The sequence below is a fragment of the Enhydra lutris genome, unplaced genomic scaffold (genome assembly GCF_002288905.1).
Source record: "Enhydra lutris kenyoni isolate GAN:26980312 unplaced genomic scaffold, ASM228890v2 scaffoldscaffold6, whole genome shotgun sequence".
NCBI lineage: Eukaryota > Metazoa > Chordata > Mammalia > Carnivora > Mustelidae > Enhydra > Enhydra lutris.
Genome location: NW_019154090.1, coordinates 14,881,952 through 14,951,174, shown reverse-complemented (window position 1 = coordinate 14,951,174; position 69,223 = coordinate 14,881,952). Strand labels below are relative to the sequence as shown.

The window sequence follows — 69,223 nt, the reverse complement described above, 5'->3', positions numbered from 1 at the left end:
CCGCCCCACCCTGGACTCCTCCCTTCCCACCTTGTTGGAGGGGGAGGGAGTGGAGGGCAGAGAGTGTTCCAGGGGCCCTGGGACTAGGATCCTCCCAGGTACATGACCACCTGGTGTCCTGCCACTAAGAATGCAACCTCCCTACCAGGCACACACTGTATGATTTACTTGCAGCCTCACCGCAACGCACAGGAAGCAGAGGCCGGGGAGACTGGCCGACGTGCCCACCGCCCTGTAGCGAGTAGAGGTGGACTTCACACCCCTGCAAGTCAGGTCAGTCTGGGCCCAAACCACCATTCCAGGGCTCTCCAGCCAGTTCCAGGTAGCAAGAAGAGGGCGTCAGAAAAATCAGCCTCCTGGGTTGCCGTCCTACCTGGACTGCACCATCTTTGCTCTGGTTGCTCAGAACTTTCTGGGAAACAGCTCTACCTGCTCTGCACAGGTCCCGAGCCCAATTCTGAAGGCTGGCTGGATTTGCACCCTGTCAGAGCCCACCCACCCACAAGGCACTAGAAGGCCCGAGGCCTAGGACCGGCATTTCCTGCACCCCTCAAAGCCCGGGGCGCTTGGACACTATCTCGAATAGGGTCTCAGAGGACAAGGTAAAACTCTGGAGCCCATTCCAACACCCCCACCAGAGTCATCCTACTAGCCAAGAGTTGCCAGGAAATGGGTGACTCAGGCCGGTCACTGCTCTCCTCCAGTGACTCACAGGCCCTGTCCAGCCCCTTCCCCCAATTTTAAGAGGTCATTTGGAAATCACACCCACCAGTCCAGAAGGCGGAGAACAACCAGGAGCCAATTCCTCCCAAGGGGAAACTGCGGCTGGAAGCCCAGCCTGGCTCTCCCAGCTCCGCATTCAGGACAGCCCAGCACTCCAAGTCCTTGGAAAAGCCCGCTGTTTCCAGGAGCTGGGGATGGCAAGAGCTGAATGTCTCCACCCCCCAGCTTCTCTTGTTTAGGATCTTCACCCAGGGGGCCAAGAAGGCTTCCCTACCCCTCAGCGGTGTGTTTTTAGGGCAGGAAGGACCCTTGGAGGGCCAAGGTGGGCTTGTTACAGAGTTGAGGACACGGAGACCTAACGATAGGGCTCATATGCTCAAGGTCACCTTGCAGTTCAGAGGCAGAACTCAAGGTATCTGCCTTCAAACCCAGCCAATTTCCTCATATGGAATGTTCTCTGAAGATGCTCCAATCAGACTCTTTGTATTATCAGAGAGACCCGGTTCTGACCTAGGCAAGCCACTATCCTCCTCTGAGCATCAGTTTCGTATAAAAATAGAGTAATAAAACCTGTGTCACGGTATCCCTGGAAGACCTTCCTATTCGTGATAAATAAACTCCACGCACCTTTCAGAATGACGTTACATACATGTATTCATTCATACATACATGTATTCATTCATACATACATGTATTCATTCATACAAACATTTGCTGAGTCCTAAGGGACCAGTATTTCACTGAAGATGAAAAGAGCAGAAATCCCCTCCATCATGGGTGGAAGTGGTTATGTGTGGTGGGGATGGGGAAATACTTGAGCTGAAAAGGGCATTCAAGGTCATTTGTTTCAAACCCCATTTTACAGATGGCGGAACCTCAACCTCACAGAACCCTCTAGACCATGGCCCAAATATCCCCTTTAGCGGCTCTCTGGGCTTCTAAGAATTCCAAAGAGTTCTCACTGGCCACTCAAGGGTCCCAGAGCCCCTGGGCTTCTGCCCCACTCCCACCTTGGTCCCACCTTGGTGCAGTTAAGGGAGAGAATTCTCACGGAGACCAGAAACCTCTCTAAGCTAAAATACACTTCCCCAGAACCCACTGGGCCTGGTGCCACATCGGCAGGCTGTGCCCCTGGGCAGCAATACCTGAGGGGAGGGTGGGGGGGTCCAGCTCCCAAAACAAGGCTGTCTTTAATTGGCTGGGGAAGGAGCTGCAGGAAGGCAGTTCAGGGGAATGCTCCCAGCTGGACAAGAAGAACTGGTTTGGGATAGAAAGCCCCACCGGGGAAGAGGCTGGCTGCTCAGACTGGGTTCCCTTCCCAAAACTTGTGGCACCAAGCCCTCAGGGTTAGGGGTAGGGTACCACCCAAGGGGAGGGCAGGCCTTTGGTTAAACCTGAAACTTGGGGAGGGGCAGCAACAGCACTACTGGAGGGAGACCTCAGTTCCCCCATCAGTAAAGTAGGCATAATACAATCCCCACATGCTGGGCTTTTCATGAGGATAAAATGCACCAGACCTGGCATTTGGAAAGCACTTCACAAATCCTAATTGCAACCAGCAAACCCCTTCTCCCTTGGCCTGTTTTCTCCACCTGCAAAAAATAGGCAGACCTCTCCATCATTATCTACTCAGCTATGACTAGGTCTGATTTTTCCCGCCACAACCTCAGCAGGAAAGGGACAGGGGAAGCAAAGAGGGAAGTCTTGTGACCCAATGAGAGGTGGAAGGTCTGTGACACTCTCCAGGAAGGGGAGTGCTGAGGTCAGGATGAGAGAGGGTCAGGCACCTCTCTGGACACCTTTCTGCGGAAGGAAAGCAGCTGTTCTGGGCCTACTCTTCCCCAGCTGATGGGTCACCAGGCTCAGGGCTGACACAGCTGTGCTCCCCCAAACCGTATCCTTCCAACTGCCCCCAGGACCCAGCTGTCTGCTCCTCACCATGAAGCACCTGCCGACTCAGCAGCCCCTGAACTGGGACTGCTGTGTGACTGGACCCAACCTGACATGCCTTCAATGGTCTCCCCAACAGCTTGACTCCAACACATCTCTCGGGGGCCTAGGGAGCAGCAGATGTAGGCTGGGGTCCGGCTCGGACACTAACCTTCCGGTCAGGTTGCCCTTAATTTGTGGAAGTCATCCTCCCACTCTGGGCCCCTGTTCCCTTCCACCTCAGAATTCCTTGAGGCTGGCCGGCCCTGAGGATGGGACACAGGGACAGCCAGTCAGAAAGCATCGGAATGCAGCTTATCGTAAGAGCAGGAACTTGGAAGCCTGGCTGCCTAAATTTGAGTGACTCAGCCTCTTACTAGCTGTGCGACCTCGGGTAAGTTAGCTAACCTCCTCAGCCTCAGGACCCACTTAAGAACAGTAAACTGCGGGGTTGTCAGAATTAAGCTACTTAACAGACCATTAGAATAGCCATTAGAAAGCTATTAGAACACCATAAGGCACACCATAAGTGCTAAATATTTGCTTTCATCACTGCCTGCTGTTCTTCTCCGGGTCCCACTCATTCTTCAACAGAAGCCTGCCAGGCAGAAAGGACTTTCCCCGAAGCCCGTAAGAGAAAGGAATCCCATAAAGAATTCAACAATGATTGAACTCCACAGACTTTCTCTCCCCTCAAATGGGGGGCTTACGGGCATGAAGAGGGCACAGAGCTGGGGTCCCTGGGGGCCAGATAGCCTCTCCCATCAATTCCCACTCCCCCAACTTCCCAGATGAGATTGTCACCCTCCTCCCCCACTGGCTGCTGGGATGAATGGAGTTTCTGCTGGCCTAGGGCTTTGTAAACTAGGACAGGGACAACCAGGCATTGAGAGGAGAGCTTCTCCGGGCTCACTGAGGCCTTCTCTCCCCCAGCCCCCTTTACCCCACTCAAGATGCATGCTCCAATTTCCCGTGTGCAGTTCGACAAAAATAAACAGTATTCTCGCAGAAAGCTAAGGTTCAACTCTTGGTGAAGTGCTGAGCCCAAATCGTCCCTCCCCTCCGCCCTTGAAGGATCAGAGCGGACCCTAAAGAAGCACTGGTCATCTCCAGTTGCGTTCCCTCAAGCCCAATGTGCAGATAGGGAAACTGACACTCAGAAGGGGCAGGGGCTTGCCCTGTCACAAGCCAGTGACAGGGCTGGGGCCAGACCCGTCAGGGCTCAGTTCTTCACCCCCTGATGTGTGAAACAAGACCCCCCCCAGCACAACCGGCCCCCCTCCCCCTTCCGAGTACACGCAGCCCCTTCGTCCCCAGGCCCCGAAGGATTCTAGAGCCGCCGCTCCAGCCGCTTACGGAGGGCGAGCAGAGGGATCCAGGACTCGGAGCCTACCCCAGGATCACCAGGGAAGGGCGCGAGTGTGGGGACAGAAGAGGTGACACCGGCTTAGTCACGTCCGAGTCTGGAGCGCGCGGCGGGGCCGAGGCCAGCGGAGGCGGGAAGAGCAACAGGCTGAAGCGCACGTTCGCGCGGGGCAGCCACCCCGGCCCGGCGCCTCCCCGTGACCCCAGAGCCAAGTTTCCAGCAAGTTTCCCCGGCCTCGGCGTCCAGTTGGGGGAGGTGCGGCTCCCCGAGCCCCCCTATCCCAGGCCCCCAGGAACAAAGGAGGCACCGGGCCGCCCCCCCGGGGATCTCCAAGCACCTACCGATTCCGCAGCGGCGGCGAGGGCGCCCACGAGGAGCAGCAGCAACGCGAGCAGGCGGGCAGTGGCCATGGTACCGCGGTCCGCAGAGGGCGCGCAGGCGAATGACCGGGGAGAGCGTGTGGCCCCCTCTTATAGGCGGTGGGCGGCCCCCGCCCCGGCCCCGCCCCGCCGCCGCACCCCGCCCGGAATTCCCCTGCGAAAGCTGGGCCTCGGGGCGCTGCGCCCGCCCACGCGGCTGGAAACCCCGAGGGATCCGTCCGGCGCGCGCGTGGAGCTCGAGATCTACCCCGAGTCCCTGTCCCCTTTATTTCTTTGATGCCCTGCCAGGCAGGCCCCGAGAGATCACTGTGTCTAAACCCATTTTATACGTGGGGAACTTGAGGACACGGACTTGCCCAGGGTCTTCAGTTTTTAGACCCGCGTTCCTCAAACGCGGTGCGCTCCCCTCTGCGGGTACGCAACACATTCCGCATGGGACGTGAACGTGCGTAGCTTTAAGGGGTCAGCAAACTTACTCTTTAAAGAGCTACATGTTTTCGTCTTTGTGGGCCATTCAATCTCTTCACAATACTTTGACTCGAATTCCAGCACTGTAGCTCGAAAGCAGCTATAAATACTTAAAAAAGAATGTGGCTGTGTTCTAATAACACAGTATTTATGGAACACTGAAATTTGTATTTCATATAATTTTCACATGTCACGAAATATCATCCTTGTTTTGATCCACCCCCCATCATCATTTTAAAACGTAAAAGCCATTCTTAGCAGCAGGCTAAAACAAAACAAAAAACAAAACAAAACAAAACAAAACAAAACAAACAAACAAAAAAAAAACAACCCCAAGGGCAGACTTTTTGGTCTTAGGATGGCCGACCTCTGTGTTATGGGTTTCTTTTTCCAAATTTTGAAGTTCATAAAAAGTGTGATCTCTCTAACTGGTCTGCAAGTCTGTCTCAGATCTGCTTCCACCCTTTGTAAAAGAAAGTTGTGTGCCTGCCTTACCCCTGCCTTACCCCTTATCCTCTCAAGCAGTAGGGAAGGGCTGGAGGTGGAATCCTCTGGGGCTCCCAGATACAGATATTGTTGGAATTATTAAGGGGGAGCTTCCCATGATAATCAAAGTACCAAAGGTGCCTAGACTTACCTCTCACCCTGACTGATTTGTATTATATGTATCTTTCTAAGGCAGAGGCATGGTTTCATAACCAGAGTATTTTGGTCTCTGTTGGCTAACTGTGAATTCACACACTTTGCAGAGCAAAGAGTTGGGAGTGATCTCTCCTCTTCCCTCCCTTAATTATTATCAAAGGTTGAAAATCTCATGCTGCAGAGATCCTTGGCAGTAAAGCAAGCTTCAAATGCCAATCATACTTTTCCCCACGGATTTAAAGGTAAGCAAATTTTTCCAGCTACTCCCTTAGGATTGAGAAATAAACTGAGAAAATGAGTGAATTTCATCTCAGAATAAGAAATCCTTTTGCAAGTCAGATGGTTTTTGCAATCTTTGCTTTCCACACAATTGAAGGAGGGCCTAATCTAGTTGTCAGTACATAGATCATTAAAATAATTTTTGATGATAGATCACTATGCGATTTTGGTTATCTGTCAACACATCGCTGTAACAAAACTCCTTTTCTTCCCACCAACTTCTTAGAGCCAGTGGTGTGCTGGTAAATGTTTAACAATAAGTTGGGGGAGGCAGGAAGTGCTAATTTGTACCATTTGCCAATTCTGTGGTATAAATACTCCCACTTAGCTGATTTCAAGCTCCCAGTGTGATGTCATTGAACATGGAGTTGGTTAGAGATGAGCAATATTTCTACCATGTACAGTGCAAAATAATAGGCACAATAATATCAAGAGCACAGATAACGAGAAGACATAGTGAAATAATTAGGAAGTAATGAGTCTTGAGTACAAAGTATTTCCTTTGCTTTAAATAACTGTAAATTGACATAATTTCATTTTTAGTAATAATCATGTACCCTAAGGTACCTAGCCTCTATGGGTGCCTAGATCACCCACAAATTTCCTCAAAATTGAAGCAGTACAATCTGACTCTGGTACACCACTGCTTGACAGCTATAAACAATCAAAAGTTGGAATAATATTATTGCTAAAGCTTGTCTCATTCTTGCACAAGCAGTAGCCCTCCAGGGACACGTGGACTAATGGGGAAGGAAACATTATCCAGTTTTACTTTTTTTGCTTAATAATTATTTATCAACATTTTTAGAACTGGTTTTACCACTGTAGACATATATCAGATTGCACATTTTAAATATGTGCAGTTTATTTTATTTCAGTTATATCTCAAAAAAACCATTTTTGATGGTTTCAAGGGACTTCAAAATATTGGAACATATTTACACTGTTTTGATCAATTGCATTTTTATGATAATTATAATGACTGAAAAATTTAAAGCTAGTCTTATGGTTGTGGAAGGTAAAATAATGATTCCATTGACATATATGTATTTTTAGGCAGAGAAATATGACAGCTCTATCAATAAGCTATTTAGGCATTAAAAAATTCATTATTGGTGGGATGCCTGGCTGGTTCAGTTGGTAGAGCATGTGACTTTTAACCTCAGGGTCATGAGTTCAAGCCGCCCATATTGGGCATGGAGCCTACTTAAAATAAAATAAAAAATACATTATGGTAAAATTTTAATGTGGTGAAACATGGGGTGAAAATTTGAGTTTGAATAGAAAAGAGAATGATGTGAAACCATCATTAGAGAAGAGCCTATTCATGATTGATTGATTGATTGATTTTAGTAATCTCTACACCCAACATGGGGCTCAAACTCATGACCCAGAGATCAAGAGTCTCATGTTCTACCCGCTAAGCCAGCCAGGTGCCCCATTCATGTGTTTTTTTAAAGGGATGGTTGTAGGTATCAATTGTTAGGATATTTAATTCAACTGACATAAACATTTTATGTTTAAAAGAATGACATAAACATTTGTTTTTGAGTGTATAAATTTATAATATGTCAGAAATTGCAGCCTTTGTACCTATTTAAACTCTTGATGGTAAAAGGTTAGCTGTCAACTAAAAAATGTGCAGGAAAGTCCATAGTTGTTCAATAATCATTTGGGAAGCACACTAACAAAAAAGATTGACTACTGACAGCTTACACAGTGGAAGCTTTTCCATAAAACCATCCCAACCTCCTGAAATGAAGGAATTGATTTTCCCTTCTCTGATTTCTGAGAATCTCTCTGAAGCATGAAACACATTTGAATATGGTTATTTGTAGATTGGTGGGGTTTTAACCGGTGCTTCTTGGACTGGGGACAAAGGGAAACATGGATGGTCACTACTCCCATAGGGTATGTGTCTCTATGCAAATTTCTGGGGCACGAAACTTCAGATTCTCTCTTCCTGACCCCCAAGAGGCTAAAAACAATTTGAACAGACCGAGGCCTTTTAATACGTCTTAATAGGTTCTTCTTTGACTTCCATAAAACAAAATGCAGTAATCAAAGGTTTAATGAACTTAATTAAAGTTCCCAATTCCCTACGTGGGACTGAAGTAAAACACAACAAACAAAACAAAAAGCCAGCCAAACAAACAAACCTCCCCTCTACCCCGTATTAAGGGCCAGAGGTTCTTGATTAAAATCCTGTGTCCTGCACTTGCCAGTTAGAGGAAAGTTTGAAAGTCCCTTTGCTCCTCAGTGACTTGGGGGATAAAAGACCTACCTTTTGGGGTACTTAGGAGGACGAAATAAGGTGAAGTGCTGGGTACCAAGTCCATGCCCACTACATTATGGCGCTTCCTTATTTTCTACCCCTTAGGTGGAGGAAGTCTGGGGGATGGCATGGGCCACACACAGATCCTCCTGCCAGCTTCCTTCCTTTCTTTCTTTTCTTTTCTCTTTCTTTTCTTTTCTTTTTTTTTTTTTAAAGAAGGTAATCAACAGGGGCGCCTGGGTGGCTCAGTGGGTTAAGCCTCTGTCTTCAGCTAAGGTTATGATCTCAGGGTCCTGGGATCGAGTCCTGCATCAGGCTCTCTGCTCAGCGGGGAGCCTGCTTCCCCCGATCTCTCTGCCTGCCTCTCTGCCTACTTGTGATTTCTCTCTCTGTGTGTCAAATAAATAAATAAAATCTTTAAAAAAAAAAAAAAGGTAATTAACAGTTTACAAAGTGCTCCCAAGGCTTTATTTCGTTTAATCTATACAACTCCATTTAAAAAAAATTTTTTTAAGGATACTGCATGTAAATTTATTTGTCTTCACGATGCTTAAGGCTTAATTTGTTGTAAGCCTTAGAGATAAAAAATAGATGAATAATTGTAGAATACTTTTGATAGGTTACACATATGGCACACTCAAAAATTAGTATATGACTTTTGCTCAATCCTATGCAACTCAATACGGATTGTGAAAATAAACATATTTTTAAAAAATATTTTATTTGGGGCACCTGGGTGGCTCAGTGGGTTAAGCTGCTGCCTTCGGCTCAGGTCATGATCCCAGGGTCCTGGGATTGAGCCCCGCATCGCATCGGGCTCTCTGCTCAGCAGGGAGCCTGCTTCCCTTCCTCTCTCTCTGCCTGCCTCTCTGCCTACTTGTCATCTCTGTCTGTCAAATAAATTAATAAAATATATATATATATATTTTTTTAAAGATTTTATTTATTTATTTGACAGACAGAGATCACAAATAGGCAGAGAGGCAGGCAGAGAATGAGAGGGGGAAGCAAGCTCCCTGCTGAGCAGAGAGCTGGATGCCGGTAGATCTCAGGACCCTCAGACATGACCTGAGCTGAAGGCAGAGGCTTAACCAACTGAGCCACCCGGGTGCCCCCAAATAAACCTATTTTTGATGTGATGAGCACTGGGTGTTACACCCAACTAATGAATCATTGAACACTTCATCAAAAACTAATGATGTACTATAAGTTGGCTAATTGAATTTATTTATTTTTTAAATTTAATTTATTTTTTCAGGGTTCCAAGATTCATTGTTTACGCACCACCCCAGTGCTCCATGCAGTCCATGCCCTCCTTAATACCCACCACCAGGCTCACCCATCCCCCCAACGCCCTCCCCTCCAAAACCCTCAGTTTGTTTCTCAGAGTCCACAGTCTCTCATGGTTCGTCTCCCCCTCTGATTTCCCCCAATTCACTTATCCATTCCTTCTCCTAATGTCCTCCGTGTTATTTCTTATGCTCCACAAGTAAGTGAAACCATATGATAATTGACTCTCTCTCCCTGAGTTATTTCACTCAGCATAATCTCCTCCAGTCCCGTCCATGTTGGTACAAAAGTTGGGTGTTCATCTGTTCTGATGGAGGCACCAGCTTCCTTTCAAGCAAAGAGACGTGATTTGGGGAGTCAACAGGCAGCAGGTGCCTGAGATCTGGCCTATAACTGGGGTAAACCTGACCCTCTCCCTTTCCTCAGGCCTCCTAGGCCAGAGGTCACCGAGGTTGGGCACACACCTGGAGCAGCCAGAGGTGTCCAGCCCAAGAAACCACGACTAGTCCTCTCCTTCATGGCTCAGCTCAAGTGCTCCTCTCCTAGGAGGCTTCTCAAAACCTTCTAGCCTTTTCCTTCTAGCTCCCCTCTCTCCCTCCCCCGAGACCCCTGTTACTCCATCCCTCTCCTTGGAAAACCATGCCTTTCTCTCTTATGTTGGAGATTAAAGGTACAGGCTTCAGGGTCAGAGAGATCTGGGTTCTAATCCTCGCTGTGTGACCCAAGACAAGACACATTAACCTCTCTGTGCCTCAGTTTCTCTTTAGTAACTTGGGAGCCATGTGTGTTGACAGTATGGTGTTTAGCACAACACCCACCACAAAAGGATGCCCCTTTTTTTATGATCACAGAGGTCTCCCTCTAAGAGTCTTGAGTTGGGGAGTTTTCTTGCAAAAAGCTCCTCACACAAAGTAAATAACAGGTAATCATGTCACTATTTTCAGAACAGCTGAGAGAGTGGGCGTGGGGCTCTCTCTCCCAGAATGGTGCCAACCCTCTTTGGTCTTCCTCACTCCATGCAAATTTCTCTTCAGCTCCAGATAATGACAGCCTGGAGTTTCCAGAGGCCGTGGAATGTCCAGCCACTGCCTTGCATAACCGCAGAACCCGGGAACACTGGACAAGGAAGGGCCCTCCCAGACCGTTCACCCGAACAGCACCCCCATTGTAAGACAGGCAAACCAAGACCCCACAGTGAGTCAGCACCCACAGGAAGGACGGTAAAGAATTCTAAAAATAGCCTCACCCCTTCCATTCACTTTCTCCTTGGTTTGTTTTATTTATTTATTTTTGTCATGACACTTTCCTCCCCTGACATCATGTCTTTATCCTTTTCCTCGTGTATCGTCTGTTTCCCCACCAGATGTAAGCTCCATGAGAGCGGGAACATGGTCTTGTGCATGGAGGGATCCCTAGCATCTTGCCCAAGATCTGGCCCAAGTCAGTGTCCAGTAAATGTTTGTTGTATAGATAAATGAATTGGTTGTTTGTCCTTAGAGATTCAGACACAAGCATTCACTCATTTGCTCATCTATCCAACCTCTAATGAACACCTTCTGTGTGAGAGGTTTGTCTGAAAAATCCTGGTGAATGAGACACTGCCCTTGCTCTCCAGCAGGTTCCTGATTAGGGAAGAGTAACCACCAGTGGCTAAGGACCTATTATATCCCAAGCTCTGGGCTGGCAGCGTTATGTGCATTTTCTCTGTATGTGCAGCTACAGCAACAGCTGACTGATACAGGATTTAAATCAGGTTTCTCTGATTCAGTCTCACTAGGTTGTCCCACTGAGTTGATAGCTCTGATTCCTGTTTTCCCCACAAAAAAAATTTTTTTAAATTAAATTCAGTTAATTAACATATAATATATTATTTGTTTCAGGGGTACAGGTCTGTGATACATCAGTCTTATCTAATACCCAGTCCTCATTACAACACATACCCTCCCCAGTGTCCATCACCCAGTTACCCCATTCCCCTCACTCACTCTCCCCTCCAGCAACCTCATTTTGTTTCCTGAGATTAAGAGTCTCTTATGGTTTGTCTCCCTCTGGTTTCGTCTTTCCCTCCCTTCCCCTATGGTCCTCTTTCTTGTTTCTCAAATTCCTCATATCAGTGAGATCATATGATAATTGTCTTTCTCTGATTGATTTATTTCGCTTAACATAATACCCTCTAGTTCCATCCACATCATTGCAAATGGCAAGATTTCGGGTTTTTTTTTTTCTGATGGCTGCATAATATTCCATTGTATGTATACACCACATCTTCCTTATACATTCATCTGTTGGTGGACATCTAGGTTCTTTCCATAGTTTGGCTATTGTGGACATTGCTGCTATAAACATTGAGGGGCACATGCCCCTTCGGACCACTACATTTGTATCTTTAGGGTAAATACCCAGTAGTGCCATTGCTGGGTCACAGGGTAGCTTTATTTTCAACTTTTTGAGGAACCTCCATACTGCTTTCCCGAGTAGCTGCATCAGCTTTCATTCCCACCATGAGTGTAGGAGGGTTCCTCTTTCTCAGCATCTTCGCCAACATCTGTCATTTCCTGACTTGTTAATTTCAGCCATTCTGACTAGTGTGAGGTGGTATCTCATTGTCCCCACAAAAACGTTTTGAGGTGTTCGTCCCCGGGAGCAGAGAGGAAGATGCTGGGAAAGAGATTGAGAGATGTGTCCCTGAGAACCTCCTGCATACTAAACTTGAGCTTCTCCTGCAGTCCCCGACTCTGGCAGCTAGAGAAAAGCACAAATAATAAAAATCCCAACCATTCACAGAGTCCTAGACAGTTCTTCAAAGGGATTTTGTGTAAGTTATTGCATTTACATGCCTCAAACTGTCCAAGAGGGTAGTCAGGGCTGGCATTATTACAACCAATTTAGAGCTGAGGAAATAAAGCTCAGAGAGGTGAAGTGAGACGTCCCAGTTACAAAGCTTCATCTAAACGCGGATCCCTTGGTTTCTAGCTCTGAGCTCCTTCCAGACACCCTATTTCTTCTGTGTCCTTGACAGAGACCATCATCTGAGCGCTTCCCTGTGGGAGGCATAGCATCATGGGACACGCATGCCGCAGCCCAGAGGCTGGAGCGTGGGAAGCAGAGCAGGATGCTTTGAACCCCATTTTATCAACATCCAGCTGAGTTTTCCCATTCCTCTCAACTTTCCCTGACCCCCTCCCTCGAGGTCTTTTCTTCCGGCCTTCATCCAACATCCAGTCAAGGTGGAGATAATGCAACTATTTTCTAGATGCCACAGAGATCAGAATCTGCTCTTTGCAAACAGCAAAAGCTGTTGGTGCAGCAGAAATGGGGCAATGAGGTAAAGGTTTTCAGCTAAAGCCTCCTCAGCCATTTGACTTATGACATTGGGCAGTCCACCCACACCACTGTTTCCTCTTACAATAAATGAGAATCCTCCCATGACGGCGGGGCTGTGACCAACACCTCTCCTTCCCCCGCACATCTTTGCCCCTACTAACTCCACTCATCTTCACGGTCTACTACTTTTACCACTTCCTCAGAAAAACCTTCCCCTGAGGCCAAATTGTCTTCCTGCCCAACTTCTTTGACATCGTTTCCTTCCCAGCATTCACTACAACTTCTATTTCTACCATTACCATTCTGTTTTCTGGTTTTGTTTTCTAGCAGGGGGCCTGCTACATAGTAAGTACTCGGTATATATTTGTTGGATGAGTGAATGAATTAATCTGCTTTCCTCCTCTCATCCCTCCTGCCTCCTCCCCCCCCCCCACCCCACACAGTTCCCAGGGGTGGGGTAAGGCAATGATGAACTATAAGCTGAGAATTCTTGGGCAAGGGTGGATGGCTGTGACCTCCGCTGCCCTATCCCTGCCACACTGGTCTTGCTATTCGGAGAACATGCCAATCTCATTCCTGCCTGAGGGCTTTGCATTTGCAAGCCCTCTCTCTGGTATGTTCTTTCCAGACACAAGTTGGCTTCATCCTTCATTTCCATCACATCTCTGCTCACATGCTGCCTCTTCAGGGAGGTCTTTGCTGATTGCTATTTCTGAAGTAATCCTTCTCAGTCTCCCTCATCCATTGTTCTCACACCTTTACCCCCATCTTCATAGCTCTTCTCACGACTGGATGGTAAGTTTCACATTGTTGGTTGACTTATTTATTGTCTTTCTCCTACGCGAGAATATACACTCTATGGGGTCAGAGTTTTTCTTTACTTTATTCAGTTCTGGCACACAGTAAATGCTCAATGAATATTTAGCAAATGATTGATTGATTGATTGATGAAAAGGGAGGTGAAAAAAACAGCTTTTCTTTTTAAAATAAAGCCCTGAATTCTTCACGTCAGATCAAGGAATAATTTCTAGGAAGGAGCAGAGAATATAGTACATGGTAGGGTCAGGAAGCCTGGGGAGTGGAGCAACTGTTTTCAGAAAATCTCACTTCTCTTTCTCCAGGAGTGTCTTAGACCTGGTAACTGATCCCTGAAAAAGAGTTCTTTTTTTTTTTTTTTAAGATTTTTAAAAATTTATTTATTTGACAGACAGAGATCACAAGTAGGCAGAGAGGCAGGCAGGGAAAAAGAGAGAGAAGAGGAAGCAGGTTGCCTGCTGAGCAGAGAGCCCGATGTGGGGCTTGATCCCATGACCCTGAGATCATGACCTGAGTTGAAGGCAGAGTCTTTAACTCACTGAACCACCCAGCCGCCCCTGAAAAAGAGTTCTTTATTTTAGAGAAACAATACTGGGGTGCCTGGGTGGCTCAGCCAGTTAAGCATCTCTCTTTGGCTCAGGTCATGATCCTGGAGTCCCGGGATGGAGTCCCAGCATTGGGTGCCTGCTTCTCCCTCTCCCCCTGCTTGGGCTCTCTGTTTCTCTCTCTCTCTCTGTCAAATGAATACAGAAAATCTTTTAGGGGCACCTGGGTCGCTCAATGGGTTAAAGTCTCTGCCTTCAGCTCAGGTCATGATCCCAGGGTCCTGGGCTCGATCGAGCCCTGCATCGGGCTCTCTACTTGGCGCGGAGCCTGCTTCCTCCTCTCTCTCTGCCTGCCTCTCTGCCTACTGGTGATCTCTGTCTGTCAAAGAAATGAATAAAATCTTTAAAAAAAGAAAAAGAAAAAAGAAAATCTTTTAAAAAGAGAAAGCGAGAGAAGCAACGTCCCCGGAGACCCAGCCACCTGCCTGTATCCCTGGCAGTATCCACCCTTCACAGAGAAATGATTTGCAGAAAAGCACTGACCCTTGAGCTTCCTCCTCTGAGCTTCAGGTTCCTCATCTGTGAAATGGGGAAAATGTACATACCTACCTCCCCAGAGTGTTGGGATGACAAGAAGATCACGTAGGTGAAAGCCCTGTGTGAACTGTACTGTCCAGTGCACTTCCTACTATGCCTCGGGAAGAGGGAGCATGTGGAGTCAGGTTGGCCTGGGGTGGTGTTCCCGCTCTACCACTCGCTGGCCATGTGGCCTTGGGTAAGTGGTGTCCTTTCTCTGAGCCTTGGCTTCCTTATCTGTTAAGTGGGACCATGACTTGTACCTACAATTTCCAAGCTTGTTTTGGAAGTTCAGTAAGAATCAAGTGAGATTATGTAAGTGTCTGGCTCCCAGTGGGTAACTCAGCAAATGTTCCTCAGAGGCACACACAGCCCTTAACCTACCCCGGGGTGGCTCAGTCATCTAAGTGTTCGATTCTTGATACCGGCGCAGGTCATGATCTCAGGGTCATGAGATCAAGCCCTGCATCAGGCTGTGCATTGGGCATGAAGCCTGGTTAAGATTCTGTCTCTCTCTCCCCCTCCCCTCTTTGCCCCTCCTCCACTCTCCGCTCCCACTCTCTCTCTAAAAAAAAAATACTCTGGGTAACAAAGTGTTCTTAGTCTGAGAGAGAAAGCAGACAACGATGATTTCTTTCTCTCCAGTTTCTCTTCGGAGAGAGGTAATCCCTGGCAAGAACCCATGCAGAGGACAGGGAGCCAAATGCAACCTCCCACATGGAGTTTCCGAAAAGTGTGAGCGCAGAGTTGCATAACCTGTCCCTGAGAGTATCTCTCCTAAAGTGTTTTCGTTAAACATTCCCTGAAAGGGATCACATGGTGGCCTAGGGAAGGAGTGGGCAGCCCAGGGAAGGAGGAAAGGAGAAGAGAGAGGGAGTTGGAGAACCCTGCAGGTGGGGTGGGATTAGGAAAGGAAGGTACCACATTTACTGAACTCCTACGGTATGCCAGGCACTGGGCTCACGCTATCTGACACCCACTTAGATCTTCCCCATAAATCTGAGAGATCAGATGTTACCACTCCTGCATTCCAAGGGAAGAAATAATAATTAATATTGCTAATGTTTACCTAATGCTGACTGCCTATCAGATAGTAGTAGCGTGAGCACATATTTGATCCTCAGGACAAACCAAATCATGGGTACTATTCTTATCATCATTTTAATAGAGAAGGAGACTGAGAGTCAGAAATGAAGTAGCTTCCCCAAGGTCACCTAGCAAGATAGTAGTGGGGCTAGGATTCGAATATAAGTGGGACTCAAAGCCCACAGACCTGTATGAGGACATCCCCCAAGGGATTTATGCGGAACGTGATCCCAACAAGAATTGGCCTTATAAACCCACAGTGGGAGTTCGGTGTGGAAATGACATAAGTGACCAAGTAACCAGAGGCACTCTTCTTCTCTGCACCCGGAGGACAGTTTGTCCCAGCTTGTGGCTGTTTGTCATTCAGTCTCTGACCTGAAGTTTAAAATTTCATTCATAAGTTTGGAACCACAAACCCAGCAGTGTGGGAAGGGCCCTTGGAGATCAGCTATTCTAGTCCAACGCCCTCAGATTACAGATGGGAAAAAACCCTGAGGCCTCAAGAGAGCCGTGGACATGGCAAGGTCACAGAGCAATTTTCTGTTAGAAGAGGATTTCGTTTGAGGTCAATTACAGATCATCTTGTTCTGTAATTACCAAATGTTGGCTCTACCTCTGAATCACTTGGGGAGCGCTTTATACATCCAGATTTCTGCGTTCTGCTTCTGGTGATTCAGATTTTGGTTTGCAACAAGGCCTGGGAATCGGACAATATAATATGTTCCTCGGCTGATTCAGATAGCACAAGGCCAGGGACTGCATTTGGAAGTTGGAGTCCAGTTCTCCTCCATCATTTTATACTTTGGCATACTAAGACGGGTCTTGCCCAAGGTCTTATGACAGGTCACTGGGGCCCTAGTTCAGGCTTTGTGATCATTCTTCTTCTCTAGGCTTCCTGTGGTCAGATTCTCAAAATGGGCCAAGGAGTTTGGCTAAGGGAGTTACTGTGGTTTTCCCCAGCTCTTGGTTTCCTTGTTGTAACCCAGATTAAGACAGGGAATGGTGCTCCATTTCCCAAGCTTGGAAAGATGGAATTCAAGAGCTGAAATCCTACAGGTAAAAGGAAACTGCAACAGGCTGTCCTGCAGGCCCACGGGGCTTTCCCAAGGCAAGCTCTAGGCTCCAGGAATGACGTCAGACCCCAGCTATTCAGTGCCCTAACACCTCAGGCTACCTGCATTTTCCATTGCCAGAGAATGGCTAGGGAGGGCTTTCCGTCTGTGGGAGGTGATGGGTGGAGAGGGCCCAGCTGTGATGCGAGGCGGAGCCTGACTCAGGAGGAGCCAAACATTCCCAAACCTGAAAGACCAAGCTGCTTGCGGGAACTGAGTCAAACCTCTCAAGCACTTTTTCTCCTTACTCCACCACTTATTTTGCACCCCCCCCCCCCCCCTTTGGGGATGGTTATTTGGGTTTTGGAGTGTGGTGTCTTGGGTTCAAATCCCTGCTCAATTTCTTAGGAGCTGCCTTACCTACGTAGAGTCACACTTCCTTTCTAGGTCTCTGTTTCTTCACCTTTAAAAAAGATGGGTAATACCCACTTTCTCGGATTGTGAGGATTAAACAAGATCACGTATGTATTTGATAAACAGAAGATGTTTTCTCAGAAAATGGGTCATCAGTGGACTAAAGGGATTTGAATATATTTTTGTTGATCCAAATTGAGGCGCCTTAAAGAATGGTTGAGCTGGAAAGCACCTCAAATCTTTGGGTCTTAAGGACTTCCAAACTGGAATTCAAGTGAACTGTTTATGGTATTTCTAAACGATAAGGGAAACCACATACTTACTCTTGATATAGTCTCACTTTTCTTTACTTTTGTCTGGAATAGTATCAACTCAAGGTGATAAATATGATTATCACATGATGTTCAGAGTTCTGATTGGCAGTTACATGTATCTTTGATAAGTTTTTTAATGGGGAACTAATTAGTAGAGGGTAGACTGAATGTTGGCAAACGTTAATGCTGTCTAACTCCTCATTTCGTAATCAGGGAAGCTGGGGTTTAAGAAGGAAGTGGCTTGCTAGTCACGCAGCTCATAGAGCTGGCTCTAAAACCCACATTCTTTCCCCGGAATCAGTTACTTCCCTTCTTTCCATTCTGGAGAAGGGGGATCTAGGCTCAATGAAGTTGAGGGGTTTGGGTCGGCTGGGACAGGAATAAAGTGATTCATCAATTTGCTGTTACTCTTTCTGTTTTGACTCATTCAGCAAATATTTACTGACTGCGTACACTCTGTGAACTCAGAGGAGAAGGTGGAGAGAAAACAGTTACGGTGGCAGGCAGGGTCAGAATGTGCTTCCAGGTATGACTTCAGAACCTGTCCTTTTTTCTATTTTGAATATATATGTATATATAAATATAAATGGATACCTATGTTATAAAGCACCCACTACATTGCCTCCTAATAATCAGGTTGTGTCAGAGGGCAGGGATTGTCCCAGTCATACGTGTCCAAACCTTCCTGGCACCCAGCAGCAGGTTCATTTAAAGTTATCCCGGACTCTTACTAGGAGAAAGAAAATAGAACCTATATTTAGAGACTCATTAATTCCTAAACTTCTTTACCTGGCTCTTGCCTATCCTCTCCCTACTACTCTCCAGGTTGCCCCGCTTTTCTTCAAGATTCCCCTATAGGGGGCACGCAAGCTCTACCTCTCTTGTGCCTCACTTCCGTCCGCCTTCACCCTTCATTTTGCGCATGTGCAAACTTCCCTTCCCGGCGGCCGTACACCGGTGTAGTTGGCTGGGCCAAAGATTGCACCCACTACGCCTGCGCACTCTAGCTCCGCCCCCTCCACCGCCGTCCCCGGAAACGCTTCCTTCCTACGCCGTCGCCGCTGCTGCCGCCGTCGTCGTTGGACCTTTGCCTCTCTAGGCCGGTAGGGCTTCTCCTCCATGGTCCTGTCTGTCAGCGCTGTTTGGGGAACCAGCCGGTGAGGCTGGGCCGCGCTCGGACACTTCGACCCTCGAGTCGGTCACCGGTGAGTGAGCCCCGAAGGAGCCTGCGGAAGGGCGGGCCCGAGCAGCTGGAATGGGCAGGATTTTCCCTCACTCTGGGAATGGGTCTGTCCGCCCCGCCCTTACCCCCCCTCCCGGAATGGGCTCGCCCCTTCAGTCCCTGTCCCTCCTCCCGGGCGGGGCGGTGTTGCTATGGTGACGGCCTGCTGGCTGAGGCCCGGCGTGTGTCCTCGCAGGTGCCAGGGCGGCCCTGGGCCCATGGCGCGGCAGCGCTGACCCAGGCCCCGGGTGGCGGCCGGGCCCCGAGGGCCGGCATGGCAGGCCAGTTCCGTAGCTACGTGTGGGACCCGTTGTTGATCCTGTCGCAGATCGTCCTCATGCAGACCGTCTATTACGGCTCGCTGGGCCTGTGGCTGGCGCTGGTGGATGGGCTGGTGCGCAGCAGCCCCTCGCTGGACCAGATGTTCGACGCCGAGGTAGGGTCACCAGGACGGCGCGGTCTGAGTCTCGGCCTCTTGGGGTGTGCTTTGTGGGTCCGACACCGCTCCCCCCCCCGACCCCGGGATCTAGACGTGGCTGGACCACCATCTCACTCTGTGACCCAGGGAAAGGGACCTCTTCTTTCTGAGCCTCAGGTGCCCCATCCAGGAAAATGAAAGCACTGAGAACAAAGGCAGATTATTAGTACAGAGGAAAGGGCCTGGATATCCTAAGGAACAGTCCTACATTCCAGGCAACGTGATGCATCTCCTTTCTGACACTCTGAGAAAGTGACTTCACTTCCCTGGCTGCAGATTCTCAGGTGCCAAATTGAAGAGAGGGAGGATGAAAGAGCATTCATGGAGGTATTATGGAAACAGCCTAGACTTTGGAATCGGGCCTCAGTTTAAATAACTCTTACTACCTGTGTGATGTGGGGCAAGTGCTGTCCCCTCTGAACCGACGTGTTCCTGTCTGCAAAAGCATGGCAGAGCTCATGGATTGCAATACAAAGAGCCTGTACTTTGGATTCAGAAAGGTTCAGCATCCCATCTAGTCTAAATATACCAACCATGGGGATTTGGGCAAATTGCTTCACCTTTCTGAGCCTGTTTTCTTTCCCGGAAACTGGGTGGAATAATTCTCAGCGCAATGTTATGAGGCCCAGAGACCCCGGAGGTATCTAGGAAGGTGAAAGTGCTTTATCAAGTAATGGAGGGCTAGGAAATGGTTGCATTTGAGAGGCAGCTGTGGTGTATGGTAATGAGCACAGCTCTCGGGGCCAGGAGATTGGGAGATCGGGAATGCAATCTTTGCTCCTGCTGCTGTTCTCTGTGTGGCGCTTGGGCAAGGTATTATCCGAAAAGGGGTAACAGTAATGTTAACGATAGCTTTGCGAGGCTGTTGTGAGGATAACGGGAGATTATCGAAGTCTGAGGTCTTTGTAAGCTTACGGTGATGGGCAGATGTTTGGTATTCAGTAGTATTGTCTTGAGAGTGGTGGAAGTTGCACACACACTGGGTGCCCAGTAGTAGCCTATTAGAAGCCTCTGTCCTCCTGGGAATGGCCTTTGGGAGTCCTGGGCGTTGTTGAAGAGCCATCTCATGCACACAACCTGGATTCTAGAGCAGGGGTTGGTGGACCTTGAAGGACAAGATAGTAAAGGTTTTAGGTCACAACTACTGGACCCCCCCACTGCAGTGCAAAAGTAGCCAGAGACAGTACTAAGCAAATAGGTGTGGTAGCGTTTCTGTAACACCGTTTTTACAAAACTACGTGTCTGACTGGTGGGGCCTCAGTTTGCCAAACCCCGTCTTAGTCCTTACTCTTGCCGTTTACTTACTGAATCACTTTGGGCAAATTACTTAACATCTCTGAACTTTTGCTTTTCCTTTGTAAGTCTCTTCTTGGCTGCTGTTTGGGGTCAAACGAGATACCAAAGTGGGTGTCTGTGAAAGCACCTTGTTGGAAATAGACTGCCATACAGATGCAGGGCCCTGTTGTCTTCTGTGATGTGGGAAGAATGCATTTTCCCTAGGAGGTCCTGGAGCCTGGAGCTCTGCCAAGCCAAGTCACTTTTCCAGCATATTTCCATTTGTGATTCCCCCTCAGATCCTGGGCTTTTCCACCCCTCCAGGCCGGCTCTCCATGATGTCCTTCATCCTCAACGCCCTCACCTGGTGAGTATCACCAGTTTTGCTTTCCAGCTTTTGGGGTCCTAGCACTGGAACTAACTTCCTAAATTCGGACATGAGACAGGCTGGCACTTGTTCCTGGGGAGTGGTGGACTAAATTGGGTGGCAAAGGCCAGTTCTGGGACTGGCTTCATTATAGGGCTCCTTCCATTATGATTTTGCTTTAGCTGGAAAGCTCTTACATCGCTCTGCATGCTGCCTGTGGGATAGCTTCCATCTCAGATCACTTCCCTGTTGTGGAACGAGGTGAGGAAGGGATTGGACCGGTAGTCAGGAGAAGTCAGTTCTGTTCTTGGTCCGTGTGCCATTGGCCAAATTACTTCCCTCCTCTCTAGGCCTCGGGCTCCTCGTCAGTACACCTGAGAGCTTTGACTGGGTAACATTGAAGGCCACTTGTGACCATTGCCTGCCCCTTGAGAGGCAGTGTGGCATAGCGATTAAGATCTCAGCTTCTGAAGGTGGACTCACTTGGCTTTGAATCTCAGCTTTCCCACTAGTCCCCAATTTCCTCATCAGTAAAATGAGGCAAATGATATTACCCGTCTCATAGTTGTAAGGGTTGAATGAATTCATTCATGGGAAGTACTTGGAACAGTACCTTGCACATTACTGTTCTTGGCCTTACACTGGGGATTGAAAATGGGTGGGCTGACTATGACCTGGATTTGGCTCCTGGATATGTTCTGTTTGGCATCCCACAAATAGTGTTTAAAATATTTTTCCATTTAGTTGAAAGTCAGGATGTTTTATATATAAAATCCAGATTTCTGGCTTCTTTTGAAAAATGGGAAGATCATTTGATTCCAGGCCAACCTTCCAACATGAGGATTTGTCCAGCTGCAAGTAGCTTGTTGTCCCCACTTGCAGTGGCCCCTGTACGCTTCAGGGTGCCACAGTCCCCACAGTCCCTAGGATTCCCCTGAGGGACAGTTACTATTTCTCATGAAGCTTCTACTTCTGTTTTTCTTCTACCCAGCCTGGTTTCCCTCCTGGCATTACCTGCCAGCCCCTCTAGGCGTCTAACAATGTAACCCTTGCTTCGCACTTCTCTTGCTTCCCTCTGACCACTAGGCTGTTATCTTGGTTGTCTCTACTCCCCAGATGATCTAAGGCCAGGACAACCCAGTGGTAACTCACTGCTGTCCTCTCCCCACAGTGCCCTGGGCTTGCTGTACTTCATCCGGCGAGGGAAGCAGTGTCTGGATTTCACTGTCACTGTCCATTTCTTTCACCTCCTGGGCTGCTGGTTCTACAGCTCCCGTTTCCCCTCGGCGCTGACCTGGTGGCTGGTCCAAGCCGTGTGCATTGCACTCATGGCTGTCATCGGGGAGTACCTGTGCATGCGGACGGAGCTCAAGGAGATCCCCCTCAACTCAGCCCCTAAATCCAATGTCTAGAATTGGGTCCTTTGGACACCTGGCTGGGCACTTGGCCCCACCCTCCCACCCCACCTCCCCCAACACCTTGGGCTGCTCAGATCCTCCAGACGAGGTCCAGCCCATGTCTGAGGAGAACCCTGGAAATGTGAAGTCTCTGTTGGTGTGGGAGAGATAGTGAGGCCCCGTCAAGAAGGCAGGTAGCAGTCAGGACCACAGCTGCAAGAATGGCCTCTGTCTGCTGAAGCCTGGCTGTCTGGGAGGTCAGCAAGGGGACCTCTGTCAGGGTAATAACAGAATTGGAACCATGTCATTCTTGAGCCACCATACCTGTCACCAGCCTGTTATTTTAAAAAAAGAACCAAATCAAGGATATCTGATTGGAGCAAACCACTCTTCTAGTCATCTGTCTTACCTTCCCGGGACAGCTGTTAACCTTTGCCATGTTGCTGAACTGCAGCTATTCTGTTCGGAGAAACATTCGGTTTCTGGATCCATAGCCACAGAAAGAGACAGAGGTACAAAGTATTAGGCTGCGGTCGGGGAGAGGACAGCAGATGGAGGCATCAAGCACAAGGAAAATGCACAACTTGTGTCCTGCTATACGCATGTGTGCACACATCTATGAACCCATGACTAACTTTCTTCCAGTTCTCTCTACCGGGTCCCCACCTGCTGCCAGCTTTGGACAGAGCAGGCCACAGGACCCAGAGAAGAGGCCCAGCATCGCTCCTGGTCCACCCTTCATGACAGAGTCACTGCCTCTTCTCTAGGAATGACTAGGCACCCCAGCTCCCACCGGACCTCACTTCTGGCAATAGTTCCTTTTTCCTGCCTTCCTGGGAATTCTGAAGTGGGAAGGGTATGATGCGTGCCCAGAGACAGGAAGCCCAGCCTTCCAACTTGGGTTGTGCTGATAGTGCTGAGGTAAATAGGAGTTTGCTGCTAAGATTTCTGTTTAGGGTGGCATGTCCTCTGTGAGGGGCTTGCAGCTGTCCCTCCTGTGTACATAAATACAGTATTTTCCATGGTTCTGCCTGTGCTTACTTTGTACTGCTGTGGCTGGGCCGGTGAGATACCTGCACAGCCAGACAGGGTAGCTATAAAGAATGATTAGGCCACCTCCTCCTCTTCTAGACCCCAGATTGTTCTTCCATTTGGTTAAAATACGAAGTGTGGGGAATTCCTGTCCTACCCCTCCATCTACGGCCACCTCTGCTCTGCCTTGGGTGAGCTGCCATGACTGAGTTTCCTTTTTCTAGCCAGTGATTTCTCAGTGTGTCCAGTGGAACACACTTGGTCTAGACCCACTTCTGTACTGAAACCATCAGTGTTCCTCTTCGGGTCGTCTGGAGTCTGCCAAGAGCGTGGTCAGCTTTCAGCTTTGCAGTGTTAAGACTTCACAGATGAGTTTTGCTCTCTGCCCACGAAGCCATTCTAGCTTCCTGGCTTCCAGCACTGCAGAGTAGGGAGGTGAGGCTGACAGGGTGAAGGTTAATGAGTGAACATGTTTGTGGGAGACAGGGAGGGTGCTAGGTTGAGGCACTACAGTAACTCAGTGCTCTGGCCAAGCTGGAAGGAAGCAGCTTGTTAATGGGGCTTGAATCCTGGCTGCACAGTCTAGCAGATAAGGCCAACTGAGGTGACTTCCCCTGGGTTGGTGGATTTCCCCTAGACACCACAAACCATAAAGGCATGTGGCTAACGTTTTTTGGGGAAGGTCACCAGAGCACAGGTCATGTGGCTGTTGTCTCCCTTAGTCAGCTGGGGGCTGGTTGCTCCAGCTGTGTTGGCACACATCTTTGGGAGTTTCCTTCAGAGACTTGTGCCTGTTCTGCATATCTTCTGTAATGACAAACTTTGCCCCTTGAGTGGTAATTTGGTTTTTAGAAACTGCCAGAAGTCAGGGGAGCCAACTTTTCCCCTCCAACAATAGAGTGACAGAGCCGGGTGACAGTTAGGAGTGAAAAATGTGTGACCTTAATGAAATTATTTTTTTAAAAAATTTTATCTATTTGAGAGAGGGAGAGAGCATAAGCCAGGTGGAGAGGCAGAGGGAGCAGCAGATTCCTCACTGAGCAGGGAACCCAATGTGGCGCTCAATCCCAGAACCCCGGGATCATGACCTGAGCTGAAGGCAGACATTTAACTGACTGAGCCACCCAGCTGGCCCAAAATTGTTGTGATTTTCTAAAATAACAATAAAAGCAGTGTCTAGAGGCAAGTTCCAGAGAGAACTGGACAGTGGCAGGGACATGTTTGTCATTTTATTTATTTTATTTTTTAATGTATATACTATTAAAGTATTTATTTATTTTAGGGAGAGAGAATTCCAAGCAGACTCTGCTGAGCAGGGAACCCGATGTGGGGCTCGATCTCATGACCCTGAGATCACAACCGAAGCTGAAAGCAAGAGTCTGATGCCCAACTGGCAGCACCACCCAAGGGCCCCTGTTTGTCATTTTTAGTAATAAATAGCTGTGCTTAATAGATGTCCAGCAGCGGGCCAAGTGTGTTACGTGCTGTTTTCTTCATCCTCACAGCAACCCTCAGAAGTAAGAAATGTCATCTGTATCTTACAGATGTGGAAACGAAGGCATTTGCCCCAGGTTATGTGTTAGGAACTGTCAGACCCAGGATTTGGGTTCTGGTTCTAACAAACTCATTCTGAAAACATTAAAGGATGTGCAAGTTCTACAGTTTTAGTCTTTCACCTTTCACCTCTGCCTTCCACTGTATTTATTTTTTTTAAATACAAAGGATATGTAGTGCTTTGTAAATACTTGAGTTTTCCAAGAAGAACTAATAACTATATTAAATATGGCCACAGAGTCCCAAGTGAACAGATAAATGTAGGAAATGGTTTTATTTCCAAAGGATAAAGGAACGTTAGCTCTACCCCGCCACTGAGTTGGTGTATCTCTTGACTTTCTAGGGTATCTGAAGCGTGGACTTCCTTTCATTCCCCACCCCCTAGCCCCCACTACCTCAGGTTCCATTTGGAGAGAGAGGGGGAGACTAGTGCATAGCTGGTGCTCAGAATAGTTTATGACCCGGAGGGAAGATGGGAAAGGAGAAAGGGATGTCTAGCTCAGAGGGTGCCCCTAGCTCCCAGTTCTAGGCAGTCCTGTCTGGATCAGAGCCAAATGGGGGCTGGGATCGCAGCCAGCCGATGCCAGGGGGTGGGGTGGGAAGGCCCGCATGAATCCTGTCGGGTGCACAGTTCAAACATGCTCCCCTGGAAGCACTTCGGCTGCTCAGTGACTTCCCAGATCAGAGTAGCTTCCTCTAGCGGGTCCGGGGGGCAGTCCGTGCACAGACATGGATCTCCTCCCTGTATCTGTAGCCCAAGGAGCACAGAGCTTCAGGGGCAGGTGCAGTATGGGCAGACTGAGGGCACAAGAGAGGCCCTCTGTGTAGAGGGAATTAAAGCCTTGCTTGAGGATATTTTGTAGGAAAGTAGCAAGTGGTGGTGAAAACAACGTTGAGATAGGAATGGGTAGGGGTTGCTGAGAGTTTGGATCCCTGTCCTGCTACTCTATGGCCAACAAAGAATTGTAGGGGGCGTGGAGAACTTGAGTGACTTGGCCGGTTAAGTGTCCAACTCTTGATCTCTGCTCAGGTCTCGATCTCAGGGTCATGAGTTCAAGCCCTGTTTGGGCTCCATCCTGGATGTGGTGCCTACTTTAAAAAAAAAAATAAATGAGTTGCTGGGCCCAGAGACTATAGGACTTGAGAGAGCTGCAAGGGAGTGCAGGGTTAAATCCTGGGTCCCATTACTAGCTGTGAGGATTTAGATAAGCTGCTTGACAAGGAAACCTTGGTTTCCTTGTTTGTAAAATGGGGATAAACTAGCAGTTCCCTGTGTTGTGAAGATTCAGTGAGATACTAAGAGTAAAGCACTTAGCATGGTGCATGGCGTGTAGGAAGTGATCCAGAAATCTTGGCAGTTCTAGTTACTGGACCCCTGCCCCATCTCTCCTCGTTTTACAGAGACACTTTTCTCCCCAACCTCAGTGTTCTCAGCTGTCAGACGGGGGACAGGTTTGCCCACGATCGGGATGCAGCTACCCAGTACTGCGTGCGCTCCTAAGTGCCTTCCACTGCAGAGTGACTTCTGTGTGCTCGCACTTAATCTAGTGGGATAGACACCATTATTTTCCCATTTTGTCCACAAAGAAACTGAAGACTAGGAGTAAACAACTTGCCCTAACATCACACAGCTGATGAGAAGCTAGGCCTGTCTGCCTCAACAGCCTCATCCTTGCACGTTCCAATCATGTTTCGTGGTAGGTGATCCGGAATAGGAGAGGGACAGTCTCTGGAATCCAGATGTCATTATAACAAAAGGCTGTAAATGTGAACATAAGACTGGCTTTTTAACAAGCAGCTAATTCCCGTAAAGGTGAGCAGTTAGGCGGGTGCTCATGAGTGAGAAACAAGGGGCTTTATCAGGGCATAGCGCCGGGAGAAGGCAAGAGAAAAAGTACAGACATTTCTTGAACGTCGCACAAACTGGCTTAACCTACATCAAACCTGATTTGCTCGAAGCCCTGTGGAATGGATATTAGTATCCCTATTTTATAAACTGATGAAGTAGGCTCAGAGAGCGCATACGACTTCTAAAAGTCACTCTGAATCAAACACTTAAATTTCCCCCCGTTAACTGGTAGGGAGCCGTTTCTGCAGGTGGTGTCCTCTGAAGGCTGAGATCTGTTGCAAACTCCTGCCCAAAGCAGGATCTAACTGAGCCCAGAAGAGGAGCCTCACTTTGAAGTAGTCAAGCACAGGGAAGGTGGTAACGGGAGGACCTCAGCTGTGGGACTGTGGGAGACAGGTTGAGGCCCAAGCGCCAGCTCAGGTTGGGGTAAGTCTAGAAAGAGTGCACTGCTGGGAGTCATTCACACCGCTGCCTTCATCCTTGTCCCTCCCCGCAGCGGTACCCGGGATCCCAGCCTCACCAGCCTCAGCACACAGGCAGGGCCCATCCAACTGCTGTCCTTGGGCCCAACTCTGGCTCCCTTTGCGGCAAAGTGGAAGCTGCCAATCTTACCCACGCCTTTCAGGTCCTCACTTGGGGCTCCCCGGGCGGGCTCCCCGGGCGGGCTCCCAGGAAGACTAGTGCAGGGGGTCGCCAGCCCGGTGTGTTTTGGTTGGCGCGCGCTGCCCTGATTGCGCGCAGACTGACGTTCGCGCAGAGGTTGATGGAATGGTGGGTGCTGGGGGTGAAAGAGCGAGTGGGGCGATTTCCGAAGACGGGTGGGAATGATGATGGCCAGCAAGGAAACCGAAACGGCAACTACCCAGGAGGTGGCCCGGGGTGCCAGCCGAGCCGCAAGACAGCTCCGGGTAGAGGTTGCGGGGAGGCGGTGGCGCGGGGGAGGTGCGCGGAGGCGCACCGGAGCGGAGTGGGGCTGGGCGGCAGCGAGCGGCCCCGCGCAGGCAGGGTCAGGGTGGCAGCGCCGCCCAGGGCTAACGCGGTGCGTTTCCGGCCCCGCCAGCCCGGGAGGCGCAGTCTCAGAGCTGAGAGCTCCGGGGAGGAAAAGGGTGCAGGCGGGCTGGTTCGGGGAAACCCCTGCCATCTTCCTCCCTCCGGCACCAGGCATCTGCTCCACCGCCTGGGGTCTTCGCGGGAGGGCTCTGCGCCCCTTGGTTGCTGCGTTGCTTTCTTGAGGGCGCCACTCCGCGCACCTGTCTTCAGGGGAAGATCCCCAGATAGCCCGGGTTCCCTGGGCTTTCCCTCTTCCCAACTGCACGTTCAGGGCTATGTCTCCTGCCGACTGAGGGCGACCCCGACTGAATGGGGTCGACCGGGCCTTGGGATTGGGGAGCTGGGTGTGTCGTGTCCCACGGGAGCTGTAGAGCCCAAGTCCTGACACTAGGCCTGACATTTCGAGGCCCAGCTGACACCCATTTGTTGACACCCGACGCTGTAGTAACCGGGGTACAATGCACGTGAATGATGGGCTGGATGGGTGCGCTCTTGTGCCGTTTTCCTTTCTTCGGAAAATGGAATGGGGAGCAGCCCGCAGTTCTAGATTGGAGTTCTGGCGCCGTCACGTCACTTCCTCGTCGTGTGGGCCAAGTCCCCTTCTGCCTCCGCGGCGCCACGGGCTGTCATCTCGTTGGCTTGCAGGGCCATTGTGAAGCATCTGGCACCCAGAAAGTACCTGACCAATGACCCAGAAAGTCCCTTCTGTGACCGCATAGAGTGCACTCGTCGGCAGGCCAGCTTGCAGGGGTGGGGAGTGGTGCAGCTTGCTCGTTTCTGTGTGCCACGTTCTAGGCTGACCTGAGGGGCCTGGGAATGGGGTGGAAGAAACCTAAAATCGTGATGCACTTTCCCTCCCCACCTCGGTCGAGGGCCTCTTTCCTCCATCCTTTCCAGTCCCAAACAGGCAGAGGCGGCGGTAGTATTTCTCAGTTCCCAATGGGAGATTTTATTTGTAGACTCGTGAATTTGCCCGCCCATCCCTCCCGCTCGGATGAGTGCGCCAACTCCACCTTCGCCTCACACGTCTGGCTCCCGTCCCAGGTCGCGCCACCTGTGAACAGAGACCTCGGTGTTAGGAGCAAAGAAGGCCGCCAGGGGGCGCTGCCGTCTGGGGAGAGGGCTCAGGGACCAGGGCCTGCTGAGGTCAAGCGTGTTGGAGATCTGGGTTTTGTGAAGGGGAAACCTCCCTTTCAGCTGGACCCCCCAAGCCCTCCATCCCTTCCTCTCTTGGGACCTCGGTTCTCTCATGGGAGGGTGGAGTAATTTGTTTTCTTTCTTATTCTATTTCTTCCCCCCTAAAGAACTTTTTGTTCAGAGTAAATCTTTGAAACATAAATAAATGAAACAAATGTGGGGTGGTGATTTGGTCTAAGAGGGGATGGGATATGGCAGAGCTCTACTTGACTGCCTTCCCCTGAATTTGGAAATCCCTGAATTCCTTTACTCAGACTCATGACTGAGATTCTGAGCCTTAGCAATTATGGACCCTCCTGAGGCCTCCAGACAGGGAGACACCCCACCTCAGAACCAAATTATAATCCTTGCCTCCCTGCCCCTGTCCCTTATCCCACTTATCTCCATGTCTGTTATGAGAAGAGGTCAGCAGGGCTCAAAAAAAAAAAAAAAAAAACAAAACCCAGAACCCCTATTTGGGTCTTGAGAGGCCCCAGCCTAGCTACCACTCTGCTGTGCGGCCTCCATCCATGGTTTCCCCCTCTGTGGGCATGGAGGGGAGTCCCCTTAGCACTGCTAGATAGCCATAGCCCGCAGAAGTCTGGATCCTGGGCCTCTGACTCTGGGGCCCAGCTCCACATCTGGCTCGGGGGCCCGTGTCTCACCCTGGCCGGGCCGTGGTATTGTCACACTCTGTATAGATGGCACATGGGTAGCTCAAGTGATGCAGAGCAGAAGCGGGTACAGCAGCGCTTGACCCAGCGCAGGGCAGACGGTCTGCACATCACCCGGGGCCCTGGGAGGTGGATTCGCGTGGGCAACCCCTCAAACCAGATCCACTGGTCAGCTGCTTCCAGCTGCTGCTTGTCCCCCGAGGGAGTTCTATGCTGGTAGGTCTTCAGGAAGACGATGGGAGGGTCCCCAGTGGGTGATTGCCTCCCCTGAGCTCCAGGGCAAGTGGTCAGGCCATCATCCTTCGATGTCCTGGGGAGCTCGGGCTCCACCTGCGCCTTGCTCTGGCACGCTGCTGTGGGTGACTGCTGGGCTTTGTTCTTCTCCCCCAGCCCCACCTTGGGCTCCCCTGTGGACTCTGATTTCTTGGATTCCAGTATGTTCTTGGGGCACCCAGCATCTTGGAGCTCTTCGTTACCTTGTTCCACTCTATCGCAGACATTGCTGCTCCTGGCACAGGGAAGGAAGGCAGTCAGCAGAGCAGGATGAAGGCCCTGGTCCTCCAGCCTCTCCCTGAGACTGTTGCTATGCGACCAGCTCAGGGGAGAAAGCTAGAGAGGGCCAGAAAGGAAACTTCACCACCAGAAGCCTTGTACCTGGAGGCAGGGGAGGTTTTAAGGCCTGGAGAAAGGCCAGAAGAGGCTGGGGAGGTGAGAGACAGTAACCCCTGGTTAGGACACCCAGGACTAGATGTCGTCTGTGTGGGCTGCTGGCCAGGGTTCTGCCTCTCTGGATTGCAGCTGATGGGGTGAACTAGTCCAGTGTTTTCAAACTGTGCTCCAAGAAACCTTGCGTTTCGGAAGAGACCTCTCAAATGCCCTCCCCACCCTGGGGAAGGGCAGGGGGAGGGTAGAATCCTTTTCTGCCCAACACAATTGAGGCCTGAGGAAAGATACTCCAAGAGAGGGTCTGCTGCTTTAAATAGTTTGGAAAACTATGGGACGAGAGAGGCCTGACCCGTCCAGCCCAGTGTTAACTGACTGCCTGCGCCTAGGAGGCCAGCTCAGAGAGAGGAGCTCTGAGAGGGGGCGTTAGCCTTCCAGTGCTAGGAGACTTGCCCCAAGGGTGTGTGTAATAGACTAAGTCCTCTATAAAGTGGCAGCATTGTCCTAGCTGAGTGTGTGAAGACTCAGGCTCAACATAATGGCAGTACCGATGTTAATTGCTACCACTGAATGTCTGCAGTGCATCTGGCCTGGGACCCTCATACCAGCCCCACAAAGTAGCAGGCAGTGAAGGGGCAGAGTGGCTTGGTGAGCCCAAGCTTTCAAGACCGACAGCCCGGGGTTCAAATTTGCCTATGCCTCTCACCGCCTGTCTGATCTGGGGCAAGAAATTTCACTTCTCAAAGCTTTAGTTTGTTTCCTCATCTGTCAGACTGGGATATCTCTGTTCACCTAATAGGACTGCTATGAAGAATTAACTAGACAGGAAATGCTTGTGAGGTACTTAGCAGGTGCATAATAAATATCAACTTTCTTAATATTCTGACATATTTTATGAGGAAGTGGAGCCTTAGCAAGATGGCTGGTCTGCAGGTGAATCTCTGGGTTGTGTGCATTTGAGGGTGGGGAGGAGGAGGAGGAGTGGCCCCTCTTGCTTGGGTGGTGCCCAGTTAGTGGTTAGTCCCATAATTGGATGATTGTGACGATGGTTAGGATCACAGCTCTGATACCACACAGGAGTGGCTTCAAATCCTAGCTCTGCCACTTACCGGTTTAGTTAGCTGGGACAAGTCACTGCCTCTATTGAGTCTCAGCTCCCCGTCAGTGAGCTGGGGCTAATAGATCCTTTATCATAGATCCCTGGTCAAAGTCAGGTTTTCTAAATTTGTCAGCATAGACAATGCCTGTTCCCAGTGAAGATAGCCATTGGGTCCATGTTGGGGGCCAGGGGTGTGCCGAGCTCACCCAGTGGAGATCCCAAGGATCTTTGGAACTCTGAGCAGTGAATTCCAACACCTTTTGGCCAGGTTATGCAGTTCTTGGATCCGGGGGTTCGAGCTCTTGAGCAGCTTCAAGAGTGACAAGTTTTTTAATACCTGTCGGGGTTGAGAAACCAGGAAAACAGAAGCTTCAGCTTTCTTGGGGTGGCCTCCCACACCCCACCTAGACTTTGGCTCAACTCAGTTCCGTGCTGGGCCTGGTGACTCCTGGGTCACTACAAGCCTAGCAATCCCAGACCAAAATGGGGCACCTCACCATCTTAAGTCGGTTCCGGCCGATTACTTTGCTGACAGGTTGTGGTATCTTGTCCTGTGGTTCTTCATCTTGTATCTGAGAGACAGAGGGAGAGAGTGCGCGAACGTAGGAGAAATCCCCCCCACCCCAAACGCCTCTACTGTGCTTCTCCATTTGGCTGAGCATGGATTGACCAACCTTTGGGAGTTTTGTCACCTTGGTTTGGGGGCAGAAATGGGGAGACCATTCTAACTCTCCTGACCTCCCTTCACCCTTCAGCTCTTCCTTCCTCTCCCCCCACCCCAGGCTGGATAGCCCCTGCTCTGCGTGTGGTCTAGCCCCCTCTGTGTCCACTCCTAAGTCCAACCTTGGAAACCATTCTATTCTTGGGCCTCTTCTTTGCTGATGGACTCATACTGGGGCTGTGAGACCTCAAAGACAGATGGAGCAAGACTGGTACCAGGCACCACCTGCTCCCTGCCCCTCTAAGTTGGGCCAGCACTCAGGCTGGCCGTCAGGGTGGCTCTGCTGGAGCCTCCAGCTAGGGGAGCTGTGACATCACTGAAATTTGTGACAGCAGCAGGGCTGGGTCTCCAAGGAGTACGTGTGTGGCAGGGGTGGAGGGTGAGGAGGAAACTCCCATCTGTGGAAAAACCTAGTAGGTACCAGACAGAGGCATACACTATCAACACCTCCCTGTGAGGTAGGAGAATTATCTCCTCTTTTTAAATAAACAAGCCAAGGTTCAAAGAGTTTAAATAATTTACTCAAGGCCACATAGGGAGCTGGAAATTTAAGGTCTGGCCGTCAACACATGAAACCAGGCATTCCCAACTATGCTCATCTGTTCACTCATGTCATATGTTGACCGTGCACCTGCTACATTTGTTATTCTAAGCACTGAAATAAAAGACAGTTCTTACCTTCAAGGAACGTACATTCTAGTGGGGGAAAAAAAATAGTGGGTGTGCTTGTGACTGTTTTACATTTGGCTCTCTGAAACAAAATGTGTGTGTGTGTGTGTGTGTGTGTGTGTGTGTTTATTATGAATTTTACTGATAGAAATCTAAAATAATAAAATTCTACAACACTCTTTGTTATAAATTCCAAAGAACCAGTTCATTCATTTTTTTTTAAGATTTTATTTATTTATTTGACAGAAAGATCACAAGTAGGCAGAGCAGAAAGCAGAGAGAGAGGTGAAGAAGGCTCTCCGTCGAGCTGAGAGCCCGATGTGGGGTTCGATCCCAGGACCTTGAGATCATGACCTGAGCGGAAGGCAGAGGATTAACTCACTGAGCCACCCAGGCACTCCAGTTCATTCTTAAAGTATGCTTTTCTTGGATTTTGCCTAACTCCCATCCATAACCGACCTATGGCTGCAGAGCATGAACAAGTGGAGTTCCAACATAAATGCTGACATTTTCACTTACACTAAACAGGAAGAAGAAGGTACAAAAGTGAAAGAATAAAAATGGTCGAATTTCACTCATTCATCGGTGACATATTGACTCATCTGCTGTATTGGATCAGAGTTTTCAAATACCGAAAGTGTATTTTCTCAGATTTTTTTCACGGTGCGCTGTTTATAGTGGACTAGCTACAGATGGGACATACGTGTTTACACTTAATTGCATTATTAATGTCTCCTCCGTTGTTTCTTAAGGCTAGACCAGGGGTCAGCAAATTTCTTCTGTAAAGGGCAAGATCATAAGTATGTCAGGCTTCGCAGACCATATCATTACAGCTGCTCCCCTCTGCTACTGGAGTGTGAAAGCCGCCACGGATGCTAGCAAATGAGTAGGCATGGCTGTGTTGCAATAAAACTTTATTTACAAGAATAGTTGGAGTGGATTTGGCCCATGATCAACCCCTGGTGTAGACAATCAATAATATAATAAAACCTGATTTATAGCAAGTACCTGTGTCTCTGGGGTTAGAAACTCCTACCAGGGCTGATTTCAGGCTACCAGTGTGATGTCACTGAATGCACAGTTGAATGGAAATGCACAGTAGCCTACCATTCTATCCACTGTCGTCCTACAGATGGGAAGATTCTCAAGAACACAGACAGTAGCAAAAGGTAGCAAGCATCACTGGAAAGTGATGAGTTTGGGCATTTTTCACCTTTGTTTTTAACATCATTAATTTAATTAAGTTTGCATAATTTAATTCTTAATGATCTCTATGCTTAATGACTGGTCAGCGGAGTTCGTGGAAGCATAATAGGCTTTTACAAGCCCTTATGAGTCAGTTCCAGCACACCACTGTCATGGCAGAGGGAAATAAGTGTGGGGAGAAACATAAACAGGGCAGAGGGCCGAGGGAGAGCAAAGTAAAAGGTTTGCTATTATTAAAAAGGGTGGAATGGGCAGCATTCGCCAACCAGATGAGATTTGAGCAGGGACCTGAAGGCAGACTGGAAGCAGCAGGACATGAGGGTGGGGAGAGGGGGTTGTGGTGAAGGGCTGGGGCAGAGGAGGGCTGCTCTGAAGGACCTGCCTAGCTGGCCGCATGGGTAACCAGAAGAGCCTGTGGAAAACAGCTTCCCAGCCCCCAGTCGTTCAGCCAGTCCGATACCCAGCGGAGCGAGAACTACTCTCCACCACACTGCCTCTAGGGCAGGGGGGTGTGCAGGCATAGGGGCTGCTTAGCCCTGGCTTTTAGGGGTGACAGACCAACCCTAGGCTACAGAACATCTTTGTCCATGTCAGTGTCCTTTATTATTAGGGTGAACAGGGGAGGTTAACGTTCTGTGACCCAGGGGAGAAACCTGGAGGTGACTCAAGAGTGGGGGACACTCCCTCTCTCCTTCTCCCTTCTGTCCAACCCACTACTCCTGGCTCCTCTTCTTGCCGGCACGAGTTCAGCCCTTACCACGTGGACTCTGGTGGGCTGCCTCCAGGCCCTCTACAACGGCCACTCAGTGCCCAGGTGTCAACGTCCTGGGGTCCCACTGTGTGCTACACACTCGGGAGAGCAACATTGCAGGCAGAGCATGCTTCCTCTCAGGAAGTTCATGGGCCCGGGGGGAGGTACCGCTAGAATATGGGCTTTCCAGTGACAGTTTTGTCTGTTCTATTCGTTGATAAACCCCCAGAGCCTGGTAGGTCCCAATAAGGATTTTTTGAAAAAGTGAAGTAAACAGCATTACCAATGACAAAGGTAATCCCAGGGGCTGGTGGACTCCAGAAGACCAGCCTACGGAGGTTGGACAAGTCTTCGTAGACACGGTAACGAGGAATGAAGGAGTGGAAGTTGGCCGGACAAAGGGATGTGAGCTAGGCTGCATGTTCTCAAAAGAGGGAATTTTGAAAACATAGGTGTGGAAAAGGATTATGAACAGTTATATGTTGCTAGAGTAGAAAGAAGGGACCCAGAGTGCCGTGGCTGACTGTTTGGGGCTTTCCCACCAGGGGACTTGGAGTTTGTCCTGAGGCTCCAGAGACCCCCCTGGAAGGGCTCTGGCAGCCAAGGCAAAGTGGCTAGATTTGGTGCTGGGGGCCTGGCCTGCTGGCCCTGCCACTCTGTTCTAGTCCGCGCTTTCCCCTCACGTGCTCACCTCCCTCAGAATCGGTGTCTGTCTGAGCATTTCACCCCCTGGGCAGGGAGTTCTCCATGCCCAGACTCTACTCCGGCAGAGACTCCCACAGCCATTTTCCATGTTCCATCTTGTCTGGTCCTTCCATTTACACAGGAAACCCACTGGTGGGGAGGGAGCCTTATCCAGTGACACACAGCCTTGTGGACCAACTCCAAGGCTCTTGAGTGGAAAACCACCACTCTTTCTCTCCTTAGTTGTGGTGAAATACACATAACTTAAAATTTACCGACTTAACCATTTTCAAGTGTACAATTCGGTAGAGTTAAGCACAGTCTCTTTGTTGCGCAACCATCACCACCATCCATCTCCAGAACTCATTTTCGTCTTGCAAAACTGAAGCTCAATACCCATGAAACATTGACTCCCTATCTCCTGGCCCTGGAAGTCAGCTTTCTGCTTTCTGTCTCTAGGAATGTGACTGCTCTAAGTACCCTTGTAAGTGGAATCGTACAATAGTTGTCTGTTTGTGTCTGGCTTATTTCACTTAGCACAGTGTCCTCGAGGTCCATCCATGTCATAGCCTGTGTCAGAATTTTCTTCCCTTTTTAAGGCAGAATAATATTCTACTGTATACCACATTTTGTTTATTCATCTATCCATGGGCACTTGGATTATGTCTACCTTTTTTGGCTATTGTGAATAATGCTACCAGGAACATGGGTATATGAATATCTCTTTAAGACCCTGCTTTAAATTATTTTGGGTATATACCCACAACTAACTGGATGATATGATGATTCTATTTTTAATTTTTTGAGGAATTGCCATGCTGTTTTCTGTAGCGGCTGCACCATTGTACATTTCCGCCAACAGAACACAAGGGTTCCAGTTTCTCCACATCTTCACCAACACTTATTTTCTTCCTCCACTTCCTCTTTTCTTTCTTCTCCTCCTCCTCCTCCTTCTTCTTGCTCTCCTTCCTCTTCCTCCTCCTTCTTCTTCCTCAGATAGCAGCCATCCACAGGGTGTGAGGTCCCGCTCTTGTTTCCTCTCATAGTTTGTGCTTTGGAAACTTTGAAGTCAGGTTTATTGGGATATCTTCTAATTCAGTAAAATTAGTCCTTTTTAGTGAACAGTTCCATGAGTTTTGACAAGTGCAAACCATCACAATCAATATACAGAATGTTTTATAATCCCCTCAAGTTCCCTCCCACCCCGTGCAATCTCTTTGCAATTAACCCCTTCCCCTTTCCTGGCGCTGGAAACAGCTGATGCATTTTCAGGCCCTACAGCTTTGCCTTTTCCAGACCATCATATAAATGGACTCCTGCAGTGCAGAGCCTTTTTTTTTTTTAAGGCTTTTATTTATTTATTCAACAGAGATCACAAGTAGGCAGAGAAGCAGGCAGAGAGAGAAGAAAGGAAGCAGGCTCCCTGCTGAGCAGAGAGCCTGATGCAGGGCTCCATCCCACCACCCTGGGATCATGACCTGAGCCAAAGGCAGAGGCTTTAACCCACTGAGCCACCCAGGCACCCCTGCAAAGCCTTTTGAATCTGGAATTCCTTCCCTTCACACAACGCATCTCAGATAAGCACATCTCAGCAGGCGGTAGTTTGTTTTCATTGCTGAGTAATATTTCACTACTGAAATGAGTACGCTACTGTGTGTTTCCTAATCATGGAATTGCATCTGGACTGTGTTTTACAGTTTTGAATAAGGTTACCAAAAGCACTTGTGTGCAGGTTTATGTGGGAATATAAGTTTTATTTCGCTTGAGTAAGTACCTAGGAGTGGGACTACTGGATCAGATGGTAATTGTATGTTTAACTTAATAAGAAATTGCCAAACAGCTTTCCAAAGTAGTCATTCTTTTTTTTTTTTTTTTTTTTTTTTTATTCCTGCCGGCAGTGTGGGACAGGTCTACTTGCTGCACATCCTGGGCAGAACTTGGTATTGTTGGGTTGTGTTTTTTAAATTAATTAACTTATTTGAGAGAGACAGCATGAGGGGGAAAGAGAGAGAGAGAATCTGAAGCAGACTGTGCACTGAGTGTAGAGCCCGACACAGGGCTTGATTTCTCCACCGTGAGATCGTGACCTGAGCTGAAACCAAGAATCAGGTGCTCAACTGACTGAGCCACCCAGGTGCCCCAGGTTGTGTTTTTAAAAAAGCCATTCTAGGGGCACCTGGGTGGCTCAGTGGGTTAAGCCTCTGCCTTTGGTTCGGGTCCATGATCCTGGGGTCCTGGGATCGAGCCCCGCATCGGGCTCTCTGCTCAGCAGGGAGCCTGCTCCCCCCTCTCTCTCTACCTACCTCTCTGCCTACTTGTGATCTCTGTCTGTCAAATAAATAAATAACACCTTTTAAAAAAATAAATAAATAAAAATAAAAAAGCCGTTCTAATGGTATATAGTGGTACCTTACAGTAGTGTTAATTGACGTTTCCCTAACAACTAATAATCTTGAGCATCTTTTCATGTGCTAATCTGCCATCTATTTATCTCCTCTGGTGAAGTGTTTGTTCAGGTCTTTGGCCCATTTTTTAAAAATTGGGTTGTTTTTGATGTGCCTGGGTGGTTCAGTCATTTGGGTGTCTACCTCTGGATCTTGGCTGGGGTGTTGATCTTGGAGTCGTGGGTTTGAGCCCCAAGTTGGTATCCACTCTGGGTGTGGAGCCTACTTTTAAAAATAATAAAAATTGGTTTTTTTGGGTACTATTATGTTTGAGAGTTCTTTGTAAATTCTGGATCCCTTTGTCAGACATATGATTTACAAGTATTTTCTGCAGTTTCTGGTTTATCTTTTCATTTTCTTAACTGGCCTGTGAAGAGCAAATTCTTAATTTTGATGAAGTCCAATTTATCAGTTTTTTTAATGGATTATGCTTTTGGTGTCATGTCGAAGAAATATTTGTTTAGCCCCAAATCACCAAGTAAGTAATCACTTATTCCTGTGTTTTCTCCTCAACACTTTATAGTTTCAGGTTTTTATATTTAGGTCAATGACTCATTTGCATTAATTTTTGAAAAGATTTTATTTATTTATTTGACAGACAGAGAGACTACAAGTAGGGGGAGCAGCAGGCAGAGGGAGAAGGAGACTCCCTACTGAGCAAGACGCCAGATGCGGGACTTAATCCCAGGACCCTGGAATCATGACGTGAGCAGAAGGCAGACGCCTAACCAACTGAACTGCCTAGGCATCCCTTGGATATTTATTTTGCATTAATTTTTATATATAGTGTAAGGTATGAATCAAGCTTCTTCTATAGGGATATCTAGTTATGCCTACACAATTTGTTGAAAAGACCGTCATCTTTCCTTTGAATTCCTTTGCACTCTTCTTAACAGTCAGTTGACCATATACGTATGGATCTACTTCTAGATTCTGTTTCTTTGATTTATACATCTATCCTTTTGCTAATATCATACTGTCTGGATTCCTTTACAGTAAGTCTTATACTCTGTCTTGATTACTATAGCACTTTATAGTAACGCTCAAAATTACATAGTGAGTTCTCCAACTTTCCTGTTCTTTTTTTTTTTCCCAAGTTTATTTATTTAAGTAATCTCTACGCCCAACAAGAGTGGCATGCTCTTCTGACTGAGCCTGCCAGGCACCCCTTCTGTTCTTCTCGAAATTGTTTTGGCTATCATGCTTCATTTGTCTTTCCTTATGAATTTTAAAATCAGCTTGTTGATTTCTACACAAAATCCTACTAAGATTTTGACGCTGTTCCTTGGACTTTTTGTTCTGAGTTATCCTTTCTTTTTTGGGCACATTTACAGTTGAGTCATTTTTCTCAACATGCTTCCTGCCAATAAAATTTTGAGGTTCAAAGGCCTCTTTTAATTTTTCTCAATTATTTTTGTAAATTCTGAAATGATTATAGATCTGTAGGGAGTTGCGAAAGTAGTACAGTTTCTTCCAAGGGTGGAACCTTACAACATATACAGTACGAAAACCAGGAAACTGACATTGTACAATCCACAGGCCTAATTCAGATTTTAGCAGTTTTACATGCATTCACTTGTGTGTGTATGTTCTATCACCACTAAGATCTCCCTTGTGCTATCCGCCCCTCTCCCTGCCATCCATCCCTAATCCTTAGAAACCACTAATTTGTTTTCCTTCTCTATAATTTTGTCATTTCAGGAATGTTATGTGAATAGAATCATAGAGCATGTGACCTGTTGAGAGGGGCTTTTTTCACTCAGCGTAATGCTCTTGAGATCCACCCATGTTGTTGCTGTATCAATAGTTCCTTATAAACTTAGAAAATAACTGTAGATTCACAGAAAATTCCAAGAAGATATATGCATGGAGGTCCTATGACCTTTCACTCATTCCCCCCCCAATGGTAACATCTTACACAACTACATTATAATATCAAAACCACTTGTTGATCCATGTAACCACCACCACAATCAAGATGCAGAGCTGTGGTATCCTCCCAAGGGTTCTTCACGCTCTATACCCACCCCACTTTCCTCCCACCCTACCCCCTGGCAACCCCTCTTCCTTTCTATAATTTTGTTATTTCAAGAATGTTATATAAATGGAATCTTACAGTATGTAACATTACAAGTTTGGCTTTTTTTCACTCAGAATAATGCCCTCAATATCCACCCAGTTGTTGCATGTATCAATAATTTGTCCCCCCCCCCTTTTTTTTGATGAGTTTTATTCCACAGTATGGAATGTACCACAATTTGTTTCACTATTCACTCATTGAACAACATTTGAGTCTTTGCTAACTTAGAGTTATTATAAAAGCTGCTGTGAACACTTATGTATAGGCTCTTGTATGGACATAGTTTTCATTTCTCTGTAGTAAGTGCCGAGGAATGCAATCACTAGATCATGCAGTGTCTGCTTAGCTTTCTAGGAAGACACAAACTCTTTTCCATAGTGACTATATTATTTTACATTCCCACAAGCAACATATGTATGATCTGTTTTCTCTGCACCCTGACCTGCTTTTGGTATGGTCACTATTTTTTAAAACTATTCTAGTAAGTGTGTAGTGATATCTACACTTGTAGTGTAGTGTAGTGTGGTGTAGATACACCATGGTTTTAATTTGCATTTCCCTAATGGCTATTGATATTGAACACATTTTAATGTGTTGTTTGCCACCACTCTATCCTCTTTGATGAAATAACGGTCTTTTGCCCATTTTCTAATTGGATTATTTGTTTGCTGTTGAATTTTGAGAGTTCTTTATGTATTTTAGATTTGAGTCCTTTGTAATATACGTGCTTTGAAATATTTTCCCCATCTATATGCCTTTAATTTCCTCTTTTGGTCTTATTTTGCTGAGTAGGACTTCCAGTATCATGTTGCATAAAGATGATGAGAACAGTCATCCTTGGCTTGATCTTATCTTTCATCAGTAAATATGATGTCAGCTGTAGGTTTTCTGTAGATGCTCTTTATCAAGTTCAAAGTTACCCTCTATTCCTAGTTTGTTGAGAGTTTTTATAATAATGGACATTGGATTTTGCCTAATGTTTTTCTACATCAGTTGATATGGTCATGTGAATTTTTCTTCTTGAGTTCATTACTATGGTAGATTATATTAATTGATATTTGAATGTTGAACTATGCCTGCATGCCTGAATAAATCCCACTGGTTTTTTTTTTTTTTAATTTTTATTTATGAGAGAGAGAGCATGAACAGGGGGAGAGGCAGATGGGGAGGGAGAAGCAGGCTCCCTGCTGAGAAGGGAGCCAGACTCGGAGCTCAATCCCAGAACCCTGGGTTCATGACCTGAGCCGAAGGTAGATGCTTAACCATCTGAGCCACTCAGGCGCCCCAAATCCCACTTGGTTTTGGTGTTTAATTCTTTTTGTTTATTTTTGGATTGAATTTTTGCTAATATTTTGTTGAAGATTTTTGTGTCTGTTTTTGTAAGGCCTCTGGGTCCTTTATACAGTACCTACTACCCTTGAACTGGTATAGTGTTACTTGAGAGTAGACTTAAAATAGTTGTAAATATATATTATAGACTGTAGGGAAATGACTGAATTTTTTTAATAAAAGAAGTGTAATTGATAGGCTAAGAAAGGCGAGAAAATTAGAATCACATAAAATGCTCAAAACAAAATAAAGCAGAAAAACAGGGGAAGAAAGAAAAGGAAATATGGTGCCTGGGTGGCTCAGTCATTGGGTGTCTACCTTTGGCTCAGGTTATGATCCCAGGCTCCTGGGATCAAGCCCCACGTCAGGCTCCCTGCTCAGTGGGGAGCCTGCTTTTCCCACTCACCCTGCTTGTGTTCCCAATCTCTCTCTCTCTCTCTGTCAAATGATTAAATAAAGTCTTTTAAAAAATAAAGAATAAGTACAACAAATAGTTATAAACATGATCAGTGTTATGGCAGTTCTATCAATAATCACTTTAAGTGTGAAAGGCATGAATATATTCTAATTAAGAGACTGGAACTGTCAGAGTGGACAAAAAAACCAAGACCTAATTATATGTTGTCTAAAAGAACCCCACTTTAAATATAAAGCCAAAGATAGTTTAAAAATAAAGGGATAGAAAAAGACATACCATCCTAACACTAATCAAAGGAAAGTTGGAGTACCTGTATCAATTTCAGGTAAAGCAGACTTGAGAACAAGAAACTTTATCAGGGATAAAAAGGATCATTAAATAATAATAAAGGAGTCCATAATCCAAGAAGACACAATAATCTTTAATATGTATGCCCCTAACAATAGAGTGTCAAAATATGTGAGGCAAAAACTGGTAGAACTCCAAGGAGAAATAGACAAATGCACCATTATAGTTGGAGACTTCAACACCTTTCTTTCAATATATATAAATCAAATGTGCAGAAAATCTGTAAGTGTAGAGTTGAACATCATCGGCAGTGAACTTGATCTAACTGGCATTTATAGAATACTTCATCCATTAAACAGCAGAATACACATTCTTCTCAATCTCTTATGGAACATTCATGATAGACCACATTCTGGGCCCTAAAGCACATCTGAACGGATCTAAAAGAATAGAAATCATACAAAGTATGTTCTCAAACCACAGTGGCATTAAATTAGAGACCAATAATCATAGCTAGAAAAGTCCAAGATATTTGGAGATTAGACAGTACACTACTAAATAACACATGAATCACAGAAGAAATTAAAAAAAAAAAACCTCAAATATATTTTGAACTAGGGGCATCTGGGTGGCTCAGCCAGGTAAGTGTCCAGCTCTTGATATCAGCTCAGTCATGATCTTGGGGTCATGAGATCAAGCCCCATGGAGGGCTCTACTGTCAGCAGGGGTCTGCTTGAGATTCTCTCTCTCCCTCTCCCACCACCCCCCAACCCCCTCTGCGTGCTCTCTCTCTCTCTGAAAATAAGTAAATAAAATCTTTAAAATTTTTTGAACTAAATGAAAGTGAAAATACAACTTATCTGAAGTGTTGGGTCAATGAAAACAGTGCTTAGAAAGGGAAATTTATAGCACTAGTGCCTATATTGGAAAAGAGGAAAGATCAGAGATTAATTTAAGCTTTCACTTTATAAAACTAGAGAAAGAAGGGCAGTTTAAGTCTAAAGCAAGCAAATGAAGAATAATAAAAATTAGAGCAGAAATCAGTGAAATTGAAAACAAACACAGTAGAGAAAATCAATGAACCCCCACAAGTTGTTTTTTGAAAAAATAAATAAAATCAACAGAACTCTAGCCAACCTAACCAAGGAAAAAAGAAAAGAAGACACAAATTAACAATGTCAGAAATTTAAAAGAGGCCACCACTACTGATCCTAGGGACATCAAAAGGATAATAAAGGAATATCATGAACAACTCCATGCCCTCCAATTTGATAACTTAGATGAAATGTGTCTGTTGTGTTGTGTTTTGTTTTATTTTGGTACTGTCTTTGTCTGGGTTTGGTAATACTAACCTCTTGAAATTACACTGAGAAGTGTTCCTTCCTATACTATTTTCTGAAAGAGATTGTGTAGAATTGGTATTAATTCTTCTAATATTGGGTGGATTTCTCCAGTGAAACTATCTGGTGCTGGGTATTTCTTTTTCAAGAGGTGTGTGTGTGTGTGTGTTTTGCATTGACTACAAATTCAATGTAATAATTATAGGGCTATTTTTATGATCTATTTAATGTTGGGTGAGTTTTGGCAGTTTGTACTTTTTGAGAATTTGGTCCTTTTCATCTAAATTGCCAAATTTGTGTGTGTAGAATTGTTCTTAGTAGACCCTTATTATCTCTTTAATGTCTGGGAGCCCATAGGGATATCCTCTGTTGCACTCATGATATTGATAGTTTAGGTCTTCTCCTTTTTTTTCTGTTGTTCAATTTTGTTAGAGGTTTGTCCATTTTATAGATCTTTCCAAAGTTTGTCCATTTTATAGATCTTTCCAGCTTTTTGTTCCTTTGATTTTCTCTATTGTTTTTCTATTTTCAATTCTTTGGGATTTTTGCTCTGATTCTAGTTTAAGGCAAGAACTTAAATTATTAATTAGAGGTCTTTCTTCTTCTGAAAGTAAACGTTTAGTGCTGTAAATTTCTCTTTCAGCATCACTTTAGCTGTGCCCCACATATTTTAATACTTTGCATTCAGCTAAATTTTAAAAAGTGTTGTTGAGATCAACACTTTGACCCACAGATTTTTTAGAAGTATGTTGTTTAATTTCCATGTGTTTGGATTTTCCTGTCGCCTTTCTGTTACTAATTTGGATCTGTTTGATTCCATTGTGGTCAAGGGAACACACACTGCATAATTTTGATTGTTTTAAGTCTCTTGAGGTTGTCTTTGGACTTCGGATATTGTCTGTTGGGGTCAATATTCCATGGGTACTTGAAAATAATGTGTATCTCAGTGTTGTTGGGTGGAGTGTTCTCTAAATGTCAGTAAGATCCTTTTGGATGATGGTTTTGTTAAGTTCTTACGTATTCTGCTGCTTTTCTGCTTAGTATTTCTATCAGTATTTTATTTTATTTTTTAAAAAAGATTTTATCTATCTTATTTATTTATTTATTTATTTATTTATTTATTGACAGAGAGAGAGAGAGAGAGAGAGAGAAAGAGAGAGAGAGAGGGAGAGCACAAGCAGGGGAGCAGCAGAGGGAGAGGGAGAAGCAGGCTCTCTGTTGAGCAGGGAGCCCGATGCATGGCTCGATCCCAGGACTCATGACCTGAGCCGAAGACAGACGCTTAACTGACTGAGCCACCCAGTTGCCCCTCTAATAGTATTTTAGAGATGTGTTGAAGTCTCCAACTCTGGTAGTGGATTTGTCTGTTTCTCCTTTCTGTTCTATCAGTTTGGTGCCTATACATTTAGGATTGCTTTGTCTTCCTCATGGTTTGACTCTGTTATCATTATGTAATGTAACCTCTTTTCCTGGTGATTTCCTTTTATCTGATTTTAAGATGGCAGATTCTGCTGTCTTTTGATTACTGTTTGTATGGCATATCTTTTTCAATCCTTTTATTTTCAACCTACGTATGTCATTATACTTGAAGTGAATTTCTTGTTGATAGCTTTTATTTGTGTCATTTTTTCATATGTTATTTTGCAGGTCTCTCTCATTTTTAAATGATATATTTAGGCCATTTCCTGTTCATATAATTATTTGTGTCTTAGTGCTTCCATTTGCCATTTTATTGTTTGTTTCCTCTGCTTTTCATTCCTCTGCTCCATTTTTCCATCCTTCCTGTGTTACTCAAACATTTTTTAGGATTCCGTTTTTTATTTAATCTATGGTGTTTTCTTTCTTTCTTTAATATTTTGTTCTTTATATTTTTTTTAAAGATTTTATTTATGTGACAGACAGAGATCACAAGTAGGCAGAGAGAGAGAGGAGGAAGCAGGCTCCCTGCTGAGCAGAGAGCCCAATTCCGGGCTTGATCCCAGGACCCTGAGATCATGACCTGAGCCGAAGGCAGAGGCTCAACCCACTCAGCCACCCAGGTGCCCCAAGATTTTGTACTTTAAAGTAATCTAAACTCACAACCCTGAAATCAAGAGCTGCATGCTCCATGGATTGAGCCAGCCAGGGGCCCTCTTTGGTCATTCTTTTAGGGTAGGTCTTCAGACAGCAAATTCTCTTAGTATTACTTTATTTGAGAATGCCTTGATTTCTCATTCCTCAAAGGTCTTCTCACTGGGTATAGCATGTCAGAGATAAACAAATTATTTAAAGTAGGAAGGACAGGGATGCCTGGGTGGCTCAGTGGGTTAAAGCCTCTTCGGCTCAGGTCATGATCCCAGGCTCTCTCCTCAGCAGGGAGCCTGCTTCCCGCCCCCCCTGCCTGCTCTCTGCCTATTTGTGATCTCTGTCTGTCAAATAATAAAAATCTTAAGAAAAAAAATACACTGTTGTAATAGGAAAAAGAACCCAGTGTGAACTGAAGTCAACTTTGATTTGTACAGAGATGACTCAGCATCTTAAGGAATTTGGGAATAGGGAGGGGTTGAGGGGGGTGCTGTAGAGTTAAGGAAGTGAAAATTTACAGAAAGCAGAAAGGGGATATTGGTCCATGTGAAACCCATCTAGGTTTGCAAACTGGCACTACTGATATTAGGCTCCTACCCTCCCACGGAAGATGTGTATCTTGCTGTTGGCAGACAGGGGTCCTATCTTCAGGGGTTAGCGGGAACAAACAGTAAATTCATTTGGTAGTCTTGCATTTTCTCAGGCAGTCACTTTAAGGGGTCTGGGGTCATCCTAGGGATTAAGTCTTGAACTGTTAAAAACTATGTTAGTGTTTGTTTAAATCTTTATAGACCAAGGTTAAGGCCTGGTCAAAAAGAGGGCTCAGAGGAGCCCGGGTAGAGCTTGGTCAAGGAGAGAGTCTTTGTCAAGCACTCTGGATTGACTGTGCTTTCCCTCACTGCTTCAAACTGTTGTGCTACTTTTGTTCTGGCCTCCATGGATCGTGAGAACCTGCTGCAACTGAACTGTAGTTCTCCTCTCCGTAAGACAGCATTTCTCTATCTCCGTAAGCTAGCATTTGACTTGGGTTTTCACAAGTTTGATTATGGTATGTGTCATCATGGATTCATTTGGGTTTATGTTAGAGATTCAGTCAGCTTTTTGAACCTGTAGGTTCAGGTCTTTGTTGAATTTGGGAAATTTTCAGTCATTATTTTCTTGAATGTTTTTTCAGCTTCACTTCCTTTTCCCTTCCACCTGGGACTCCAGTGACAGAAATGTTCAATCTTTTGTTACTGTCTTCCAGGTTCCTTAGGCTCTGTTTGTTCGTTCTTTCTTTCTTAATATAATTTTCTCTCTTTTTCAGATTGTATATTTCTACTGTTCTCTTTTCAAATTCACCAATCCTTTCATACTTTATCTCCATTCTTCTACTGAGCCTCTCCAGTAAGGTTTTTGTTGTTTTGTTGTTGTTTTTAAATTTGATTTCTGTATTAATTTCCTAGACCTGCCTGCTGTAACAACTGGCTTGATGGCTTAAAACTATAGAAGTTTATTTTACACAGTACTGGAAATGAAGAGTCCAAAAATCAAGGTGTTAATTCCATCTGTAGGCTCTAAGGGAGACTCTGCTCCAGGGCTAGCTAGCTTCTGGTGATTGCCAGCAATCCCTGGTGTTCCTTGGCTTATAGACCTATCATCCTGGTATTTGCCTCCATCTCATATGTTGGTCTCCTTTGGGCATCTTTCTGTGTTTTCACATAGTCTTCCTACAAAGGAGACTAGTTATTGGATTTAGTGCCCACACTAATCCAGCATGACCTCATTTTACCTAATTATTTCTGCAAAGACTCTGTTTCCAAATAAGGTTATGTTCTGTAGTACTGAATAGACATGAATTTTTAGAGAACGCTATTCAACCCAGCACAGTAATTTTTTCTTCAGTTCTAAGATTTCTATTTTCTTTATGTCTTCTATTTTTTTCCTGATTTTTTTTTTTAATTTTTAATTTATTTCAGGCATGTTTGTTGAAGCATTTTTATAGTGGCTGTCTTAAAATCAGAGTCAGATAAAGCCAGCAACGCTGTGATCTGTTGGCATCTATTGTTTGTCTTTTCTTACCCAAATTGAGATTTTCCTGGTTCAAGGTATGATGCATTATTTCAGTTATTACCTAGACATTTTGGAAGTTATGTTATGAGACTCTGGGATCTCATTTAAATCTTCTGTTTTAGCAGGCTCAGATGACCTGGGCCAGTGAGACAGGGGGCACCAACTCTTTATCATCAGGTGAGAGTGAAAATTGAGGCTAGGTGCATGACCCCATTCATACCACCCAGTAGGGCAAGGGCAGGGTTATTTCATTATGGCCGGGCAGAGATTGACATCTAGGGTCTACACTTGGCCTCCTTTATACTGGGGGAAGGGAGTGTTGCCTCATTATTGCTGGATGGGGATGGCAGCCTGGTTCTGCACATGGTCTCCTCTGACACCATGGAAATGGGGACGGATTTTTGGGGAGGGGTACTTGTTACTATTGGGCAGTAATGAAGCCGAGTGTCCCACCTGGTCTCGGAGCTCTCACACCACTCAGAGGTGAAGTGGGGGAGTTGCCCTGTTACCTTTGTTACAGGACAAATACTGAAGTCTGGCTTTCCCCTGTTTTGTTAGTCGAGGCTGGGAATGGTTTTTCCTCTAGTATTGCTGAAGTAGGACATTTAACGTGAGAAGATTTCTGTCTTGCTAGGGTGCCCCTTTCTCAGTCGTTTGACAAGAGAAAACGGGCTTTTCATGGGGACAGTTTTTACCTGTGCCTGTTTGGCATTTCCAGGTTGCAGTCTTCTCCAGACCCCAGCAAAAAGGAAACCTACTAGATTTCCTGATAGATCTGCCTTCTTATGTTTGTTTGAGGTATAATGACCAGCATTTTAAGCTGTACTTAGTGGGAGGGATAGAGAGGAATGCATCTACTCCATTTCGTTCATGACCAAAAATCCCGTTTTTATTTTATACTCTCTTTATCCCTGTATGTCCAAGCTGGAGATGTTTCTTGATCTATAATCCTTTTAAGAACTTGTAGGTCACTCTGAATCTTATTCAGGGCACTCTAATAGACAAAAGCCATGCCCACAAACCCTTCTCTGCATTAGGCTTCTGCTGAAATGGCTAAGGACAACTCCCCCAAGCTTTCTAGAACCCCTGTTGTTTGAGTCAAAGGATTAGTGAGGCACACCTATAATTTCTTTAGAGATCTTTTATCTGACTGAATAGTACTCTGAGGCATTGCCTTTAACCTCCCTGAGATATAAACTTAAGATTTTGTAGCCATAGTCTCAGTTTCATTTTTTTTTTTTAAGATTTATTTATTTGAGAGGAAGAGTGAGAGAGAAAACACAAGGGAAGGGAGGGGCAGAGGGAAAGGGAGAAGCAGATTCCCCTGATGAGCAGGGAGCCTAACGAGGGTCTCCATCCCAGGACCCCGGGATCATGCTCTAAGCCGAAGGTTAAGCTTAGGTGCTTAAGGTTAAGCTTAGATGCTTAACAGACTGAGCCACCCAGGCGCCCCCTCAGTTTCATTTTTGGACCATGTTGTTTTGGATGTTTTCAATGCCCTGGATTTGAGGTTTGCTAGGAAACCACTTAATGTTAGGATCATTTGCCATTTGGAGTGGCTGAGAATTTCGTAGCATGAAGTCCCAATTCCCTCAAATTTAACAATGCTTCCTTTTAGCTCTGGGTTTCTCTGCCTTGGCACTGCGGACACTGAGGGCAGGATGAGTGTGTTGGAGGGCAGTGGTGAGAGGGGCCTGTCTTGTGCACTAGAGGATATTTAAGAGTATCTCTGGCATCTACAGACTAGATGCCAATAGCAACCTCTCCATTCTGACAACCAAAAGCGTCTCCAGACATTGCCAATGTCCCCCCGGGAGGTGGCCTCGCTGTCACTTGGGAACTGCTGCTTTATTCCTTTCTCCCTGCTAGCATTTTACTGTCAGCAGCAAGAAGAAACTAGGTGGCACCTTGACCACCTTGCTGGGCAATGCCCGCAGCTCGATCACCCAGTTCATTCAGCGCACACCCTGCTCTCCTCTTTACTGCCGGCGCGGGTCTGCTAGGCTCAGGTCTGTTAACCTCTGGGTCCTGACATAATGAGCTTCCTCTTCCCACGGTTTCCAGGAGCCTTTACCCACTTTCCTGTCTGTCCTGGCTGTGGCCTTATTAAAGGCCTGAGGCTTCTATCAGCAGCTTTTCCAAAGCCCTTTGACAGCACTCTTCTCCGTTTGTGGCCAGTTCTAATGCCACTGCCACGCTCTGGAGCTGACACAGCAGCACTCTACCCCAGTACCAAAGTCTCTGCACCATACCTATTGCCCTATTGCCGCATGGCATTACACCTTAGCAGTTTGATGCAAGTATTCGGTATCGCAAAGGCTTTGGGCAGCAGGAATCCAGGAATGCTCTCGCTGAAATGGTTCTGCCTCAGTCTCAGTCTCTCACGAGGTTGCAGGCAAGCTGCTGGCCAGGACTGCGGTCCTCCCAAGGCACTACCAGGGCTGGTGGATCTGTTTCCCTGCTCACTCATGCCGTTTGCTGGCAGGCCTCTGCTCTTCCTGGCTGTTGGCTGGAATCTTCTCTTGCTTGCCACGTGGGCCTCTCTGCGTGGCTGTTGACAACATTGCAGCTGGCTTCCCCCAGGGTGAGGGATCCAAGCAAAGAGGACACACACCCAAGATGGAAGCCGTGGTCTTTTGTTTTTTTTAATCCTAATTTTGGACAGGATCCACCATCATTTCTTACTGGTCACGCGGAGTAACCTTGATTCAGTGTAGCAGAAGACTAAACAAAGCTATGACTAACAAAAGGCACCGAGTACTGGGGGCTAGTTGGGTGGCTGCTGCATTTCAATTTCATTCAATTCAGGATATTTTTCTAATTTCCTTTTGGACTTCATTTTTTTTAAAGATTTTATTTATTTATTTGACAGAGATCACAAGTAGGCAGAGAAGCAGGCAGAGAGAGAGGAGGAAGCAGGCTCCATGCTAAGCAGAGAGCCCGATGTGGGGCTCGATCCCAGGACTCTGAGATCATGACCCGAGTTGAAGGCAGAGGCTTTAACCCACTGAGCCACCCAGGTGCTCCTGGACTTCATTTTTGACTCATGAGTTATTGTGAAGTGTTGCATTTTATTTCCAAGTATTGGGGGTGTTTCCCAGGTATCTTTATTAGTTATATAGTTATATTTCAATTCTTGTATAGTCATATCAACGTTTTATATGATTTAAACTCTTTTAAATGTGTTGAGGTTTGTTTTGTAGCCTAAACCATGATGGATCTTGGTGAATGTTTTATGTGCAGTTGAAAAGAATGTTTACTGTTGTTGGTAAAGTGTTCTAAAAGTGTCGGTTGGAACAAGTCAGTTGATAGTGTTCAGGCTTCCTATTATGCTCCCTTCTTTGTCCTGCCTACTTGTTTTATTGATTACTGAGAGAGCAGTATTGAATTCTCTAACTGAAATATAGATTTTTCTCTTTCTATTTTAGGTCTATTGGTTTTTACTTCATCTATTTTTGAAACTCTGTTATTAGATGTAGTCACATTTATAATAGTGGAGTCTTCTTGGTGAATTGAACCTTTTATTGTTATGAATATCCCTCTTCATCATTGGTAATAGTCTTTTTGAAGTTTACATTTGTCTGGTATTAATATTGCCACTCCAATTTACTTTGATTACTGTTGGTATGGTATATATCATTCCACTCATTTACTTTTTTAAAAATTAATTTATTTATTTGACAGAGATCACAAGTAGGCAGAGAGGCAGGCAGAGAGAGAGAGGGAAGCAGGCTCCCCGCTGAGCAGAGAGCCCAATGTGGGGCTCCATCCCAGGACCCTGAGATCATGATCTGAGCTGAAAGCAGAGGCTTTAGCCCACTGAGCCACCCAGGCACCCCTCCATTCATTTACTTTTATCCCATATATTTCTATATAGTTAAATTGGGTTTCTTGTAGACAGTACATTATTGCCTTTTGCTTTACTTCCCACTCTACTAGTCTGTCTTTTAACTGGTTGTCTTTCATTAACAGTTGGATTAAAAACATATATCCTGTTATTTGTTTTATAGTTAACATCTTTTTTTTTCCCTCACTTTTTCTCTTTTTCTTCCTTACTTTGGAATAATTACATTTTTTCAGGGAAAAACATCCATCTGTTGGGTACCAAAAATAGATAATAAGACTTATTGCATTTGATTGAAACAGTTGATTACTCATAGCACACCAAGTAACATGAACAGGGCACAGTTGTGTGTTCATTGGTTCCTTTGGCCCCAAGTCCGACAACTGATATGGTGGTCCCAGATGCACAAGACAGACACAGTGGGTTTACACTCTGGCTGAGGAGCCAGACCCAGAACTTTTATAACGAGCAGTAAGCAAGCCTGCCTTGATTTGAGAAAGACATGATCTGATCTCTCAAGCTCTATAAACAATCAGCTTCCTGGGCAAGGGCCCAGGTGAAAGAGAAGTCAGATCCCTGCAATCTTGACATAGTCAGCAAGACACATTGAATACAAAAAGGCTCAGGGAGGGGCGCCTGGGTGGCTCAGTGGGTTAAAGCCTCTGCCTTTGGCTCAGGTCATGATCCCAGGGTCCTGGGATTGAGCCCCGTATCAGGCTCCCTGCTCAGCGAGGAGCCTGCTTCCCTCTCTCTCTCTCTGCCTGCCCCTCTGCCTACTAATGATCTCTGTCTGTCAAATAAATAAACAAAATCTTAAAAAAAAAAAGGCTCAGGGAGAATGCCTCCCCATATTTTTATTATCCCACTTTGCCTCCATATTGGCCTGTTATTTATACTTCTTTAAAAAAATTTTTAGTGGTTGCCCTCACATTTACTATATATCTTCAATTAATCAAAGTCAATATTCAAATAATGTTATTACCACTTCTTACAGAGCAGAGGACCTTTCAACAGTCTATTTCCAGTTACTTATCCCATCATTTTTATTGTTATTGTTATACATTTTACTTTAGTGTGTGCTATCTACAACCTATTGCTACTTTTTAAAATTGAAGGGTAGTGATATACAATTTTATATTAGTTTCAGATGTACAACATAGTCATTTGACAATTAAATACATTACAAAATGCTCACCACAATAAAAGTACTTACCATCTGTCACCACACAAAGTTATTGACTATATTCCCAGTGCTGCACTTTCCATCCCCGTGACTTCTAACGCAAAAGAGTAGTGGGTGGCCACTCTTTTGCTTTAGACAGTCAGTTGTCTTACAACGTGATTAAAAACAGAAAACTGTCTCTTCTGTTTACCTTTATTCCGTTCATTTCCAGAGATCTTTACTTCTTTATGTAGATCTTTCTGGAGGCAGAAAAAATGTGATACCAGAGAGAAACCTGGATGTACATAAGGAAATGAACTTTTCTTACCCTTCTGCACCGAGGCCCCGTCTTCCTCCCACCTCACAAGTGTGCCAGTGCCTGTGTCCCATTTCTTCTTGGAGGCTCCTGTCCTTCTTTGGAATTCAGGTTAATTGGTTGCTCTGCAGCCTCAGCTCTCTGATGGGTTTGACGAAAGTTGTAATTCTATAGACTACCTAACAATTTTTAAAAATTGTGATTAGTGTGGCAATGATGCTCTTCCCAGCTTTCTGCATCCTGGATGGAAGCCAGAAGTCTCAGCCATCTACTTTTCCATGGCTCCCTCCACTTCCTTTGCCATCTGCTCCCGAGGCTGCTACCTGGGTCTTTCTCTTGCCTGATGCCCTTCCAGCTTAGCCCCCTGAATTATCTCTAGCTTGGATGCTTTTCCCTTTCTACCCCTTCATGTGGCAACTATCGGACAAAGAGAAGGGATGGAGGTTCCAAATCTGTCACCATCTTGAAGACAGGTCAAAACAATCCTTGGAGTTCTGTTCCTAGGGATAAGCCCGGAACGGGGAGAGGAAGTGGCTTTGGGAGCTGAGCTCTCACCCACCATACTACTGAGCTGGCCTCATTCTTCTGTGCTAGGAAGTGGGACCAAGAATCTACTTCATCCATTAATGAGGAATAAGAATCCAACTGACTAAAACATTTCTTGGGAGATGAAAACTGCAACAGGACAGAAGGGGAACAGGCGGGGAGCAGTGGTTACAAGCACAGCCTCTGGAAGCAGCCTATGTGAATTTGAATTCCATCACTTATTTGCTGTATGGCCTTGGACAAGTCCCTTCACCTCTCCGTCTGTCAGTTTCTGGATCTGTCAAATGGAGATCGTAATAGTATTTACCTCACAAGACTGTTAAGATGATTAAAAGAGTTAATATATGCAAAGCACTTATAATAGCAAAAGATATTCAACAAACTCTGTAGAAGTACTATTAGGGTGTACTTCCTATAATTTCAGAAATTCACGGAAGAAAACACTTTCCTCCCTTTCTCAGAACCCATTACAATTGAAACACCTAATGTTTATTGAGCATCTCCAAAGTACCCACATCCTGTACTAAGCATTTTATATGAATTATCTCATAAGTGGTAGGGGTTAATTATTCCTACCTAATAAGTAAGGAAATCAAGGAACAGAGAAATTAAGTGTTTACACAGCTGGCTAGATGCAGAGCTAGGTTTGCAACCTTGGAGGGTCAGACTACCACGCCCGTGCTCTTAACCACTTGCCTCCCACAAACTAAACTTTTTGCTTGTAAAATAGTGGGAACGCTGCTTGCTGTATTTCTCTCACAGGGTTGTTTTGAGATCCACTAACAATAGAAGAAGCAGTTTGTACAGGGCTGGTCCCCTGACAGGGAAACTGGCATGTGTCATGGCTCCATCCCTTTGCACATTCCCATCCCCCCCCCCGCCCTTCTCTGCTTGTTGAACTCATTTCTTGAAGACTCGGCTCAGATATCAGCACTTAGATTTTTATTCTAACAATGGAGGGATTTAAGCAGGGGGTGGCGTTTTGAACGCAGACTTGGTTTTGAAATGGTGACTGACTGCTGTGTGTTGCGGGGAGGAGAGGGGAGGGGAGAGGGATGGAATGTAGCAGGGCCAGAGCGAGTACGGGAAACCCAGATCTAAGGCTACCGGAGGAGCCAAGGGAGAGAGGGTAGTGGAAGCGGCGAGGAATGGTGGATTGAAAAGTTATTTAGGGCAGAGAATCGACAAGGAATGGAGGAGTATTTAGCACAGGACAGAGAGGTGCTTAGGAGGAATTCTGGCTCACTCGCGGATGCTTGTTGAGTGAATGAACGAATGACCCCATGGAAGAAGTATTCCCGACAGAAACCCCCGACCCCGTCCTGTTCCCGCGGCTTCTGGAGCTGTGAGCACAAGTGGATGGGTGGGAGGGGGGAAGAGAAGAATGGGTACAGAATCTCAGTGCAGTAGCTGCCAGATTAGACACTTCTGGCCCTGGTTTGAGCAGGAGGCGCGGAGAGGCGGGCAAGAGTTTCCTCTGTCTGCCCGCAGTCAGCACCTCGCCCCTCCACCACCGCCGCCCTGGACGCGCTGCGCCCCTGTTCGCGCCCTGGAGGACTTGGCTCCACGCCGGCGTCTCGGGGTGCGGCGCAGCGGCCCACCCCTGCAGCCCTGACCCGCCCCGTCCCGGCGCCCACCCCGCCCAGCGCGCTGGAAGGCTGGTCGGCGGTTCTGTGCGGTCCGGGAGCCAGAACCCGGGGCTGCCGGGTGAGTCCCAGGGTCAGGCGGGCCCTCTGCCGCGGCGCACCTGCCCTGATGGGCGGCACCGGGTCAGTGCCCTCCCCGCTCCAGCGGGTCCCCTTCCCCGCCGCGCCTTCTCGCCCAGGGTGCGGGTGCGGGTGCGGGTGCCGGTGCGGGTGCTTTGTCGCGGGGTTGCCCGGGAGTAGCGAGCAGCAAGTGCGCGTGGGTCGAGAACCCGCGCGTATCCCCGCGGCGGGGCTGCGTGGCTGAGCGCGGTGCAGCAAGTGGATCTGAGCGTGCGGAGCCGAGCGCCCCGGCGGCGGGCGGAGTGCGGACGCGCGCGGCCAGCTGCTGGGCAACGATGCGCGCCGGGAACTTTTCGCCCGGCCTGGAAGTGCGAGCGGCCGCGCCCGAGGGGGCTCCCCGAGGCCGCCGGGAGGGAGGCGAGCGCGGGTGCCCGCCGCCGCCCCTCCCCCACTTCCGCCGCCCGCCGCTTCCTCGTTCCCGGCTCCCAGGGCCCGGCTGTCCCGCGGGAGCCCCGGCGGCGCAGCCCCACCCCGGCCGGCGCGGCTCGCTCCCACGCCCCCGCCGCCGTCTCGCCGGAGCCGAGCGACCGAGGCAGCGGGGGCGCGGGGCGCTGCAGGTAGGGGCTCGGCGGCAGGGGCGCAGAGGCGGCGGGCGGACCAGGGCCGGGGGCCGGCCGCACTAGCCGAACGCCCAGGAGCCCTCGGCTGCCTCCTCCCCCGGCCGCGGGCGCGCCCCGGCCCTTTTTAGGGAATTTTCTCGCTTCCGTGGACTCCAGGGCGGGTGGGGCGGAGACTGGCAGGGCGCTCTGCATTTGTGGGGCTCCCCGGGCTCCCTAGACCTCGTCTCCCTTCTTCCTGCGCCTTTCGTCGCGTAAACAACTCCCTTCCTCTCCCCGGCCCTGGCTCTGCTACCTCCTGGGGACAGCCCCTCAGGTCTCAGGAGATGGATGGGGTTAGGGGGAGGGGGAGAGGGGGCGTCCTGGCACCCCCGGCCCGTGGGTGCCCCCACCCTCGTCCTCTCCCTCCCCCGCCGGGCCGCTGGAGCAGACGGCCCCAGGGGCCCCGGGTATTTTTAGCGCTGTGACCTGGGCGGCAGCTCGGAGAGCCTTTCCCAGGAATCGGCGTCAGCGCCTCCCGCCCCCGCGCTGCCAGCCGGCGGCCACCCGGTCTCAGCACACTGCCTTTGGCCCTGGCTGGCCCAGTTGGGTTTGAATCCCTCGCCGTCCGCAGCAGCGCCTTGTGGCACGGGCCGGGGTCTCCGACACTGAGTCCCAGGAATCGAGGGAGGCAGGCTAAAGAGGATGACGAGCTGGTCCTCAAGCCAGATGCTCCCTTGCCTCCGGTGATGGGCTTAAAGCGCGCCGCCGGAAGGAGATGGAGTGAATGCGAGTGAATGTATAGGGCCTGGGCTGGCCCAGAGCTCTGGTGTTCTGGAAAGCTCTCCGCAATGGGGACCCCGGGGGCCTGGTCTAAATTGGACCCAGGACCCGCCCTTCCAATTGCTACTCACTGACTAATGGGGATAGAAGCCTGAGATGTGTTAGGGGAGAGAGGTGCTCAAATAAAGGGCTGGTGAGTAGGGAGAAGAAAGAGATGGGGGTGGGGGGCCGGCTCGGAAGAGCACAGTGTCCGGGCTTTACATTTTACAGAGCACCTGCTCCAGCAACTGCTGGGTTGTGTTTGAGGCAGGTAGGACTATTAAGTCATTTTCGGATGGGAAGACTGAGGCTGGAAAGATGATTTCCTTAGGGGCAGAGCTGAGTCTGGAAGTCAGGTCTGTGACTTCAGAGCAGAGTTTGGAGGGGATGGTGGTGATGGGGTGTGGGTGGGAGAGGGGCTGCTTTAGTCTTTGGGTTTGGAAGGCTGGGCATGAACCAGAGTTGCAACACTTGAGCACCCTGAGATACCCATCTGACTGTCTTCCATGGCCTTCTGAGGGGAGGCTGGGTCTATTGGAAGTGCCTCCCTCTTTGAGGCTGGACCAATTCCTCCAACCCCTCTCACAAGGCCGTGATCGTGAGACTTGGCTGTTGGCCCGTTTCCTGAATACAGAGGAGCTTCTTCTGCCGTGCCTGGAACCAGCATCCCCTTTGTGGGGCCAGGCTCAGCCCTGCCTCTCTCTGAGACTCGAAGTTTGTAGTAACAGACTTTCTTTTAAGGGAGGGAAGGAGGTGGCCAAGTGCGGTGGCATCCAGGCTGCCACAACGGGATGCTGGCTGCAGAGGGGTTCCCCAAGCCCAGGATCCCGTTGTATTCCCGCTCAACTTCATAGCTGTACGTGCTCTTCCACCTTCCAGGAGCTGACATGGACCCAAATCCTCGGGCAGCCCTGGAGCGCCAGCAGCTCCGCCTTTGGGAGCGGCAGAAATTCTTTGAGGAAATTTTACAGCCAGAGACAGAGTTTGTCTTCCCCCTGTCCCACCTGCATCTCGAGTCGCAGAGACGTAAGCTCTGAGTCCTGGGGAGAGGGACTGGGGTAGAGTGGGGGGATAGGTCTCATAGGTCCTGAATCCTGGGAACCTCTTCCCTTTGTTTTTTCGGACCTCGAGACTCCTGTCTCTGGACTTGACATATATCTTTGACCATCCGAGGGTTCTGGCCTGCCTCCTCCTGACTTGTCCCCTTCTTGATCTACAGCCCCCATAGGTAGTATCTCCTCCATGGAAGTGAACGTGGATGCCCTGGAGCAGGTAGAATTTATTGACCTTGGAGACCAGGATGGAGCAGATGTGTTCTTGCCTTGTGAGGACCCTCCACCAGCCTCCCAGACATCTGGTATGGCCCTTGGCTTTGAGGACTTGGGCTCCAGTTAGCCAGAACCGGGTGGCAGGCTCTGGAGTGAGGCTGCAAGGCAGGGCTGGGGAAGTGTACTCGTAGGGGCTGGAAATGTGTTTTTCTTTCTTTCTTATTTTTTTTTAAGATTTTATTTATTTATTTGATAGACAGAGATCACAAGTAGGCAGAGAGGCAGGGAGAGAGAGAGGAAGGTAAGCAGGTTCCCTGCTGAACAGAGAGCCGGATGCGGGGCTCGATCCCGGGACCCTGGGATCATGACCTGAGCCGAAGGCAGAGGCTTTAACCCAGTGAGCCACCCAGGTGCCCCGAAATGTGTGTTTCTACCAGTGAAACAGCTGTCTATTCTGATTTTAGGGAAGTTGATCTCAAGGGGAACTGGGTGACAGATTTCCAATCTAAAATTTCTGGGAATGCCCCAGCCCCATTTAGGCTTTGTTAATTTTGCATTTGTGAAATTAATCTGATTAATTCATGTAATTAAAATAATATAAAATATAAATATTTATATTATATTTATATTATAAATATATAAAATATATAAATATAAAACATATAATATAAATATATATAAAATATATAAATATAAAATATAAATATATATTATATTTATATTATATAATATAAATATTTATAAAATATAAATATTTATATTAGATAACTTAAGCCATTTTAGTCATCTTTTATGAGTATTTACTGAGCACTTTTTTTTTTTTTTTTTAGGTTGCTAATACAGTGGTCTATTAGCTCAATCCTTACAATGTCCTATTAGGTGGTATTACCCCGATTTTATAAAAGAGGAAATTAGACTCAGACGTTGTCACACAGCCAGAAAGTGGAAAAGCTGGGTTCAGACCGTGGCTGTGTCAGTCCGAAGCCCATCTGTTGAGCCTGTAAGATAGATATTCTCTTATTTAAACTGCTGCTCTTTATAGATGGCCTATTGCATGCCAGATAGTCTATACTCATTCTTCGATTTTATCCTCAAAACTCTTCTGGAATATAGGTGCATATCACATTCTTAGAGAAGATTTGGTCTTTGAGGGGGAGAATGACTTGCTCATAGCCCCTGGGTAGCAAGTAGGTGACATAGGTAGAGCTTGAACTCCGATTGATCGACCTGACTCTAGGGCCCAGACATGGTGTAGTGAAGTAGAAGGAACTGGGAGTCCAGGGACCTGGCTCTTTGTGGACTGGCTCAGTGGCTGGTCACTCCCCTGCCCTTCTCTGGGCTTCAGCCTCTCCTGGCCAGACCATCTCCGAGAGTGCCCTGAAGCCCCATTTGTGGCCCTGACCAACTCTTCTTTCTGGGCAGGGCTGGATGAGCACCCAGAGGAGTTGAGCCTTCCAATGCCGACGCCAGACAGGACTGCATCCCGCACGTCCTCGTCATCTTCTGACGACTCCACCAACCTGCACAGCCCAAATCCCAGTGATGGCGGGGCAGACACGCCCTTGGCACAGTCTGATGAGGAAGAGGATGGGGCTGATGGAGGGGCAGAGCCTGGAGCTTGCAGCTAGCGGTGGGCCTCCATGTACAGACTGACCGAGCCGGCTCTTCTCCACAGGAGACCATAGGCCCAGCCAGAGCCCTTCAGAGAAGACCAGACTCTTTACTTGCAGTAGGCACCAGGGGGAGGCAAGGACAGTGGGATAATGCACTCTCTGGGAATTAACCGTCCTGCTTTACTGCTAACCTTTCCTGCTACAACCCTCCCACCAGTTTTTGGCTTCCCCCTGAGGTAGGGCTTACAGGCGAGGAGATGGGAGATGAGGCAGGACAAGATGCTACTGCTTTCCCTCACACCCCTCCCTCCCCCACACTATCCTGCCATCTTCTGATAGTGTCTCCTAAACCAGTGTCTCTAAGTGGACGTGAGCTCCTTAGCACGCCCTGAGTAGTGGTACTCCAGCTGTCCTGCTCCCCCACATCCTGTTTGGGAAAAGGGCACAGTATAAATAATAAAAAATAATCCACCAACCACTCCCCTTCATGTGTCACGTTGCAGAGATCTCAGACCCACTCTGTCTAACCAACACCATCCCTCCATCTCTTCAGGAAATAGTTCTTGAATACGTGTGCCGGGCATTTGGAAAATAGTTCTTTTTTTTTTTTTTTTTAAGATTTTATTCATTTATTCGACAGAGAGAGAGATCACAAGTAGGCATAGGCAGGTGGAGAGATCGGTGGTGGGGGGGAGGCAGGCTCCCTGCTGAGCAGAGAGCCTGACATGAGGCTGGATCCTAGGACCCTGGGGTCATGACCTGAGCTGAAGGCAGGGGCTTTAACCCACGGAGCCACCCAGGCGCCCCGGAAAACAGTTCTGAACAAGACAATCTGCACCCCTGCCTTCAGTACTTGATTCTCTCTCTGGCGGAGAAAACCAAGTAAACGCCACGGTTCACGGGCTAATCAGTAGCATGATGAAGAACAACTCTGGTATCAGAAAATAGCTCATCTGGCCACCGAAGAGCTGATTTTTAAGCTGAGATCCAGAGACTGAGTAGGAGTTTGCCAAGTGGGGGCTGTAATCCCAGCAGAAAGAGCAGCCTGGGCAGACGGTAAAGGGAGAGAAATAGCTCTGAGGAACTGAGAGACGTTCAGCGGGGCTGCACTGTTGCAACTGGGGACGAGAGGTAGGTGAGAGAGGGGACACTGACCAAGGTTACTCCTGAAATACTTGGAAGCCTATATCAAGTTTCAATTTGGCTGCTAGTAAAAGGTCAGAGGCTTAATTTATTTCCTCATATTAAAGAAGTCTAAAGTTCAGGGCTACATGGCTGCTCTGAGGTCCTTTTTGGCTCTTTTTGCTCAGCCGTCCCAGCCACAGGGCTCGAATTCCCATTGACGGCTCCTGTCTGAGATGGCTGTTGAAGCTTTGCCCATCATGTCCTTGAAACCGGAAGAAAGTGGGAAAGAAACTGGGGACGGGCAAAGCACAGCCTGCTGTCGATGTCCGCTTCAGGACGTGTCCTTGGAAGTTCTAACCAGTGGCGTACACTTTCATCCCACTGACCAGAGCTTGCTAACGTGAGCAACGTCTCACAGATGTTTTATAGACATAGGGACACAACATTACCTGGAAGAAAGAAAATTCTGGCCTTTGGAAAGACAATAAGCTTTTTGAGTCAGTGCATCTGATTTCTGACTTTTCAAACCTCTCAGAAGCACCGTGGCTACTGGAGAGGTCGGGATGGGCCTTTAGTAAAGCATGCTGCTGTCTTGATAAAAATCAGGGTTATGTTTCTAAGGAACAAGAGGACAATAGTCTTTGGATAGGTAACTGGCAGTTTACATGTTAGAGGCCACGTTAATGAATCTGAACTTTATGGGAACTCATGAAGGACTACAGGTGGTTGCATTTGCTTGTTAAGAAGGTAATTCTGGCCACAGTGTAGGGAATACGCTGGAGGAGGACAGGCTCAGGACAGACACCTAACACAATACTCCCATGCGAGAGTTAATGGTAATGATCAGCTTGACTGGGTTGAGGCAGGCTATAAAAAATAAATGACATTCATTCTATAAATATTTATTAAATTAAATGTCAGTGTTAAACATCTGTAAGACACAGAGTGAGGAATGTAGAGTGGAAAAAAAAGTGCCGCCTTTATGGGAGTCGAGTCTAGTGGGGGTCCAAGTGCAAAACTGCATCTCTGACCAGTGCGAGGAAGGAATTAATAACCTATTAAGAGGAGTCATGGGGCATTTCCCTTGAGAAAATAGCATCTGAGCTGAGCCCTGAAGGATAAGAAGGAGTCAAGGAAGGGGAGTGAGGGAGGCAGAGGGGAGGGGGGAGGCTCCTCATGGAGTGCTGACTGGAGAGCAGCAGCCTGGATGCCTGGGAACCAGGAGTGGATGGCAGCCAGCTACATAGCGGGATAATGGACTTGCACGGAGGTGGACGGGTTGTAGAAAGGTGGAAGGAATGAAGAGAGAGGTTTAGGGGACAGGTTCCAAAAGATTTGACAGGTAGGTGAGAGGAAGAGGACAGGGTGCCACCATTTTTTCTCCCTTGTGCAACAGGATGATGTGGAGAGTCGTTCTCCCAGATGGGGAGTGCAGGGCAGAGCCAGGTCTTGGAAGAAGGTCGCAAATTTGGTTTTGGCCTTGGTGAGCTTGAGGTGCTTCTGAGACCTGCAGGAAGACACGTTGGGCGGGCACTTGGAGTGTTGGATTTAGAGAGGATTAGGCTGAGAAAATAAATAGATGGGAGCAACCAGTGTGTAGGTGGTAAGTGAGAGAGTGTGCGTGCCCAGGGAGGGAGGGGGAGTGGAAGGAGAAAGGAGGGTTCTAGGACTCAGCCTGTAAGGGCATCTAGTCATTTCTCACATCAGAAGAAAGAAACCATTCCACCTCCCTTTGTACATCAAACACAACCCATGGGATCAGTGGCCTTCAGCCTAAATCCCAAAGTTCTTTGTGCCACCCAGGCTGAGTGAGTGACGGGCCTGCAGTCTTCCCATAGTCCCAGCCTGCTTCCACCCCTGTAGGAGGCCATTGTAAGTGACAGCTCTGAAGTGCTTTTCCTAGCGCTGGTGAGAAACTTGTGGGAGTTTTGTGCTCCTTTTGTCTAAAAGCCTCTGTGTCCAAGTTGAGATCATCTACTAAACTGGGCCGGGGCTCAGTCTCGTGTGAAATTTTGCAGTTTTTCTGAGTTGCTTATGATTTTGCTGCACATAAAAGACATGGCCCTGTCCTTGTGCCTTCTCCCTGCCTTTGGAGTAGCAAAGCTCAACCACCTGTCTGACTGTGGCTGAGCCTTCTCTGGGTTGCAGCCTGTGAAGTCCGTGACTCTGCTCTACGGGGCTTCTCGGCTCCCAGGATCACCCTGTTCCCCTCCAAGGCAAATGACGGGAAGCTGGACTAGCTTGGTTGCTGTCAATATGTCGACAAATCTCTTAGTATTCCAGGCACGTGTTGCTAAGATCTGTGAGGTTTGGGGCAGGGTGCCTGCCTGGGGACAGGGATCTCCAGTTGTCTGGAGAAGCAGAATTGTGTGTGAGCCTCTGGGGAGCTTCCAGGTCAGCTGCCATGAGCCCCAGCCCTGCCTGGAAAAGTCTAGGGTCAGCGGAGACCCCAGGACCACTTCCTGCTTGGACAATGATCTCTTCTTCTGCAAAACCACAGGGGCTTGGCCAGCCTTCAGAGCCAGCAGCTCCAGCTGACTGTTTCTTGAGGCCACGCAGTGCCCCTGGAGAGGAGAGGATGATCTGGAACCAGCTCCGAGGCAAGCAGCCCAACTTTCAGCCTCCAAGCCGCAGTGTGGCTATTGCGGGCTTGTCACAGACTCTGGGGAGGAGGGAAGAAGACAGACTCATCCCTTAGAATCCTATCTGTGGAGGAAATATGAGGGACCACAGCTTGGGAGAAGATTCCCTGGAAGGTGCACGCTGTAGTCCCTAAAGAATGCACAGAACCTGACATTGGGAACAGCATGGCAGTGTGGGGACAGTATGAACTGTGCTGTGACTTGTTCATCCACACATTGTTGAGCACCTGGTCTGTGCTGGCTTCCTTGCTTAGGCAACAGGAATACAAAGGTGACCAGGGGCTCTCCCAGGAGTAGATGTGGCCACAGATAACGGAAAGAGAACACGGGCTGTAGCAGAAGTGCACAGAAAACTGCAAAACAGTACAAAGGGAGAAGCTAAGTCTGGAGGCGACTGGGTCTTCAATGATGGGGACAGGCAATTTCAAAAGAAGACAAAGCATAGAAATATAAAATAATCATAATGATGGCAGCTCCTCTTTTATTTTTATTTTATTTTATTTATTTATTTTTTTTTGAGGTCAATGGAATAAACTCTAGTCCTGGCTTCATGACGGACTGTGATCTTAGGCAACATCTGAGTTTCTGTACCTGTTTTCCTATCTGCAAAATGGCGATCACAGACCCTACCTCCAAGAACTGTTTGAGTCAATGATGCTCAATATTATTAAGTACTTACTACAATCTAGGTCCTACATATACATAATTTCTAGTCCTCACAACAACGCTGAAAGGAGGTTCATCCATTTTACAGAAGAAAAGTGATCCTCAGATTGCTCATTGCTTCTGTGGATTAGAAGCTGGCCTGGGGGGTTTTCTGACATCTAAGCTCATGGCCTTTATTCCATGTCGAGTGGGAGAAGAACACTAGTTGGAAGTAGAATGAGGGCATAATGACAGGAAGACATCTTTTTGACACTTCCTCTTTGGTTGGTTGGGGTATATCTCGGCAGACCTGTCCAAAACCAAATTTGACTCTTTGTAGAAGTATGGTTGTGAGTTTTGCCAAGAGACGAGGAGTGAAATCCTTCATGAATGTGTTCCTCGTAGGGCAGCTGGAAAAACCAAAGCAGGAATTTAACATCGGAACTCCACCAACTCAGTAACAAGGCAAACAAGCCAATAGAAATCGTGGGGGATACAAAAAGATTTCAACCCTTCGCAAGAGAAAATATATGTATGGCCAATAAGCATATGAAAAGATGCACAACATCATTAGGTACCAGGGAAATGCAAAATAAAACCACAGTAAGATACCACTACATATACCATATGGCTCAAGCTAAAAAGTACTCTCAAATTGAAAACAAGAGTTGAGCAGGATGTGGACCAACCAAAACTCTGATATATGGTGGGTGCAAGTATAAAATGATACATTTGGAGAAAAGATCTGGCAGTTACTTAAAAAGTTAAACATTATCTATGACCTTTAACCATTCCTAACTATTTACACAACGGACAATAAGGTATACAGCAACCGACTTCAAAATAAAGACTTGAAAGAATTCAGGTGTTGATCATCAGAATGGATAAACTAAGGTATATTCTTACAATGTGAAACCACATAGCAATAAAGAGAAACGGCTGATACAAGCGAGAACACGGATGATTCTCAGAAACATTACTCCTGTGAAAGAACTCTTAAACAAGAAAATACACGTTCTATATGATGGTTTCACTCACATGAACCTCTAGAACAGATTTTTTTTTTTTAAAGATTTTATTTATTTGACAGATCACAAGCAGGCAGAGGCAGGCAGAGAGAGAGGGGGAAGCAGGCTCCCCGCTAAGCAGAAAGCCCAACGCGGGCCGATCCCAGGACTCTGGGATCATGACCGGAGCGGAAGGCAGAGGCTTTAACCCACTGAGCCACCCAGGCGCCCCTAGAACAGATTATTTTGTGCAGAAAAATCGATAGTGATCGCCTCTGGAAGGTAGGAGGGGCCAGGGATCGGCTGACAATGGGCATTAACCAACTTTCTGGGGTTTTAGGAATGTTCTAAATCTTGATAGGAGTTTGGTTTACACAGGTGTATGCTTTTGTCAGACTCCGTGAACGTGCACTTTAGAGTTGCGCATTTCATTGTGTGTAAATTTTACACCAAAATGTAAACAAACATTAAGCTTTATTTAGTAACATGCATGCCGAAATATTTAGGGGAGAAGTGTAATTATGTCTGCAATTTACCTTATGTTCTGATACCTTTATGTATCAGAACATAAGAGGAATTGAGGGACTTACAGACCATGTGATAAAGCCAGTATAGTAAAATGTTAATGGAGGAGTCTATGTGATGGGGAAATAGGTGTTCATTATAACAGGTGTTCATTCTTCCAACTTTGCTGATGTTTGACATATTTCATGCTAAAGGGGCCAGTTACTTGGGGGTTTTACAGCAAAGCTCTGCACCCCATTTAGGACTGGGCAAATGGACACGCCTAGAAGCTGAGGAAGCCGCATACAGGAGCCCTGCCATGTGACCCTCCCGAAAGACTTTTTCAGTCTGTTTCCTCAGCTATCACATAGGCACAGCGGCGGCGCTCTGTATTATTAAGCACATTATAATGGACACGAATAGCCCAAAGTCGGGAGGGGGGTCCTCAATCCAGCTCCCAGTCATGCCAGACGTCCCCCACCCTTCGTGCCCCCTCAAACCCACCCGCCCTGAAGGACCCAGCCCAGCCGCCTCTCTGGTAACCTGGCCCCGGTTTCCGGGATAGCACCGGAAGTCATTTCTCTTACGTTCTTCCTATTGGAGACCGGCCTTCGTGGGGGCGGGCACCGCTGGGAGGCAGAAGCAGTGGTAGACATGGCGGCGGCCTTGCCGCTGGCCGTGCTCGTGCTGCTGCTTCTGGGGTCGGGGGGCAGGGGCCATGCAGAGCCCCCACGCGACACCCTGCGGGAGGAGCTTGTTATCACCCCGCTGCCGTCTGGGGATGTAGCCGCCACGTTCCAGTTTCGCACACGGTGGGATTCCGATTTGCAGCGGGAAGAAGGTGAGAGATGAGACTGGAGAAAGACAGCTGTGGCACCTGCTGGGAAGGGGCGTGGAGGCGGGATCCCGGGGGCGGAGCCTGGTCCCTGGGCGGGGGGAGTTCTGGCCCCTGAGCGTGGGGCTGGATAAACTAGCTCTTTGGGGAAGATGGGATAGTTATTGAAGAACCCCATTGTACTGGTGGTGAAACTAAGGCCCGGAGAGGGGCACGGACTCCTCCAGACTGCTAGACCAGGTGCTCTTCCTCAGGTCTGGGCTGCCACTCCCATCCTTTAGTTAGAGCCCTTTGTCAACAACTCGGATGATGATGCTGTTGGCTTTTGCCATTTAGCCTGGGAGCTAGGCACAGAGCTAAGTTCTGTAAGAGGTTGTGAGGAAGAAGTTGGAGATGTAGACAGATAAAGGCACTTGGTCAAGATCACATCGCTAGTGAGTGGCAGTTTCGTCCTGCATTCAGATCTCTCCAGCCTCAGAGTTCGGGGTCTATTGCTGCGTTAGGGTGGCTGAGAACCCGCCCTCCAGGGTCATCACTCACCTACTCCCCTTTTCCAGTGTCTCATTATAGGCTGTTTCCCAAAGCCCTGGGGCAGTTGATCTCCAAGTATTCTCTTCGAGAGCTGCACTTGTCATTCACACAAGGCTTCTGGAGGACTCGGTACTGGGGGCCACCTTTCCTGCAGGCCCCATCAGGTGCAGAACTCTGGGTCTGGTTCCAGGACACCGTCACTGAGTGAGTGCCCACCCTGAGTCCTGTTGCAGGCAATGGAGGGAATGTGGCAGTGGCCGGTGTTGTCATCCTGCCACTGCTCTTGGGGGACAGCAGTTCCAGCAGGCAGCAGTTCCTTGGGGGGTAAAGGTGGCATCGGAAATAAGAAACGATATTACCATATTACTGAGTGGCATTCTTTACTTTAGTGTTTTTCACTTCCCTGACACTTCCAGACCTGAGGTAGCACATGGATGTATCTACAGAGACAGGTGACAGATGATTTGAAGCTTACTTGGATGTAAGGCAGTAGAAGTCTGTGGCAAACTGGATAACCTTTTTTTTTTTTAAAGATTTTATTTATTTATTTGACAGACAGAGATCACAAGTAGGCAGAGAGGCAGGCAGAGAGAGAGGGGGAAGCAGGCTCCCTGCTGAGCAGAGAGCCCGATGCGGGGCTCGATCCTAGGACTCTGGGATTATGACCTGAGCCGAAGGCAGAGGCTTAGCCCTCTGAGCCACCCAGGTGCCCACTGGATAACCTTTTAAAAGACATTCACATAATGATGATGATGATAATGATGATGGTACCATGAGGGCCAAACAAAACATCTGTGGGCTAGAATTGACCTACAGGATCCCAGATCTCGGCACTGGAGGACTAGCTTTTGTTTGGGAGAGGGACAGGTTTAGGTACCACTGCTGTACCACAATTTGCTCTTAATCCCACTATGAGAAATCTGTAGGACAAACATGATTTTAAAAGGGGGACATAATAGGGAGTGGTGGGGACTGTGGCAGGCTAGAGAGCTTGAGAGGACAGCTGTCACTCACCCCCAGTGGATTGTGGCCATCTGGGAATAGAGGCCTACTGTCATCAGGTAATCTCATTTTCAAGAGATGCCAGAAATCTGGATCTTAGTGTGAAAATTGGCAAACTTAAATATCAGTCAGTAATTTCAAAATGTAAGAAAAGCGGCTTGGGTCAGTGTTGTCCTCACCACGGGAAACACAATTACAGCTTGTATAGAGCTTTCAAGCTTCAACTCTGCAGTCTTTACATGAGGCTTAGCTATTGGAGCAATTGAAAGCTCTGAGCAGAGGGTTATCAAAAAACCCCAGGACAATGCTAAGATGATATCAAATGAGGTGCAAGCTGTGACTTCTAGATTTGCTGAGTCTTTCTTTTTTGCCTGAACTCTAACTCCTTTGTCCCCCTCCCCCCCAATGCTCCCCTCTGCCTGGCTATCACTGTCTCCCCTCAGCTCATAATTTCCTATAACATGGAGCTGGTGTTTAGAATTTTGATTTTATACTTTCTGTTCTTAATATGGAGAGAAAATCTGTTGTGATATTTTTCTTTCTTATTTGAGATTTTTTTAGGGTACTAGAATGGTTGTTTTCCCTTGTTCAGTGAGCCTTTATGGATGTAGGACTTCCCTCTCTGAGGGTAGAGGCAAGACTTACTTTCATGGCCAGGGTGTGTGTCTTTTTTGCCTAGCTGGCCACACCTCAGAGTGGATCAGCGGGCTGATCTAAGCCTCTGAAGATGTGGGCACTTTACGTGGTGTTGTGGGATATACATAAGTGACCCAGACTTGTTCCCCATCCCCAGGTTGCTCATAGCCTAGTTGAGGAGAAGAGATGCTTAGAACAAGAGGCTGCTGCTCCCTCGACATGTCCCAGGAGGGACCTCAGGAGAGGCTCAGATAGTCAGATGGCAGCACAGGAGGAGGCTGTGGGTGTGGAAGGCTGGAAAGTCTTTCTAGAGGAGGGAGCCTCTTTGACTGTGGGTGGAGAGGGGTGAGTACCACATTGCCAGGCAGGAGGAAGAATCGCCTGAGCAGAGACCTTTGGGGATGCCGGGATGTCCAGAAGAGAGTAAGGAGGAAGGGGTGGGTAGGGCGAGACCCAGGAGGCAGCTGAGCAGGACAGGGGGGGCACGGCAGCTGCATCAGCTAGCCAGTCTGTCAAGTGCAGGCTTGGAGGGAGGGAGCCCAGTGCCAGTGAGTGGGTTTGTGTCTCCATCCAGCGTGGATAAATCTTGGAAGGAGCTCAGTAATGTCCTCTCGGGGATCTTCTGCGCCTCTCTGAACTTCATCGATTCTACCAACACGGTCACTCCCACTGCCTCCTTCAAACCTCTGGGGCTGGCCAATGGTGAGATAGCCCTGTGGCCCTTTCCTTCTCCCTCTTGCCCGAACGTTTGCCTCCTTTTATCTTCAGCTTCCTCCTCCTTCAGCTGAGCCGGATCCTAAATCCCCTGGGTGCGCAGACCCCAGAGGAAGGCTTTCTGAGACCATGCTGTCTCTAACTTGCCTTCTCCCAAGGAGGGGAGGGGTGGAGGGGTCCCACCCCCAGCCAGCACCATTAGGGTGGTGGTATGGGAGAGCTGCATGGCGAGCAGGAGGGGGTCCTCCCCCACTGTCTTAGGAGTGTGGGTCCTGAATTATTGGGCCACAGAGTCCACCCCAGACAGACTCGTGTCTCCCTCAGGCACTGATCATTCCTTCCTGCGCT

General features: G+C 47.6%; 5 protein-coding genes across 12 annotated transcripts in view; 3 read left to right on the top strand and 2 right to left on the bottom strand.

Annotated features, from left to right (window-relative positions):
* Nucleotides 1–4,446, bottom strand: part of LOC111141438 (syndecan 4) — a 17,483-nt gene extending 13,037 nt beyond the window's left edge. The window contains exon 1 of the mRNA XM_022493995.1: nt 4,360–4,446. Within this exon, the coding sequence (XP_022349703.1) occupies nt 4,360–4,428 (69 nt within the window). The 5' untranslated portion in view covers nt 4,429–4,446. The remainder of the gene's footprint in view (nt 1–4,359) is intronic.
* Nucleotides 4,447–18,518: 14,072 nt separating this feature from the next.
* LOC111141495 (SYS1, golgi trafficking protein) lies at nt 18,519–23,245 on the top strand. The gene is made up of 4 exons (XM_022494097.1): nt 18,519–18,684; nt 18,898–19,137; nt 20,754–20,821; nt 21,993–23,245. Exons 2-4 carry the CDS (start codon nt 18,976–18,978, stop codon nt 22,231–22,233), a joined length of 471 nt encoding a protein of 156 aa, XP_022349805.1. The 5' UTR covers nt 18,519–18,684; nt 18,898–18,975; the 3' UTR covers nt 22,234–23,245.
* Nucleotides 23,246–29,565: 6,320 nt separating this feature from the next.
* LOC111141493 (TP53 target 5) lies at nt 29,566–32,206 on the bottom strand. The gene is made up of 4 exons (XM_022494092.1): nt 32,159–32,206; nt 31,813–31,887; nt 31,522–31,652; nt 29,566–30,061 (listed from the first exon to the last, which is right to left on the bottom strand). Exons 1-4 carry the CDS (start codon nt 32,204–32,206, stop codon nt 29,566–29,568), a joined length of 750 nt encoding a protein of 249 aa, XP_022349800.1.
* Nucleotides 32,207–38,556: 6,350 nt separating this feature from the next.
* Nucleotides 38,557–59,712, top strand: LOC111141494 (dysbindin domain containing 2). Of its 4 annotated transcripts, none has more exons than XM_022494096.1 (4): nt 38,557–38,583; nt 57,233–57,379; nt 57,573–57,710; nt 59,044–59,712. In XM_022494096.1, exons 2-4 carry the CDS (start codon nt 57,241–57,243, stop codon nt 59,247–59,249), a joined length of 483 nt encoding a protein of 160 aa, XP_022349804.1. In that variant the 5' UTR covers nt 38,557–38,583; nt 57,233–57,240; the 3' UTR covers nt 59,250–59,712. The 4 variants fall into 4 exon arrangements, with proteins under 4 accessions (XP_022349804.1, XP_022349801.1, XP_022349803.1 ...); XM_022494093.1 differs by lacking the exon at nt 38,557–38,583 and adding an exon at nt 54,629–54,936; XM_022494095.1 differs by lacking the exon at nt 38,557–38,583 and adding an exon at nt 54,918–54,998.
* Nucleotides 59,713–65,783: 6,071 nt separating this feature from the next.
* Nucleotides 65,784–69,223, top strand: part of LOC111141572 (phosphatidylinositol glycan anchor biosynthesis class T) — a 9,238-nt gene continuing 5,798 nt past the window's right edge. For 3 of the 5 annotated variants that reach the window (XM_022494218.1, XM_022494221.1, XM_022494217.1), the window contains exons 1-4: nt 65,784–65,998; nt 66,550–66,727; nt 68,736–68,863; nt 69,200–69,223. The exon at nt 69,200–69,223 is cut by the window's right edge and continues 77 nt beyond it. In XM_022494218.1, the coding sequence (XP_022349926.1) occupies nt 65,812–65,998; nt 66,550–66,727; nt 68,736–68,863; nt 69,200–69,223 (517 nt within the window). In that variant the 5' untranslated portion in view covers nt 65,784–65,811. The remainder of the gene's footprint in view (nt 65,999–66,549; nt 66,728–68,735; nt 68,864–69,199) is intronic. The other 2 variants (XM_022494220.1, XM_022494222.1) reach the window with 2 other exon arrangements.

Coding starts and splice junctions, on each gene's coding strand:
- LOC111141493 (XM_022494092.1), bottom strand. CDS start 32,206: ATGAGTCCATCAGCAAAGAAGAGGCCCAAGAATAGAATGGTTTCCAAG. Junction 31,653..31,812: donor GCCGGAACCGACTTAAGATG/GTGAGGTGCCCC, acceptor CAACCCCGACAG/GTATTAAAAAACTTGTCACT. Junction 30,062..31,521: donor ATCCTTGGGATCTCCACTGG/GTGAGCTCGGCA, acceptor TCCCTGTGCCAG/GAGCAGCAATGTCTGCGATA.
- LOC111141494 (XM_022494096.1), top strand. CDS start 57,241: ATGGACCCAAATCCTCGGGCAGCCCTGGAGCGCCAGCAGCTCCGCCTT. Junction 57,380..57,572: donor GCATCTCGAGTCGCAGAGAC/GTAAGCTCTGAG, acceptor CTTGATCTACAG/CCCCCATAGGTAGTATCTCC. Junction 57,711..59,043: donor ACCAGCCTCCCAGACATCTG/GTATGGCCCTTG, acceptor CTTTCTGGGCAG/GGCTGGATGAGCACCCAGAG.
- LOC111141495 (XM_022494097.1), top strand. CDS start 18,976: ATGGCAGGCCAGTTCCGTAGCTACGTGTGGGACCCGTTGTTGATCCTG. Junction 19,138..20,753: donor ACCAGATGTTCGACGCCGAG/GTAGGGTCACCA, acceptor ATTCCCCCTCAG/ATCCTGGGCTTTTCCACCCC. Junction 20,822..21,992: donor ATCCTCAACGCCCTCACCTG/GTGAGTATCACC, acceptor CTCTCCCCACAG/TGCCCTGGGCTTGCTGTACT.